At 42.2% G+C, this 71,463-nt stretch overlaps 3 protein-coding genes across 5 annotated transcripts in view; all 3 read left to right on the forward strand.

The window, feature by feature from the left end:
* LOC130164252 (phosphatidylinositol 4,5-bisphosphate 3-kinase catalytic subunit alpha isoform-like) overlaps positions 1–12,779 on the forward strand; it is a 20,334-nt gene extending 7,555 nt beyond the window's left edge. For 2 of the 3 annotated variants that reach the window (XM_056368865.1, XM_056368864.1), the window contains exons 6-29: positions 1,116–1,325; positions 2,000–2,067; positions 2,464–2,592; positions 2,736–2,789; positions 3,330–3,439; positions 3,537–3,678; positions 3,756–3,841; positions 5,012–5,117; positions 5,219–5,371; positions 5,478–5,609; positions 5,746–5,870; positions 6,247–6,328; positions 6,503–6,667; positions 7,665–7,768; positions 7,864–7,963; positions 8,249–8,320; positions 8,419–8,525; positions 8,683–8,804; positions 8,899–8,977; positions 9,069–9,239; positions 9,331–9,448; positions 9,520–9,671; positions 9,762–9,910; positions 10,119–12,779. In XM_056368865.1, the coding sequence (XP_056224840.1) occupies positions 1,116–1,325; positions 2,000–2,067; positions 2,464–2,592; positions 2,736–2,789; positions 3,330–3,439; positions 3,537–3,678; positions 3,756–3,841; positions 5,012–5,117; positions 5,219–5,371; positions 5,478–5,609; positions 5,746–5,870; positions 6,247–6,328; positions 6,503–6,667; positions 7,665–7,768; positions 7,864–7,963; positions 8,249–8,320; positions 8,419–8,525; positions 8,683–8,804; positions 8,899–8,977; positions 9,069–9,239; positions 9,331–9,448; positions 9,520–9,671; positions 9,762–9,910; positions 10,119–10,243 (2,861 nt within the window). In that variant the 3' untranslated portion in view covers positions 10,244–12,779. The remainder of the gene's footprint in view (positions 1–1,115; positions 1,326–1,999; positions 2,068–2,463; positions 2,593–2,735; positions 2,790–3,329; positions 3,440–3,536; positions 3,679–3,755; positions 3,842–5,011; positions 5,118–5,218; positions 5,372–5,477; positions 5,610–5,745; positions 5,871–6,246; positions 6,329–6,502; positions 6,668–7,664; positions 7,769–7,863; positions 7,964–8,248; positions 8,321–8,418; positions 8,526–8,682; positions 8,805–8,898; positions 8,978–9,068; positions 9,240–9,330; positions 9,449–9,519; positions 9,672–9,761; positions 9,911–10,118) is intronic. The other variant, XM_056368866.1, reaches the window with a different exon arrangement.
* A 2,355-nt stretch (positions 12,780–15,134) lies between these two features.
* Positions 15,135–22,408, forward strand: eif4e2rs1 (eukaryotic translation initiation factor 4E family member 2 related sequence 1). Its single transcript, XM_056369032.1, has 7 exons — positions 15,135–15,294; positions 16,109–16,199; positions 16,346–16,477; positions 17,671–17,775; positions 18,207–18,359; positions 21,238–21,374; positions 22,206–22,408. Exons 1-7 carry the CDS (start codon positions 15,278–15,280, stop codon positions 22,243–22,245), a joined length of 675 nt encoding a protein of 224 aa, XP_056225007.1. The 5' UTR covers positions 15,135–15,277; the 3' UTR covers positions 22,246–22,408.
* Positions 22,409–28,404: 5,996 nt separating this feature from the next.
* On the forward strand, positions 28,405–46,843 carry LOC130164257 (retinal guanylyl cyclase 2-like). The gene is made up of 23 exons (XM_056368873.1): positions 28,405–28,645; positions 28,926–29,156; positions 29,657–29,812; positions 30,757–30,899; positions 31,112–31,267; positions 34,395–34,544; positions 36,075–36,294; positions 36,520–36,597; positions 36,705–36,793; positions 37,085–37,201; positions 37,303–37,386; positions 41,633–41,809; positions 42,032–42,185; positions 42,535–42,678; positions 42,776–42,924; positions 43,024–43,187; positions 44,179–44,302; positions 44,403–44,471; positions 44,581–44,755; positions 45,281–45,379; positions 45,478–45,563; positions 45,793–45,878; positions 46,719–46,843. The coding sequence occupies exons 1-23, from the start codon at positions 28,405–28,407 to the stop codon at positions 46,804–46,806; spliced, it is 3,180 nt and encodes a 1,059-aa protein (XP_056224848.1). The 3' UTR covers positions 46,807–46,843.
* Positions 46,844–71,463: the final 24,620 nt, after the last annotated feature.

The raw sequence follows: 71,463 nt of genomic DNA on the forward strand, positions 1-71,463 counted from the left end.
TTGCACTTGCTCTGAAAGACAGAAAACTCCCTGGATAGTGAGGAGGGAGGAGACCCTGGTCGCGTGAGAGATGAGAGTATTTTGATTCTGACAGGACTAATATGGAGGGCTGACCAGAAGAACTGTTTGGTTTGAAAACCGTCTTGTTCAGGAGCCGACTGTGATGACAGGCCCAGACAGGGTCCGTCCAGCTCGGGTCCCAATGCGGGGCTAAGAGGATTGAAGGGATCCAGGTCCGGACTGGTTCTCAGGCTGTGGTTTGGGTTTGTCTGGACCCATCAGGACCAAAGAGGAGTACTGTAGCTCCAGAGGACAGGCCACCTACATCCAACACCTCCTCACTGATTATCACCCTGAGGAGCTCATCACTCACCAAACTCCATCTCCCAGAGTCGTTGCCCCCCCCCCCCACCCACACACACACACACACACACTCACACACTCACACACACACTCACACACACACACACACACACACACACTCACACACACACTCACACACACACACACACACACACTCACACACACACACACACACACACACACTCACACACACACACACACACACACACACACACCACACACACACACACACACACTCACACACACACTCACACACACACACACACACGCTCACACACACACACACACGCTCACACACACACACACACACACACACACACACACACTCACACACACACACTCACACACACACACACACACACACACACACACACACACACACACACACACACACACTCACACACACACTCACACGCACACACACACGCTCACACACACACACACACACACACACACACACACTCACACACACACACACACACACACGCTCACACACACACTCACACACACTCACACACACACACTCACACACACACTCACACACACAACACACACACACGCTCACACACACACACACACACACACACACACACACACACACTCACACACACTCACACACACACTCACACACTCACACACACACACACACACACACACACACTCACACACACTCACACACACACACTCACACACACACACACACACACACACACACACACACACACACACACTAACACCCTCACTGCCTGCAGGATTTGCCATCGGGATGCCGGTCTGTGAGTTTGAGATGATGAAGGACCCGGAGATTCAGGACTTCCGGCGCGCCATACTGAGTGTGTGCAGAGAGGCCATGGAGGAGAGGGAGGGGGGAGGGGCCCACAGCCAGGCCCTCTATGTGTACCCCCCCAACGTGGAGTCTAGCCCCCAACTCCCCCAGCACATCTACAGCAAGCTGGACAAAGGTACTCCCTGAGATTGACCTGCCCGTGTGACTCATGAGACAAGCGCTCTGATGGCAACTCCGCCCACCAGTGAGCTCACCAGTTAGCTCATCTTCTTCTGTGGTGGTTTAATGGCAGCAGCTGGAGACTCAGCTCCACCAACTGTTAAAAAATCTAATCCTGATATCATCACTATTTTCTTGAGACTTCAGTTGAATTTACTCTGAATGTGTAAAGATCAGAAACAGGCTGAGGAGGGACCTGACATTTCTAAAGGGAGGGGGGCAGTCAGCACAACAGTCCTCACAAACACAGCAAAGTCCTGGACACAGGTCAGGACACAAGCCAGGGCCCGAGACTCCTGGAGGCCTCATGGATGGACGTCCACATGGACAATGAGTGACACTGAGAGTCCATGTGGACGTCCATCCATGAGAGGAGTCTGAGAGGACAGAGAACGTCAAAATGAAGGACGATAACATTCTACCTGTCTGTCTCTGTACCTGTCTCTCTCTCTGTCTCTTCTTCTCTGTCTCTGTTCTTGTCTCTCTCTCTGTCTCTTCTTCTCTGTCTCTGTACTTGTCTCTCTACCTATCTATATCTACCTCTCTGTCTCTCTCTCTGTCTCTGTACCTGTCTCTCTTTTCCTCTGTCTCTGTACCCGTCTCTCTCTGTCTCTACCTGTCTCCCTGCAGGGAGGCTGATTGTGACCATCTGGGTGATCGTGTCTCCGTCCAACTCCAAACAGAAGTACACCCTGAAGGTAAATCCTGTTTTGTGTCTGTCCTGTGAGACATCAGGACGTCAGGCGTGAACCCTGAAGACCTGAAGGAAGCAGCTCATTTCAGAGCGCTGGTTAATTTGCTCTGATTCATATAACGAACGTACGCCGTTAATATGAAGACAGACACAGCAGGCAGCGGGGAGTGACCCAGGAAGTAGGCTGAGCCTTCAGGTGGGTTCTGGGTGTAGGTAGATTGTGATGAGTCCCAGGTTAAGACCTGACCTTTATTTCATACGAAGGTCAACATGTGTTTGTTGACAAGGCCACTGGGGGGCGCCGAAGTCTTCCTCCACATGAGAGAGAAATCAGTCAGACGATCTCCTGACTGTAGCAAGAACAAACAGAACATTCTGTCGTATCTGTGTCTGTGCACAGGTGAGTCATGACAGCTTACCTGAGCAGCTCATCGCCGAGTCCATCAGGAAGAAGAGCCGCTCGATGCACCTGTCACCTCAGCAGCTCCGCCTCTGTGTCCAGGAGTACCAGGGCCAGTACATCCTGAAGGTACACCTGTGTGTGTGTGTCTGTCTGTCTGTCCGTCCGTCTGTCTACCTGTCCGTCTACCTGTCCGTCTACCTGTCTGTATCCAGGAGTACGAGGGCCAGTACATCCTGAAGGTACACCTGTCTACCTGTCTGTCTCCTCAGGTGTGTGGCTGTGATGAGTACCTGTTGGAGAAGTATCCTCTCAGTCAATACAAGGTAACGACCTCACGGTTAAAACACAAACCGTCACTGATGACCTGCCTCACTGTCTCCACCTGTCTCTCTCTTCACCTGCCTCACTGTCTCCACCTGTCTCTCTCTTCACCTGGCTCCATCTGTCTCCACTTATGTCATGTCTCCACCTGTCTCATGTCTCCACCTGTCTCTTTCTTCACCTGCCTCACTGTCTCCACCTGTATCATGTTTCCACCTGTCTCATGTCTCCACCTGTCTCTTTCTTCACCTGCCTCACTGTCTCCACCTGTATCATGTTTCCACCTGTCTCATGTCTCCACCTGTCTCTCTCTTCACCTGCCTCCCTGTCTCCACCTGTATCATGTCTCCACCTGTCTCTCTCTCTCCAACTGTCTCCACCTGTCTCATGCCTCCACCTGCCTCTCTCTCTCCAACTGTCTCCAAATGTCTCCAACTGTCTCCACCTGTCTCTTTCTCTCCAACTGTCTCCACCTGTCTCCAACTTTCTCCACCTGTCTCTATCTCCCCACCTGTCTCATGTCTCCACCTGTCTGTCTGCAGTATATCCGGTCCTGTATCATCGTGGGTCGTCTCCCTCACCTGATGCTCGTCTCCAAAGACAGTCTCTACTCTCAGCTTCCTGCGTCCGGCTTCGTCACACCTTCGTACAGGTACGACAGCCAGTCTGTCACGCATGTGTCCCAGCCAATCAAGAGCTGGTACAGGTGTCCTGTGGCAGGTTGAGGACGTGTGTTGTTTGTGTTTCAGTCGTCGGACTCCTCAGCCGTCTCCCTGTCCAGGAGGAGGAGACGGGTGTCCTCCTCGCTCCCTGTGGGCCTTCAACACTCTGCTAAGGGTCCGGCTGCTCTGCGCCACCTACGTCAACGTCAACATCAGGGACATCGACAAGGTGTGGTTACCCTAGTTACCGTGGTTACCTTGGTCCTGTGTGTGTGTGAGACTAACAGTTCCAGTCTGTGTTTGTAGATCTATGTGAGGACAGGTATCTATCATGGTGGAGAGCCACTGTGTGACAACGTCAACACACAGAGAGTCCCCTGCTCCAACCCCAGGTACACAGCCCACCTGTCTGTCTCTCACCTGTCTGTCTCTCACCCGTCTATCTCCCACTTGTCTGTCTCCCACCTGTCTGACTCTCAGCCGTCTGTCTCCAACCTGTCGTTCTCTCAATTGTATGTCTTCCACCTGTCTGTCTCTCACCCATTGTTCTTCCACCTGTCTGTCTCTCCCCTGTCTGTCTCCCACCTGTTTGTCTCTCACCCGTCTGTCTCCAACCTCCCAGTCTCTCACCTGTCATTCTCTCACTTGTATGTCTCCCACCCGTCTGTCTGTCACCTGTTGTTCTCCGACTTGTCTGTCTCTCACCCGTCTGTCTCCCACCTGTCTGTCTCTCACCCACCTGTCTCCCACTTGTCTGTCTCTCACCTGTCTGTCTCCCACCTGTCTGTCTCCCACCTGTCTTTCTCTCACCTGTCTCTCTCTCACCTGTCTGTCTCCCATCTGTCTGTCTCCCATCTGTCTGTCTCTCACGTGTTGTTCTCCCACCTGTCTGTCCCTCAGCCATCTGTCTCCAACCTGTCGTTCTCTCACTTGTATGTCTCCCACCTGTGTGTCTCTCACCCGTTGTTCTTCCACCTGTCTGTCTCTCACCTGTCTGTCTCCCACCTGTTTGTCTCTCACCCGTCTGTCTCCAACCTGCCAGTCTCTCACCTGTCATTCTCTCACTTGTATGTCTCCCACCCCTCTATCTCTCACCTGTTGTTCTCCCACCTGTCTGTCTCTCAACTGTCTGTCTCCCACCCGTCTATCTCTCACCGGTTGTTCTCCCACCTGTCTGTCTCTCAACTGTCTGTCTCCCACCCGTCTGTCTCCCACCTGTTGTTCTCCCACCTCTCTGTCTCTCACCTGTCTTTCTTTCACCTGTTGCTTATCCCACCCGTCTATCTCCCACCTGTCATTCTCCCACCTGTTTGTCTCTCACCTGTCTGTCTCCCACCTGTCTGTCGCTGACCCGTCTGTCTCCCACCTGTCTGTCTCCCGCCTGTCATTCTCTCACCTGTTGTTCTCTCACCTGTCAGTCTCCCACCTGTCTCTCTCCCACCTGTCGTTCTCTCACCTGTCTTTCTCCCACGTTTGTCTCTGATCTGTTGTTTTCACACCTGTCTCTCTCTCACTTGTTGATCTCCCACCTGTCTGTCTGTCACCTGTCTGTCTGTCTGCAGGTGGAACGAGTGGCTCACCTATGACATCTACCTGGCTGACCTCCCTCGCTCAGCCAGACTTTGCCTGTCTATCTGCTCTGTGAAGGGAAGGAAAGGAGCCAAGGAGGTAGGAGAGGACAGAGACAAGGAAACAGAGACTCATTAGGAATGAGCTGAATGAAGCTGTCTGTCTCTCACCTGTCTGTCTCTCACCTGTCTGTCTATCAGGAGCACTGTCCACTGGCCTGGGGGAACGTCAACCTATTTGACTATAAGGACATTCTGGTTTCGGGTAAGGTGGCTCTCGGTCTCTGGCCCGTCCCTCACGGCCTCGAGGACCTCCTCAATCCCATCGGGGTCGCCGGTTCAAATCCCAACAAGGTACACACACCTGTGTCTACCTGTCAGCGTCTCTGCCTGTCTGTGAAGACATGATTGATGGTGATGCAGCCGATTGATAAGTGATTGATGGCGGTGTCCTCTGCAGGAGACGCCCTGTGTGGAGCTGGAATTCTCCTGGTTTAATCAGACTGTTGTGTTTCCTGACGAGCAGCAGATAGAAGAGCATGCCAACTGGACCATCAGCAGAGAGCTGGGCTACAACTACTGCCACGGACTGGTAACATACAGTATATATATATATATATATATTTATATATACAGTACATATACTGTACATATATACTATATATATACAACTACTGCCACAGACTGGAAACATAATGGCGTATAGTCAACCCGTCTCTCTGTCTCAGAGCAGTCGTCTGGCCTGCGACAGCAGTGTTTCAGCAGGTGATGCAGAGCAGCTTCGTTCTCTCTGCTCCAAAGATCCTCTCTACGAGCTGTCAGAACAGGAGAAGGACTTCCTCTGGAGACACAGGTGAGGGCGGGGCTTAAAGTGGACACATGTGTGAAGGGTGGGTTATCATGTGGACAGTGTACAGTGTGTCTTCTATTTTGTCTCTACCTTTGTCTCTACCTGTCATTACCTCTACATATCTGCGTCTATCTGTGTCTCCATGTTTGTCTTTACCTGTCTCATCCTTGTCTTTCCTTTGTCTTTACCTATCTTTTTCTTTACCTCATGTTTCTTTTCTGGTCTCTTCTCTGGACTCTACTTGTCTACACCTGTGTTTCTGTCTCTGTCTCTATTTGTTTCTACCTTTATCTCTGTTCTATTGTCTGTCCTTGTCTACCTGTCTCCCTACCTGTTTGTCTGTGTACCTGTCTCTCTTCCTGTCTCTCTCTCTTTGCAGACATTACTCTGTAAACATCCCAGAGTCTCTTCCTAAGCTGCTTCTGTCCGTCAAATGGAACTCCAGAGACGAAGTGTCCCAGGTACAAACCACATTGACACGGTCAGGATGGTTCTTTAACCACTGCAGTTTAACTCATCAGTCACGTGTCTTCCCCTCCTCCCCCTCCCCTCCTCCTCCCCCACCTCCTCCCCCACCTCCTCCTCCTCCTCCTCCTCCTCCCCCCCTTCCCCCTCCCCCTCCCCCTCCCCCACAGATGTACTGTTTGTTGAAGGAGTGGCCTCTGATGGAGCCCGAGTCGGCTCTGGAGTTGTTGGACTGTAACTTTCCTGATCCAATGGTCAGAGAGTTCGCTCTACGCTGCCTGGTGCAAGGCCTAACGGACGACAAGCTGTCGCAGTACCTGCTGCAGCTTGTACAGGTACGAGTCACCTCCTGGTACAAGTCACGAGTCACCTCCTGGTACAGGTACAGGTACGCCTCCTGGTACAGGTACGAGTAGCCTCCTGGTTCAGTCACAAGTCGCCTCCTGGTACAGGTACGAGTCACGAGTCGCCTCCTGGTACAGGTACGAGTCACCTCCTGCTGCATGTGTGAGACTGGGACTGTAGTTTGTGTAAATTGATTGTTCAGTATTATTAATGATGATCAGTGTTTGATTGAGTTCATGACTCTGACACCTGTGAATGAACAGGTATGGGAGGGGCAGAGGAAGGTGTTACCTCCTACCTGTCTGGCTTGTAACGTAGCTGGTAACGAGCTGTCGTTTGGGACCGCTCAGCTGAGAAATGATGAGGCTTTTAAGTAACGTTGGGAACAGCTTCACTCCCTTGCTGACAGGAAATACGACTCCTGTCCTGTCAACACTGATATCCTGCAGCTTGTAGATCTGCATGTGCTGCCTTCTCACTAACAGACATGAGATCTACTTCACAACACCTCCATGACAGTGAAAAACAGCACCTTTAATCTAATATTTGTTTATTTCTCACTGCTGTTTTATTTATTACTGGAAGTTTCCATGGTCTTTCACTGGCCCAGTCCCTCCAGCCAATCGCTGTGGCTATTGTAAGCACAATTGTCCATGAGAAGGGACGTCAGCCACAGAAACTTTGTGAAGAGGATTCAAGAGAAAACATTCAGTTTGACTGAGGACTTTCATTGGTCTTAAAGTGCAGGTCAGCTCTTCCGTGACCTCCAGTTACCCATAACACCTTTCTCTGCGTAGGTCATCATAGGAAAGACAGAATTGGAATGACACCCTCATGTACCTGTAACGTGACTTATACACAAGTCACCTGTTCTACCTGTTTGTACCATGTGACCATATTTATATAATTAAACTGCTGACTGCTGATCAACGCTCTTTCAGCTGATTTGCTTTGAGTGTCAGGAGAGAATCTAAATTGTGTCTGCAGGTGTTGAAGTATGAGATGTACCTGGACAATCCTCTGGCTCGTTTCCTCATAAAGAAAGCTCTGACCAATCAAAGGATAGGACACTTCTTCTTCTGGCATCTCAAGTGAGTGACATGGCGTCTGGAGTGAAGGAACAGTTCAAATCAGTAAAGTTTACCTGCGTGTCTTTCCTGTTCACCTGTGCTTTCTGTTTTCACAGGTCAGAGATGCACAATAAGACAGTGTCCCGTCGCTTCGGTCTGCTGCTGGAAGCTTTCTGCAGAGCCTGTGGCATGTACCTGAAACACCTGAACAGACAGGTTAGCACTGACACACCTGAACACACTGAGCACTGACACACCTGAACACATAGATGAATGATGGATCTTTTCTTTCCATGTTTGTGTGTGTGTGTGTGTCCGTGTGTGTGTGTGCATGCGTGTGTCTGTGTGTGTGTACGTGCATGTGTGTGAGTGTGTGTGTGTGTGTATTTGTGCGTGTCTGTGTGTGTGTTTGTGTGCGTGTGTGTGTGTGTGTGTGTGTGTGTGTGTGTGTGTGCGTGTGTGTGTGTGTGTGTCTGTGTATGTGTGTGTGTGTGTGTGCAGGTTGAGGCCATGGATAAACTGGTGAACCTGACCGACACACTGAAACAGGAGAAGAAGGACGAGACACAGAAAGTATGAAAACGCAGACTGTCTTTGTTTCTCTGCTGAATGATGTCATGAACTGTGATTGGCTGATGGTGACATGTTGCTGTGCTGTGATTGGTTGTCAGACTCAGATGAAGTTCCTGGTTGAACATATGTCTCGTCCAGATTACATGGAGGCTCTGCAGGGATTTGTGTCTCCTCTGAACCCTGTTCACCAGCTGGGAAACCTCAGGTAACCAACTAACATACTGACTAATTAACTGACTGACTGACTGACTGACTAATTAACTGGCTGACTGACTGATGAATTAACTGACTGACTCACTGACTGACTGACAGGTTGACTGATGAATTACCTGACTGATAGTAAAGTAAATCTGTGTCTTTAGACTGGAAGAGTGCCGGATCATGTCCTCAGCGAAGCGCCCCTTGTGGTTGAACTGGGAGAACCCCGACATCATGTCCGAGCTGCTCTTCACCAACAACGAAATCATCTTCAAGAACGGAGACGGTAGCTAGCTCGGCACTAACGATAACGTTGATTTCAGTATCTAACTGTGCTAACAGCAGAACTCTCCCGGGGGGTTGTGGGTAATGTGTTGCAGACCTGCGTCAGGACATGCTTACTCTGCAGATCATTAAGATCATGGAGAACATCTGGCAGAACCAGGGCCTGGACCTGCGGTGAGAACCCGTGACATCATCAGCGACTGTAGCTGTGACATCATCACACACTTGGCTAACCGAGCGCGTGTGTGTGTTTAATGTGTGTCAGCATGCTGCCGTACGGCTGCCTGTCCATCGGGGACTGTGTGGGTCTGATCGAGGTGGTGAAGAACAGTTTCACCATCATGCAGATCCAGTGTAAAGGAGGCCTGAAGGGGGCGCTGCAGTTCAACTCCAACACCCTGCACCACTGGATCAAAGACAAGAACCGGGGGGAGGCGTCAGTACCTGTCTGTCCTCCTGTCTTTCTGAACACCTGTCTGTCTGTCTGTCTGTCTGTCTGTCTAAACACCTGTCTCCAACACTCTCAGGTATGACCGGGCCATCGACCTGTTCACCCGGTCCTGTGCAGGTTACTGCGTGGCGACGTTCATCCTGGGAATCGGAGACCGACACAACTCCAACATCATGGTGAAGGAGAACGGACAGGTGAGTCAGTCCCCCGTCGATCCGGAAACCGGTCTAGAGCTTCCTCCTGACTCCTCCTCTTCCTCCTCCAGTTGTTCCACATCGACTTTGGTCATTTCCTGGATCACAAGAAGAAGAAGTTCGGCTACAAGAGGGAGCGAGTTCCCTTCGTCCTGACGCAGGACTTCCTAATCGTCATCAGTAAAGGAGTGCAGGAGTCCACCAAGACCAAGGAGTTTGAGAGGTCTCAGCCGCCCTTCACCTGTCTGATGCTGGTCCTGCTGTCTCACTCTCTGTTTGGTTCACTCTCTCTTTACCTGTCTGTCTGTGTCAGGTTCCAGGAGATGTGTTATAAAGCCTACCTGGCCATCCGTCAGCACGCCAGCCTCTTCATCAACCTGTTCTCCCTCCTGTTGGGCTGCGGCATGCCCGAGCTCCAGAGCTTTGATGACATCGCCTACCTGAGGAAAACGCTGGCCCTGGGTGAGACAGACACTGGGGTGGGGGGTGGGGTGTGGTGGTGGTGGTGGACCCTCTGCCTGTCTGTGTCTCTGTCTGTCTCACTGTGTCTCCATGTGTCTATCTACCTGTCCGTGTCTCTGTGTCTCTGTGTCTCACTGTGCCTCCATGTGTTTGTCTACCTGTCTGTGTCTCTGTCTGTCTCACTGTGTCTCACCTGTCTGTCTCTCAGAGAAGAGCCAGCAGGAGGCGTTGGAGTATTTCACCAAACAGATGAACGATGCTCATCATGGAGGCTGGAGCACCAAGATGGACTGGATCTTCCACACCATCAGACACATGCCAAACGAGCACTGATCTATACACATTTATACATAACACACATTTATATATAACACACATTATATATAACACACATTTATATATAACACATTATATATAACACACATTTATATATAATACATTATATATAACACACATTTATATTAAACACACACACCATCAGACACGTCAACGAGCACTGATCTATACACATTAATATATAACACACATTTATAAATAACACATTTATATAAAACACACACCATCAGACACATGTCAGCGAGCACTGATCTATACACACAAGCATACACACGTGTTTACTGCACTATTCTTTGATGATGAGGATGATGAGGATGATGATGAAGGTGTCTGTTGCAGGTTTTATTGTCACAGTGTCGTGTTGGTAGGATGTTTGTCATAGCAACTTGAATCTCAGGGTCATAGGTCAGAGGGGCTGTAGAGAATGCCATAGGCATGCTGAGAAAAGATGATGATGATGATGATGATGATGATGATGTTGATAATGGAAAAAGATGAAAGTGACGACGATGTCATAAATGTCTTCCAGTCGCTGCTACAGTAAGCCTGTTAGCGCTGCTAGCTGCTCTAAATACAGACGGAGCTTTTTAAAAGAAAAACACTTTATTGCTGTATCGTACATTTGAATCAAATTTTATTGCGAATCAGCTGTAACTTTATAAACTGATGTTTGTTTGGAGAATTTAAATGAAACCAGCTTTATTGAAACCAGCAAAGTGAACACTGTGGTCACCCTGAGAGCAATACAACCTCCAATAACTGATCAGTACTTATTATTATATTATGACAATCAGGAGTTCTGACCAATTGGAAGGCAGAGCTGACCAGCTGTGAGGCGGAGACAATGTACTGAGATCAGACCAGAGTGACCAATCATGTTTCTGGTTAAGTTAAAATCAAACAGGATCAAACTGTGATGATAAAACTAATTTCAGAAATATCTGCAGTTTGTACCAACAGGATCATATGACGTTTTTCTCATTGAAATGTAACAAATGTTTTTCTCTGACTTTTTTGTCAAAATTTTATGACATTTCTCAGGACTTGGTTTTATGTTTCCTTCTAAAATCACTGCTTGACATTTGAAATATTGCAGCTCTTTTCTCACAATATTATCATTGTATTTCTGAAGGTTTTACAACTTTTTCTCATAAAATTATGGCTCTAGTTTCAAAATAGTATTTTGACAGTGGTTCCCAAACTTTTCCAACTCAGGGCTCAGGCTGCAAAACATTTAAAAACATTAATTATATATTTTATTTACATCTTTTCACTAAAATTGTTCTGTTTTCCAGATTACTTTTTGTGCCACTTGCAATACCTTCGCAGCCCACCAGTGGTCCCCGGCCCACAGGTTGGGAACCATTGACCTAAGATGTTTATTATTTTAAAATGTAAAGAACATGTTGATTTGTCTTTTGATCTTTTCGGCTGATTAATGGAAAGTTTCTGTCCACAGCTGATCACTAACGTCTTCAACTAAATCAGACGTGAATAATTTCTGATCTGAATTCAGTTTCAACTGATTTTTTGATTGAACTGACATATCATGGAGTTTTATCAGGGATCAAAGTCTTGAGACGACAATCTGAACCAATCAGCTGCTCATTAGCCGTTAGCTGGATCAGCTCTTTGTTAGCATCTTGTGCACAGCTTCTGATAAATCATGCAAGGCTAGTTAACACTACTAGCTTGTTAGCTGAGCTGGTGCACTCTAACCCATAGTAAGTTATTAGTTAACTCAGCTGTTGCACTGGAACAATAAATTGTGACTAGGTTGAGTTAGCATAGCATAGCATCAGTGGAAACTCCTACCCTCTTTCATTGGCTACCAGCCTTCGGGGGCAGGGTTTCACTCAGACGGGTAAAGGGTGATGATTCCCATTTTTTAAATGTGAAGGTGTTTCTGTTCAGGTCAGAGGTCAGATTAGGCCCTGCCCCCACACCTGTCAGTAACCATGACAACGTGTGCAGTGGTCTAGTCCTGAGCCCCTGCTGCATGCCGATCCATTTATTGATTTATGACATCATCGACTGTGCTGGTTACCATAGTGATGAAGTGAGCAGACAAGATGTGTTTGTTTCCATGTGATTAATATTATTGATTGTTTTGTTAACTGATGTATTGATGATTGATTAATGTAACTGATGTGATCAGTTTTTTAATGTTGAATATTGATTTGTGATAACTATTGATCCTGTTTGATTCTAAGAGACTTTTTATCAGTTTTTTCTCTCAACCTTTTGTCTTTATGATGATTTTTTTCTAAAAATGTTACGAGGATTAACTGCAGAGCGACGCCCACGGACAGCTGCTTCAGCCAATCAGAAGTCCCATAGAGCCTCCAAGCCCATATATGGTTATAAAGCTTTGTTCTGACTTTTTAAACTGAACTTTACAACATGTCACCTGGGGGCAGGGCCTGATGTGTGACATCACACTTCAGGATCCAGGTGTGAAGCACTTATTAATGTCCGACTGCCAGTGTTTTCATGGATTATCCTTTTATTTCAAAATAAAAGCTCAACAGGTGTGCCGTGTTTTGTTTGAGCCACAGTCAGGACTCACCTGCGACAGGTATGTACTTACAGGTAGTTTCTGTTTGGAGTCATTTTAAACAGAAGCATCTTCACCTCTCTTCACACATCAGGAGCTGTGTCATTCACTTATCTGTAAAACTGAAAAACCAAGGCCTTTATATATGAAGATTTTAAATTGGCGTCCTCTGGTGGACTTAAAAAGCCACAACATATGTATGAATATGAGAATGGAAGTGGTGATGTAGTGATGGTGGAAGTTAACTGAGGACAAAACTGAAATCCTACTGGTTGGCCCCAAAACTATAAGAGAAATGCTGTTAAATCTTAGGTTACAAGTCTTGGCATTATCTTGGAGGTGCCAGAAGGTGACAAAAACTATTTTTCAACCTTAGAAAAAGCTAAAGTACAGCCATTTATAAACCAAACAGATGCTAAAAGTTTGATCCATGCCTTCATTTCAAGCCGACTTGATTATTGCAATGTACGCTTTACTGGGCTCCTGAAAAAAAAAACACTGAGACTGCAGCTTATTCAAAACTCTGCAGCTCGGCTATTAACCAGAACCAAGAGTACCAAGAGCACATCAGTCCAGTTTTGACTGCTCTGCACTGGCTTCCTGTTACAAAAAAATCACTCTTCTCGAGGTTCAGAAAGCTTACTTTGGCAACTACTGTGGCTGTGGCTGTGGACGTGGACAAAAGGCTCAGGTGCAGGACGAGAACAAAGACACTCTGGCATAAGACCAGGGGAACACAGACTATTTAAACACATGGAGGGAAATAGGGGACAGGTGGAAACACTTAGGGCAATCAGACTGAGACACATGAGGAAGGGCAAGTGACCTGAAACGAGAGGAGAATTACTTTTCAAAATAAAACAGGAAATGACAGGACAAGACAACCTCACCACACTGTGACAAGATCAATGCTTTTAATGTTTTATGTTCATTTTACGTCTCTTCTTTTTCTTTTCATGTGAAGCACTTGGTGCAGTTCATACTTTTGTTGTAAAGCACTTAGTGCTACATTTCTGTATGAAAGGTGCTATACAAATAAAGTTTACCATTATTGTTATTTGTTTACCATTGGGTTTATTGTAATTATTCAGTCCTGTGAAAACCTTAAGGACTGTACACTGCTTTCCAAACATTCCCTCAATCCACAACATGAATGTTAAATTTATCTTTGACCTGCCTGAGGTTCATCATCACTCTGATTCTTAATCAGCTATGCTGTGTTTCACGGTCATGTGAACAGACTGGAGATCAGTTTTATATCCAGTTTCCTCCTTCTGCTTCCCACCAAACCAGTGTGACCACACACTGCCTTCAGGTGTCTCTGTAAAGTCAGGAACACTCAGCTCTTGGAGGACAAATCAGTGACTGTGACAGTAAACACTAAACACAGCTTGCAGTTTCCCTGCAGCGCCTGAACTTCAGGATCAGCAGCCATCAGAAATACCAGCTGCTGATGAATCATCAGTCGTCAGGGCAACACTGTACCACAACACTGTAACGCAACACAGTGACAACACTGTAACATCACTATAACAGCACTATATGTCTCTTTAACTGTCACATGTTTCAGTTCAGACAATTCTTAGGCTTCAGAGAGGGAGCAACAATAAAACAGACACAAAAAATAAAAATAAAAACAGACATAATTAAATAAAATTAAAACAAATGGAAAAAAAAAAGACAGGAAAGAGAAGATTAGAAACAGGATGAACACCCAGATCTACACTGTTAGTAATATCATATAAACCACAGCAGTAATGTGATCAGCAACGTCTGTGGAAAGTCCCAACTCTTTACTTTAACTTTAACATCAACAGCCAATCAGAAACAGAGCTGCTTATGATTCATAAATTACCAGGCCCACCCCTTTGTTTACACTGAGAGCCAGGCTCAGGACCGGGAGGTTCCAGGAGAGTCAGCTGAGACTGATGAGAGAGACAGCTGCGCCACCCGCTGGTGACACCTGGAACTACAACAGTATTAACATTAGTAGATAGATAGATAGATAGATAGATAGATAGATAGATAGATAAAATTATATAGAGTTATCTAGTAAACGAGCTGTTGTCAGATATTCACACACACTGATCTGGAGTCTGTTGGGTTTATCTCATGTTATTGTGGAGTTCTGTAAAGACAAAGTGATGTTTATAAAAATATAAGAAATAAATCTTTATATAAATTTAACATTTATAGAATAACAGCTTCAGTTTCCTCTGTGAATTGTTTCAATGTTAAATTAAATTAAATTTAATCAGCTTTTACTTTTTTCTACTCTGAAACGTTAAACTAAAAAACGCGATAAAAAAAATACAATTTTACCTTGTCCCTTTTCCCTTCCCGTCGTCCGCCGCTGCAGCACATGCGCAGTGACAGCAGCTGTAACCTCGCCACAGCCGCATGAGTAGAAACAGAAGAAGGAAAAAATAGAATAAGTGAATAAAGGTGAATAAAGAGAGGGTGACGGAGGAGTGATGAACCAGCTGGAGCGGTAAGACTCACAACAAACCGGTAAATTAACGGTAAACTACCGGAACACTGACAGCTAACGGCTAACAGTTAGCCTCAGATTACAATTCACCGGATAAAGTCAGACTCTGTTTAAATACTGCAGTATTTCAGTGTTGTAAAGGTACTTTTACTGCGACCTGCTCAATGAGTGCAGACTTTAAATGATGTTAATTTCTGTTTGTTGTTTAAATCAGTGTCAGTCAAACTGGAGTTAAAGTTAGATTTATTAAGATCTGAATGTTCATTGACATGTTGTGGTTAGTTTGTGAAAGCAGCATTTATTCACACTCACAGAAGTTTCTCTGTTTCATGACTTACTGCTTGATCGCTTTCATTTTTCCACAGTTGTAATAATACTCATTAGCATATTAAAGGTGACTTAGGTGTATTGACACTCAGTAGCATATTAAAGCTGGTCCAGTTGTAATAATACTCAGTAGCATATTAAAGGTGAGGTAGGTGTAGTGACACTCATTAGCATATTAAAGGTGGTCCAGGTGAACACCATGCATGAGTATGAATCTACTCAAGGCAGCAACAACAACTCTCATGATCCAATGCTCCTTCACAGAGTCTTTAGTGATTTTCATTCAGAGCCCCCTAGTGTCAGAAGTGATGTACTATGGGTTTAACATTATTAATTCACCCTGTGGTCTAATAATTAAACTGTCTCTGATCAATACATGTATTGATCAATACATGTTTCGATCTAATTATCACAGATACAGAAGTTAATACAGCTCAAGTGTCGCTGGGTGTGATGCTCACAGAGACACTTCCTGTTTGTGTTTCAGTCCAAGAGACGAGGAGGACCAGGAGGAGTCAGAGTGTTGCTATGACAACGGTGACGGGACCAACAATAACAACAACAACAACCGACGCAAGGTTTCAATTTCAATCTTATTTAACGTCACCAGATCATAACAGACCTGTCTGTCTCTCTACCTGTTTGTATTCCTGTCTGTCTGCCAGGTGTGTCCAGGTGCAGGTGAACATTAACCTGTCTATCTCTCTACCTGTCTGTCTGCCAGGTGTGTCCAGGTGCAGGTGAACACCCTCTGCAGTATAACTACACTTTCTGGTACAGTAGAAGAACTCCGAGTCGTCCTGCTAGCTCTCAGAGCTACGAACAAAACATCCGACAGATTGGCACCGTGGCATCGGTACACACACACACACACACACACACACACACACACACACTAGGGTTGTCACGATACCAAATTTCTGTTTCGATACCGATACCAATATGTATTTCGATACTTTTCGTAAAAAATATTTCATTATATTATGTATTGCCTTAATTGGTTATTTAAATATTTAAAGAATGTAATTTAATCTTAAAAATATATTTTTAAAATATATTTATTAACCATGGACATGTTTTAGCTCCCTGTATGCAGGCCACTGTAGGTTTACTACTGGGCTGGGAGGGGCTTTGTACTTCTTTCATTGACATTACAGTGCAGTGAACAGGTGAACAACATTATCACCTGTCGTTCTTGACTGAAGTCTCGGAACAAGTCCGCATGGTTGTCCTTTAAATGTTTCGACAGGTTTGAAGTGTTGGCTCCTTTTTCGAGACACACTTTGTAGCATCGCTTGCACTGCGGTGCTTCTGGGTTCAGTGGCTCGCCTTTATCGTTCGGTTTGAACCCGAAATATTTCCACACCGAACTTCGGGCCCCATTTTAACCACAAGTTCGGGCTTTTTTTGCAGCTGCCATCTCTATCTACTGTATTTTCTTCAACCCGCTCCGTCTGTCTAAGACGCGACTTGTCGTTTCTCTCTCCTCCTCAGTCTAAACATGCGAGTGCGCGTGGGAGGCGGCTTACATCCTCTCGGGCAACTACGTCACACTCGCTGGCCTCGCTGTGCTTAAAGAGACAGGCTCCAATTTACCAATTCATTTGCATTCAATAAAGTGAAATGAAAGTACCGTTTGTTTTTAAATGCTGGTATAGTACCGTTTTCAAAACTCTAGTATCGCGCTACTATACTGGTACCGGTATACCGTGCAACCCTAACTCAAACACACACACACACACACACACACACACACACACACACACACACACACACACACACACACACACACACACACACAGAGCACTTGATTAGGAACGCCTGAGCACCTGGTTGTTCACCCATTCTCCCATCATGTCAACAGAGAGAGGATGTTCCCAGTGTTAGAGTGGTGTTCCTAATAAAGTGCTGTACACTCAGAAAAACCTGTCATCATGTTGAGGTGAAATACCACTGATCAATCAACAGGTCATCAATAGATAAATAAATCAGTGTCACAAACAGTTTATCACCCCTGACGTGTGTGTGTGTGTGTGTGTGTGTTTTCAGGTGGAGCAGTTCTGGAAGTTTTACAGTCACCTTGTGCGACCAGGTGATCTGAGTGGACACAGTGACTTCCATCTGTTCAAGGAGGGAATCAAACCCATGTGGGAGGTAACGACACGATACTACTACTAATACTGTAATAATATTGCAGTAATAATACTGTAATAATACTGTAGTGTCTCTGTAGAAATACTGTAATAATGCTTTAATAGTGTAGTAATAATACTGTAGTAATAGTACAATAGTGTCACTATAGTAATACTGTAACAATACTGTAATAATTCTGCAGTAATGATGTGGTAATATTGTAGTGTAACTGTAGTAATACTGAAGCGTCACTGTAGTAACACTGCAGTAATACTGTAGTAATAATGCTATAGTGTTACTGTACTGTGTGTTTTTGGGATATCAGACAATGAAAAAGTTCTTCAAAGACAAAGTAAAGAAATCACCGTCCTGTCTGTCAATAACCAACGACAGCACTACTGAGCAGTAATAACCCCCCCACCCCCACCCCCACCCCCACCCCCACCCCCCAGGATGAGTCGAACCGCAATGGGGGGAAGTGGATCATTCGTCTGCGTAAAGGTCTGGCTAGTCGATTCTGGGAGAACATCATACTGGCCATGCTGGGAGAGCAGTTCATGGTGGGAGAGGAGATCTGTGGAGCTGTGGTCTCCATACGCTTCCAGGTACTACTACTACTACTACTACTACTACTACTGAGGTAATACTGTAGTACTACACTGATGCTCAGGTGTGATCCTTAAAGGTCTGATCTGGACTTCATAGACCTCAGACCTCCATCAGGTCTGTAAGTCCACCTCTCTCTACCTGTGTCTCTCTCTGCCTGACTGAGTTCCCCCATGTACTGTGGCCTGCCAGGTCTTAGTTGTTCAGAACAGGTGTGAACAGGTGTGAGATCAAAACTAGAAACTTCCAACTATCACAAAGTGATGTTACCTAGCAACCTGAACCAGTCAAACAGTCAGTAACACAGGTCCTTCCTTCAGGGAGACAGAAAGACACTTTTCAGAAGGTCAGATCCCCTGAATATCCCTCCCTGACCAGCACTGCCTGACTCTCTTCCTGTCTGTCCTTTCCTGTCTGTCTCCACCTGTCTTTCTCCACCTGTCTGTCTCCACCTGTCTGTCCTTTCCTGTCTGTCTCCACCTGTCTGTCTCCACCTGTCTGTCTCCACCTGTCTGTTTCTGCCTGTCTGTCTATCTCCACCTGTCTATCTATAACTGTCTGTCTCTTCCTGTCTGTCTCTTCCTATCTGTCTCCACCTGTCTGTTTACACCTGTCTATTTCCACCTGTCTGTCTCTTAATGTCTGTCACTTCATGTCTGTCTCCACCTGTCTGTACCTGTCTGTCTCCACCTGTCTGTCTCCACCTGTCTGTTTCTGCCTGTCTGTCTATCTCCACCTGTCTATCTATAACTGTCTGTCTCTTCCTGTCTGTCTCCACCTGTCTGTCTCTTCCTATCTGTCTCCACCTGTCTGTTTACACCTGTCTATCTCCACCTGTCTGTCTCTTAATGTCTGTCACTTCATGTCTGTCTCCACCTGTCTGTACCTTACTGTCTCCACCTGTCTGTCACTTCATGTCTGTCTCCACCTGTCTGTGCCTGTCTGTCTCCACCTGTCTATCTGTAACTGTCTGTCTCCACCTGTCTGTTTCTGCCTGTCTGTCTCTCTCCACCTGTCTGTTTCTAACTGTCTCCACCTGTCTGTCTATAACTGTCTGTCTCTTCCTGTCTGTCTCTACCTGTCTGTCTCCACCTGTTTGCACCTGTCTATCTCCACCTGTCTGTCTATAACTGTCTCCACCTGTCTCTATCTGTCTGTCTCCACCTGTCTGTCTATAACTGTCTGTCTTCACCTGTCTGTCACTTCCTGTCTGTCCTTTCCTGTCTGTCTCCAGCTGTCTGTCTCCACCTGTCTGTCTCCACCTGTCTGTTTACACCTGTCTATCTCCACCTGTCTGTCTCTTCCAGTCTGTCTCCACCTGTCTCTTTACACCTGTCTGTCTCCACCTGTCTGTCTCCACCTGTCTGTCACTTCCTGTCTGTCACTTCCTGTCTGTCACTTCCTGTCTGTCTCCACCTGTCTGTACCTGTCTGTCTCCACCTGTCTGTCTCCACCTGTCTGTTTCTGCCTGTCTGTCTATCTCCACCTGTCTATCTATAACTGTCTGTCTCTTCCTGTCTGTCTCCACCTGTCTGTCTCTTCCTATCTGTCTCCACCTGTCTGTTTACACCTGTCTATCTCCACCTGTCTGTCTCTTAATGTCTGTCACTTCATGTCTGTCTCCACCTGTCTGTACCTTACTGTCTCCACCTGTCTGTCACTTCATGTCTGTCTCCACCTGTCTGTGCCTGTCTGTCTCCACCTGTCTATCTGTAACTGTCTGTCTCCACCTGTCTGTTTCTGCCTGTCTGTCTCTCTCCACCTGTCTGTTTCTAACTGTCTCCACCTGTCTGTCTATAACTGTCTGTCTCTTCCTGTCTGTCTCTACCTGTCTGTCTCCACCTGTTTGCACCTGTCTATCTCCACCTGTCTGTCTATAACTGTCTCCACCTGTCTCTATCTGTCTGTCTCCACCTGTCTGTCTATAACTGTCTGTCTTCACCTGTCTGTCACTTCCTGTCTGTCCTTTCCTGTCTGTCTCCAGCTGTCTGTCTCCACCTGTCTGTCTCCACCTGTCTGTTTACACCTGTCTATCTCCACCTGTCTGTCTCTTCCAGTCTGTCTCCACCTGTCTGTTTACACCTGTCTGTCTCCACCTGTCTGTCTCCACCTGTCTGTCACTTCCTGTCTGTCACTTCCTGTCTGTCACTTCCTGTCTGTCTCCACCTGTCTGTACCTGTCTGTCTCCACCTGTCTATCTGTAACTGTCTGTCTCCACCTGTCTGTTTCTGCCTGTCTGTCTCTCTCCACCTGTCTGTCTCTAACTGTCTCCAGCTGTCTCCACCTGTCTGTCTATAACTGTCTGTCTCTTCCTGTCTGTCTCTACCTGTCTGTCTCCACCTGTTTGAACCTGTCTATCTCCACCTGTCTGTCTATAACTGTCTCCACCTGTCTCTACCTGTCTGTCTCCACCTGTCTTTACCTGTCTGTCTCCACCTGTCTCCGTCTGTCTGTACCTGTCTGTCTCCACCTGTCTGTACCTGTCTGTCTCCACCTGTCTCTACCTGTCTGTCTCCACCTTTCTGTACCTGTCTGTCTCCACCTGTCTGTACCTGTCTGTCTCCACCTGTCTGTACCTGTCTGTCTCCACCTGTCTGTCTCCACCTGTTTCCAATTGTCTGTCTGTACCTGTCTGTCTCCACCTGTCTCTAACTGTCTGTCTCTAATTGTATGTCTCCACCTGTCTCTACCTGTCTGTACCTGTCTGTCTCCACCTGTCTGTAATTGTCCGTCTCTACCTGTCTGGCTCCACCTGTCTTTACCTGTCTGTCTCCACCTGTCTCTAACTGTCTGTCTCTAATTGTATGTCTCCACCTGTCTCTACCTGTCTGTCTCCACCTGTCTCTAACTGTCTGGCCCCACCTGTCTCTCTGTCAGGAGGACATCTTGTCGATCTGGAACAGAACGTCCAACGATCAGATGACGACATCCAGAATCAGAGACACTCTGAGACGAGTCCTGAACCTTCCAGCCAACACCATCATGGAGTACAAAACCCACAACGACAGCCTCAGGTAGTACTGATACTACGACTGCTGTAGTACTAGTGATAGTACCAGTACTGTAATACTATTTTGTAGTACTTCCCCTGCTCACTTAAGTAGTAAGTAGTATTTGAAAATTATAAATTGAATCTGTTTTTTAAAAATATTTTGTAGAGTGTGTTTATTAGTGTTAATATTCACTGATCTTAAGATTCTAAGACTAGACTCAGAACCAGGACTAGATTCAGAACCAGGATTAGACTCAGAACCAGGATTAGACTCAGAACCAGGACTACATTCAGAACCAGGACCAGAACCAGGACTAGGCTCAGAACCAGGACCAGCACCAGAACATGGACCAGCACCAGGACTAAACTCATAAACCTGGACTAGAACCCGGAGCAGACTCAGAACCAGGACTAGACTCAGAACCAGAACCAGGACCAGAATCAGAACCAGGAGCAGACCAGAACCAGGACTAGACTCAGAACCAGAACCAGGACTAGACTCAGAACCAGGACCAGAACCAGGACGAGAACCAGGATCGAACTGAGCACCAGGATCAGACTCAGAACCAGGAATAGACTCAGAACCAGGAGCAGACTCAGAACCAGGACTAGACTCAGAACCAGGAGCAGACTCAGAACCAGGACCAGGACTAGACTTAGAACCAGACTCAGAACCAGGAGCAGACTCAAAACCAGGACTACACTCAGGATCAGGCTCAGAACGAGGAACAGACTCAGAACCAGACTCAGAACCAGAACCACACTCAGAACCAGGACTAGACCCAGAACCAGACTCAGAACCAGGAACAGACTCAGAACCATGACCCTGATGTGCAGTCTCTGTGTGTTTCAGGGACAACTCGAGCTTCAGAAACACAAAGATTTCCCTCTGAAGACGCTGTGAGCCTCTGTCCTCTGTCCAATCAGGACGCAGATCACCCTCGTCTCATTCTACTCTGTGTGTGTGTGTGTGTGTGTGTGTGTGTGTGTGTGTGTGTGTGTGTGTGTGTGTGTGTGTGTTTTTTGAATATGGACCAATAAACTGACTGAACCGAAGTTAGTTTATTCTTTTATTACCAGCAGTGACTGTGTGTGTGTGTGTGTGTGTGTGTGTAGATTTGTAGATGCAAATACTATTGAGGTGGTTAGGAGTATAACCAGCAGAAACCAGTATTACTATTAGAAATTATTAAACTATTATACTATTAGTATAACCAGTAGAAACCAGTAGAAACCAGCAGAAACCAGTATAAGCAGTAGAAACCAGTATAAGCAGTAGAAACCAGTATAACTATTAGAAACCAGTATGACCAGTAGAAACCAGTAGTTTTTGGAGTAAATAGAACTGACTTATTTCTCTTCTAAAACCTGAAATATAAAAAATAATGAAAAAGACTGAAGTTCATGTGAATTTAATCTTTGACATCAGCTGTTAAAATTCAAATATGAACTTAAGAAGCCCGTACAGCAGAACGCTGCCCCCTACAGGCGGAAACATGGACACAACATGGTGACACACTCACTCAACAGGCGTCAGGTCGTGTGATCACTTTACCAAGAACAACAGAACACGTCACATATGTTCTGTGTGTGTGGTGGCAGGCCAAAGTGCTGTTGAGCCAGGCACTGCTCCTCACTGACTGCAGCACTTTGACCCAGCTGGCTCCACTCTGCTCTGTCACACTACACTGACCCATTCCAGGCCGGTCCAGGTTAATCCAGGTCTAATCCTTCCTCTATTCCTGGCTGTGGACCAGCTGGGACCTGTGATCCCTGAGGATGGACCTAATCCAGATCAGGATTACCAGACCTGCACCCGCAACCACACACTGTAGAACCACAGTCTGTAGAACTAAAGACTGTAGAACCACAGACTAGAACTAAACACTGTAGAACCACACACTGTAGAACCACAGGCCGTAGAACTAAAGACTGTAGAACCATATACGGTACAACCACACACTGTAGAACCACAGACTGTAGAACTATATACTGTACAACCACACACTGTTGTCCATACACTGTTGAACCACAGACTAGAACCAAAGACTGTAGAACTACACACTGTTGAACCATACACTGTTGAACCATACACTGTAGAACCACAGACTGTACAACCACAGACTGTAGAACCATATACTGTACAACCACACATCGTAGAACCACATACTATACAACCACACACTGTTGAACCATACACTGTTGAACCACAGACTGTAGAACCACAGAGTATGGAACCACACACTGTACAACCATATACTGTACAACCACAGACTGTAGAACCATATACTGTAGAACCGAAGACTATAGAACCACACACTGTAGAACCACACACTGTAGTACAGTACAGCCATATACTGTAGGACCAAACACTATAGAATGCTAAAGAAAATTCACTCAAGTCCTTAGTTCCAAGTTTGCTGTAGTGATGTGAGTTTATTGGTATTCTGGGAAAGGGTGAGCCAACTGACACAGAGCGGGTCTGAGGCAGTAGACTGATCCAGAGTGTAGGGCAGGGGACAGTTGAAGACAAAGGGATAGACAACTTTATTTCGGTATACCTGGGGTTATAGAAATTTGGTCAGACATCATAACAAGTTGGAAAAGAGGTTAGAAACAAAAGGTAATGTTCTCAAGAGGTCTTGCAGTGTACCACCTAGGTTCCAGTTATCAGGGGGTAGGAGGGGCTCTCCATATCTACAGGTAAGATGTTGGTGATGTAAGAGGGAAGAAAGGGTGTTATACGGGGACAGACGGTGGTTGATAAGGTAAGTAGTATCTCCTTGATCAAAGGATCAATGAGCCAACTCAGTGGGATTATAGAGTTGTTCCTAGGTGTCAGCAAGTCTACACTGAAGAATGTGTATATTCTTCCTCAAGAACCAGACTGTAGAACCATATACGGTAGAACCATACACTGTAGAACCACAGACTATAGAATCAAACTGTAGAACTACACACTGTAAAACCACACACTGTAGAACCACACACTGAACAACTACACATTGTAAAACTATATACTGTACAACCACAAAGTGTTGAACCAAAGAATGTGGAACCACAGACTGTAGAACTATATACCGTATAACCACACATGGTACAACCATATATTGTACAACCATATACTGTAGAACCACAGACTGTAAAACAATATACTGTAGAACCACACACTGTAGAACTACACACTGTACAACCATATACTGTAAGATCATACACTGTAGCACTGTAGAACCACAGACTGTACAACCATATACTACAACCACAGACTATAGAACCTCACACTATAGAACCACAAACTGTATAACCACAGACTATAGAACTACACACAGCAGAACCACACTGTAGCCAGGTTCTAGTGGTCATTAGGGGAACTGCAGGTTGTGGTTCTTCAGTGGTGACTCATGTTTCAGTCTGGATGTTGAGGTTTAGTCGACTCTCAACCTTCAAACTATAAATGGCCAAAGTTAAGACTGAACCATCTCTGAGCAACAACTGGACCAGAGCAGGCCCAAACCAGGTTATTCTGACTGATGCAATAGAGACCTCAGGCAAACCCACTTACTGATCCATGTCACTGTGTGTGTTGCAGATTAATACTTCTGTTCGTTTTACCTGAACTAATTTTAACATGTAAACAAAGAAACACAAATCTGAGTAAATTATTTTGTGCATTTTTTAAATAGTTTGTTCTTTGTTTTCTGAATCTGACTGAATAAAACTCCAGACGTGTTAATGATTATTTATTGATTATTGGTTTGTGATGTTCAGTCAGTTCAGAGTCTCAGTTTTATCTCTCTCTTTTTCCTCTGTTGAATGTTTTGCAGCTCAGACAGGTTTGTGCTGTGTCTGTTATTATATGTGACTGTGTTACATCATTGTTTGCTCTTTTTAGTCTGAGTACAGCACCTGTGACATCAGAGGCCGGCCGATGATGTCATCAGTCAGGAAACAATGTTTGACAAACAAATGATCTCAGAGATTCAACAGGTGACATGGTCAGACACACACTTACACACACACACACAGAAAGTCATGCTCTCATTACAGACTCTAAACTGAAGCCAAAGATCCTCAAACAGGATTAAACTAAAGCCCCCCCCCTCCCCTCCTCTCTCTCTCTCCCTCTCTCTCTCATTCTCTCTCTCGTTCGACCTGGTATCAGCACTTTCTCACTGTTCTTGTCATTTTCTGTTTTTCTTGGACAGATGAAGCTCTGACAAAGGTAAACATTGTATGTGTGTGTGTGTGTGTGTGTGTGTGAGAGAGCTTGTTTTTAGATTCTAACCGCAATACACACTAACCTGTATGGACTCCGCATCACTGTGAGGTCTAGACTGTCTTTTGAAGGATAAAACTTGGTTTTAGGGATCAGGTTTAGATTTAGGATCAGGTTTTAAGTTTGGGATCGGGTTAGTCATTTAGTTAAGATGGTTAATATTATTAAGTGCTGGTATTAACCATCATATCAATGAATGAACCCTACAAGGAAACAAATGTGTGTTTGATATTGTCAGTGTGTTTCTTGTAGAGTCAAAGGCTGAGTAAAGTAGAAACCAGTAGAAACCAGTAGAGACTAGTGTGGTGGAGTTCAGCTGTATTCAGGTGTGTCCAGGTGTGTCCAGGTGTGTCAGGTGTGTCCAGGTGTGTTCAGGTCACTGAAACATACTGATGTTTTCTTTGAGAGAAATATTTATATTTTACAGCTGCAGATAAAAGATTTAAGCAGCAGCTGATTTGTCTTCAATACTCCTGACTGTCACCTGATGATGAAATCACATCTGGACACACCTGACCTCAGCTCAAAAATCTCACTCACGGTGAGTGTGATAAAATACAGCTGATATCTGTTAAATTCAAATGAAGTTTATTGATCATATTGATTGTGTTCATTATATTGATTACATTGATTACATCGTCAGCTTCATGAGATCAGATTTCATCTTCCAACAAGAACTGTGTCAAATCAAATGCTATAGACCCACAAAGGTCTTAAAGTCCAGGATCGGACTTCTGTTGTTGGGAAAACGGCAGGTGCTGACTGATGACTGCTGGTCTCACCTGACAGGTGAGTCCTCACATCTATGGAAACATCAGAGCATGTGAATGATCACTGTCTTCTGAAAACATCCATCTCCATCACTGCTACTTAGTGTACAGTGCATTCTGGGACATTTACCTGGATAAAACAGGTCCAGAATGCTGCAGGTGATGTGGACTGGGTGTGGACTTGAAATGGACTAGATGTGGACTTGAAATGGACTGGATGTGGACTCTAAATGAACTAGATGTGGACTTGAAGTGGACTGGATGTGGACTTGAAGTGGACTAGATGTGGACTTGAAATGGACTAGATGTGGACTTGAAATGGACTGGATGTGGACTTGAAATGGACTAGATGTGGACTTGAAATGGACTGAATGTAGACTTGAAGTGTCTGCAGCTGTGACTGATGAACACACAGAGTTTTACTGTTTCTATTCATTCTACTGTCTCACCACAAGCCTCACTACAATCTGTTCTGGAGCTTTCAGTCATACCACATGATCTTCCTACCTCCTACTTCCTACTTACTGGGGAAGACTATGTAATACGGCTGAAAGCCCAGGAACAGCTGTTGTGTCATGGTGAGGTGCATAAGTGGACAGACTTCTCACCAATCCCAACTCAGCACTGGAAGAAGTACTCAGATACTTCACTGAAGTACAAGTACCAACAGAACTGTCACGGGTCTGAGGGGTAAGTAGGAACCAAATGCAGCCAACACTTTGGGGAACGGTGCAGACAGGTTTATTAACCAAAATACAGACATGAACAGACGACGTGAACAAACCCTGAACTAAACAGACGAACCGACACAGACAAAGGGAAGCACAAAGACTATATAGACACAGGAGGCAAGGTGATTGCACACAGGTGAAACACATCAGGGCGGGGCAGACAATCACTACACAGAAGCAAGACCACGACAAGAAGCAAAAACACTGAGACACACAAGGAACCAAATTACAAAATAAAACAGGAAGTGCGAAAAGTCCAAAACAAAACTAACAAAAAGTGTCTGCCATTGAAAAACATGACAAGAGCACAGTAAAAATACTTAAAGTAGATAAAGTATCACAGGAAAAAATACATCATGTAGGTAAATTATCACAGTAAAAATACACACCTCCACACACACACCAAAATCACAGATGAACTGTTTCTGTCACTTTATTAAGATTTATTATGTTTCTGTTTTTCTAACATGCAGTCAGTTTGTGTTCAGAGATGTGAGAGCTTTCAGTCAGAATGCATTGTCATCCTCCTGTGGAGAACAGCGTGATGTGTCTGTAGAGTTTGGTGTCAGAGTACATAACATCAGAACCAGGATCAGACGTCAGACTAAGATTTTAATATGAATGTAAACAAACCAAATTGATGACATCATCAGACAGGTGTATGATGTCACCAGGTGAGTGTGGTGTTCAGGTAGTTCCTGGCTCTCAGAGTGCTGATGGTGTTCTCTCTCTCTCTCTCTCTGTCTCTCTCAGTTTGTGTTAAGAGTGTTAGCATTGTTTCTATACTTAGCATTCTTAGCGCTCTTTAGCATTAGCTAATGGTGTCAGTCAGCTTTAATGTAAAGTATTATGGGTCAAAGGTCACGGCAGTCAGCTGGGTTCAATCTTTTAGGATGGTCAGAGTCTGAGGAGAAGTCAGCTCCTGATAAAAAAGATAGTGTAGCTCTCACTCATCAGAGATCTTATATTACCCTCCATGCTGCTGGTTTCCTCTCTGCTTGACGACATGGTCACGACCACGAACATGACAGAGCTTCAGAGACGAAGCCTGCCGCTGCGACTAGAGGGCAGAGTGTGTGTGTGTGTGTGTGTGTAAGCTGCTGCAGAGTTAAAATACACTTCCTGGACCACACACACTTCTACCATTCAACCAGAGATAAAATTCATTTCCACAGCTCAGTTTGTCCTGAACTGAACCCAGAATGTTTCTACTGTTTCTATTGTTTCTGATGATTCTAAAGATTCTAATGTTTCTACTGTTTTTATTTCGTCAGGATGCAGCTTCGTAGTTGGTTGCTATGGGTGTGTCTGTGGTTGCTAAGCATCACGAAGGCTTGGACAGCGACCTTCAGGCTGGCTCTTATTGGTCCATGGTCGTGTGACCCCATGTTTTCCCGGGCGATGCCGACGGCTGCGGCCAACCTGGCATTGTTACGGTTACGGAGCGACAGTCGTATGAGCAGAGGATATTGGTACGATGTGAAACTGCTGGATGAGGACTGCTCCGCCTCCAAAGGTTCATTACATCATTAACTAACGATCAGTCAATAAATTAAGTAATGATCAGTCAATTAACTAATGATCAGTCAATTAATGAACTAACAATGACAAACATTTATATAAATATCAAAATCAAATTGTTTTACATTTAAAATAATGAAAATTTATTAAACTCCAAACAGCTGGACAAGGTGCCTTCAAAGGTTCATTAGATGATAATTAGGATTTTAATAAAACTGAATTATTAGATAATAATGAGTGTGAAGGTTTCTGATTCTTCTTTGTTTTTTTTTCAGCTCTGACAGAACTTGGACAGATGGAGGGTTATGGCCACGCCTACATCGGACCCTTTAACCCTGCCCTCTGTCACGCCGCCTCCTTGTTGGCTCAGCACTGGGAGGCTGGGCTTGCCTCTCCGGGCTGTCTGGATACTGATTGGCCGAACCTGCCGCCCATCACTCCTCCCAGCAGAGTCTTGTTCAGTGTACTCAGGTTTTTCCGCTGGGCACACGTCGGCGTTGTCTCAGGTGAGCAAGTGACATCACTGCAGGGGTGTGCCCCTCCTCTTTGACCATTTTGGATTAGTAGGGAGTTAAGGGGGGAGTCAGGCACTGCCAAGATGGCGACGGTGGACCAGCTCATTCTGAGCAGCTCACTCTGAGCTTCAGAAATCTGTGGGTGATGTCACAGAGGTGTCGGCCATCTTTATTTACAGTCTGTGGTTCTGAGTTTAAACTGTGACAGGTTTTCCCCTCAGAGAGACACCTGGAACTACTCTGCAACTAGCTAACTCTAACTGGAACTAGTTACAATAACTGTAACATGACTCACACCAGATATGAATAATATGTAGTCACTGAATTAAACAGTTACCTGAATGTCAATATCCTGTCAAATATCATGACAATGACAGCGATGCCTGATCAATAGGAGACAGTGCCAGAAACCATCATTACATTATTGATCAGATGATTATCTGTGTTTTGATCTGTGTTGATCTCACTCTGTCCTTCCTCTTCATCATCAGCTCCGTCCAACCTCTGGGAGAGCACTGGGCATGAAGTGGCTTCAGCGCTCCGGGCTATGGGCCTGCCGATTGGTCCAGTTGTTACCATGGAAACTGAGAACAATGATGGAGCACGGGAGGCACTGAGAGCGATCAAAGAAGCCGACAAGGTCAAAGGTCAGGTCTGAAAGATCTGATTTCCAAAGGTTAAAAATGAACAAAACAAAGAGCAGCCACAGCTGTTGTCAGGGGCCCCAGACCCTCAGCTATACTCCTCACCAGTAGAATATCAACTACATCCGGTCCTCCATCCTCCATGTTGTGCTTGTGGTACTTGAGAGGGAGTCAACATCTGGTTTTACTTTACATTCATCAGTTTTATTTTAAAGTTATGGAAGAGGGTTAGGGCAATGTGTGAAATCTCTTTAATCACATGTGGCTCTAATCCTCTGTACAAAGTTGTGTTTTGTCAAATTGCTAATTTGCTAATTTGCAAAGTGTCTCAACAATGAACAGAGGACCTCAGAAAGGTCGTATCATTCCATCAGAGGAGACCACCTATTATTTTCTTTATCAATACACCTGACAATTATTTTCTCCAATAATCAGTTGATTGTTGATTGAATAAGATATGAGGAAATAGTGAAAAACTCTTCTTGTTCTGCCTGAACAACAGTCAAAAATACTATTAATGTTGATTTTAATAAAGTGGGACACAATCAAATATTCACATTTGAGAAACTGGTATCAGTGAATTATATTTTGCTTTGAAATTGTGTGTTTTAATGACAATGACAATGAATTAATTTGCAAATTTGCCAATTTATTTTCTTTCAATAAACTACTTAATTAATTGATTAATCATTTAATCTGTAGAGCAGTGGCTCGTTTGCTGGTGTCTGGAGTGATGACTCACATGTATAGTAGGGGTCCAACAACTATTAAAAGCTAAGGGGCCCCAGTTTGGAGTCAGAGTAGATTCACAGTATAATACACAATAAAATAATTGATATCAAGATAACTTAGAATTATTTTCACCCTCCATTTTATAAACTGTCCTAAATATTGATCTATGCATTTCACATACAACATTAAAAACTGTTTTTATTTTTCTATTTCAGTGGTGATCATGTGTATGACATCTGTCCTGATTGGTGGAGAGGATCAGCGAGAGCTACTATTGGCTGCACTGGACATGGGGATGGTTTCCGACGGTTATGTGTTTATACCGTATGACGCCCTGCTCTATGCTATGCCATATCAGGTAACTGATCACTTAAACTGCAAACTGATCGATCAATAACTGACAAAGCTGCAGGATGAGTTTGTATTGAGTTAGTTGACTTGTGTGTGAAGCTGTAGTTCCAGTTGTGACCTGACGAGGCGCTGCTGCAATTTAAAATATCCTGTTTTTCACTGTCAAATGTTTAAACTGAGTTCTGATTGGTTCCCTGGTTCTCCTCTCTGACCAATAAGGACACAGTTTTCCCTCAGCTTACCAATAGCACTCAGCTTCGTCATGCCTACAGCTCTGTTCTGACTGTCACCATGGCATCTGATCAAAGTTTCTATGAAGCTTTTCGTCAGGCTCAAATCAGCCGAGAGATCCGGTCTGCTGTCGCTGCAACTGAGGTAAATACACAACAAACAAATACACAACACATTAACAAACACAAATACACAACTACTACACAACAACACATTAACAAACAAATACAAAACATAGAAGCAACACACACACCCTAAAAATACATGTAAACAGAAAACAGTGGCATAAAAGTATGTTGACTTGGTGTATGGTGTGTGACTATGTGATATGAGGTGTATGACTGTATGAACGGTGGTGTATTGCTGTATATTGAGGTGTATGACTGTATACATGTTTCTTAATGTGCTGGCTGATCAGTGAACATGTTGCCTTAATGAATCAGGTTATAGGTGGAGCCTGCAACACTGGCTCACCTGTACTGTTTATATTAGGGGCTTTTCATTAGAGGTTTGTGCAGCAGACTGATGGTGAGTCCCCACCCTGCTGTTAGCTTCTCTTTACTGCTGTAGCATCATGTGTTTTAGATCTGTATGAAATTATTAGCTTCCTTTTACGACATTGACTGTGGAGGTTGGACTGAAGCTTTGTTACTGACTGCTTGTATCAGACGAGTGTGTAGAAACTGAATAATGTCCACATTGACACAGACAACCTCCGTCTGTCCCCTGTGATCAACACAAACACCTGCTTCACTTCACTTTCTCCTGAATCCTATTTCCTTTCCTAACCACTCTTCCTTGACCTTGATGGAAAACGTCAAGGAGAGATGTAGAGGAGAATTCAGGACTGAGGAGAAGACACCACAATGCAGAGAGGATCTAAGCTACATGATTATATTGTGATGGATGTTATTGGTGTGTCTTGCTTTGAATATTACTGCTGCAAGGAATTGTGGGATGGTGTTAAGGAGGAGGTTCAGAAGGAGAGGTGTACAATCATCGGCACATTAGAAGTCAAAATTAATCAAATGTCCACCTTGAGGAAATAAGGATAAATAATACTCAGTTCGACTACTCATGCACATAGGATAAAACTAAAAGTGAAAGAAAATCTGCTTACCAGCACTGCCGCCCCATATGATGATCAGGAAAACAAACAAAGGGTGAAAAGAGCCAATCAGTGCTGAGGAAAACAGAAGAAAGGAAGTGAGGCAAAGGAGAAAAGAAGTGTCAAAATAAAAGAAAATAGGAATCTTTACTACAGACGGCATTATCTCCTTTCCTTTCATAAATCAAGGTCCAGTGTTTCCTAAGCTAAAGGAGGGTTAGATAGGAAGCAGGGAAGATAGGAAGATAGGAAGCAGGGAAGCTCCTTTCCTCAGCTCTGATCATGATGCTGCTCAGATACTAAAGATTGTTTCACTGTCTGAACCTTCCTGAGGAGAAAAGATCTTTCAGCTCAGCCAGTGTGCTCTTCATGTGTTTTGATCAAGGTATTTTTATTGAATATTTTCAGTATACAATAATACAAATACAGATGAAGCATTGCATCCAATCAGTAAAATCAAGTATCCCCCAACCCAAACGCACACCCAACAACCTACAAGATCCAAGTCGCTGACTGAAAGTTAGTTATTCCTGAGGACTACCGAAGGGAACATAAATATTACAGAAATCTGCTTCCATTTTTTCCACAGTCTGATTTTAGACAGTCTGACCTTTGACCAATGAAGCCGATGTACTATCTTGAATTGCATAACAGCATGCCCTTGACAAATGGATGTGAGTATATCCTACAGATAATTCTCTGCCAAATTTGATCTGGAATCTGTTCATTTCGATCTTTTTCCCATTTATTTTTCAAATGATCTAAAGGAGATGAGTTATATAAGTTAAGAAGGTTATATAGCCTACCTATAATCTGTTTTAAATTTTTCCCCAGCTTGAACATGGACTCTAATAGGGATGTGGGGGGACTTAGAGGAAAGCAGTCAAAATGTAAGGTTATGAAATTCCGCAGCTGTAGATATCTAGAGAAATGGGACCTAGGGATATTGAATCTATTCACCAGTTGCTCAAAGGATGCAAAATTGTTATTTGGATACAGGTCCTTCAGTGAAAGGATACCACTCTTCGGACAAACCCCAAAGGCCCTGTCTAACATCGAAGGGGGAAAAATGTGGTTCTTAACTATTGGAGGAGAGGGGGAGAGGCTGTGGAGAGCAAAATACCTCCTAAACTGGTTCCAAATTTTCACTGAATATGTTACAATGGGGTTGGTAGTATGATAAGAGATGGGCTTTACAAGTGTAAGTTGAATGCATAATAAAGCTGGTAAGGAGCCATTTAGGGGTATCAGAGTTGTCTACGCCATTCATCCAGTACATCAACGCCCTGATGTTGGCTGCCAAGTAATAAAACAAAAAATTAGGCAGTGCCATACCACCATGAAGGCGAAGCCTCTGCAGTATACCTTTCTGCATACGTGGGACTTTTTTGTCCTAGATAAAGCTTGATATAAGCTTGTCTAATGAGTTAAAGAAAATTTCAGAAAATGGTCAGAAATATAGGAAGATTTTGAAACAGAAATGAATTTAGGTAACACATTCATCTTCAGTGTATTGATCCTTCCACTTGGAAAAAGCTGCAGCAAATCCCAGCGTTTAATGTCCTGCTTCAGACCACTTATCAGGGACAGAAAATTAGCTTTATAAAGGTCTTTATAATTATGTGTAATCCAGATTCCCAGATATCTGAACTTTTTTGTGTTAATTTTAAAAGGGGTTGAATTGAAGGAAATATTTTTGGGGTTAGGGTTAGATGATGTTGATGTATTAATTGGCATCAACTCACTTTTTTGAGGTTTTATCTTAAAGCCCAATATTTTGCCCAATACAATTCTCTTAACATGTCGAATAGCCTAGCAAGACTAGACAGAGGGTCCGAGAGGTATATAACAGCAGATCATCTGCGTACAGCGAGACCTTATACTCCTGGTCGACTCGGTCAATTTCTGTAATATGCATATCCTGGCGTATAATTAGTGCTAAAGGCTCAATAGCGATGGCGAAAAGAAGAGGAGACATCGGACAACCTTGTCTAGTGTGCAGAGATATTATTGTTGGTGCTGATTGCAGCCAATGGGGAGGAATAAAGAATTTGGATCCAGGATATAAACTTTGGGCCAAAATCAAATTTCTCAAGTGCATAGAAATGATAGTTCCACTCCCCCCAACTTCATGTTAAGTTTTGTCCTGAATTTTGTCTGCAGGTGTCTCCAGTCTTTGGGACCATATTTAACATGGTGTACTTCGTTGCTAAGGCAGTGGAGGAGCGTCGTCAAGCAGGGGGCGGGCATTGGGTGACGGGTGACCAGCTTGTTCAATCAAATGGAGGCTTTGATTTCCAGGGCTTCAATCAGGTCAGAGACATGTTAATATGGACTTGCTTGAGGTGTGTCAGGTGTGCCACCTGTGTGCATGTGGAGGACCTGGAGAAATATGTCCCAGGAGCAGATGTACTTAGTTGTTTCTATAAAATCAGATTCTATAATAAATGTGAGCAGACTGAGGTCAACTGCTGAAGAGCTCAGATGAGATTTAACTAGTTCTATCTCTTTAAAATCTGATGTGAGGAATTGTGATCCCGACATAGGATGGAAAAGTTTATTCAAAACCAGAGAGGATTTATTAAGGAAAGCGAACCATAATCAGCTTCTTCACATTAATGATGCATCTGCTGCTGTAGCCATGGAGACGACATGATACACAGCAGCTTCTTCATAAATGTGGTTCAGGAGATCAGGTATGAATCTGATCAAAATAATCTATACTGCCTGAGTTGGTCTGATTTTACAAGTATGGTATTTTTTCCACCTGTCAACACTTCTAGAAGAACGAGGTTGGGCTGTCTCCTTTCACCAGCTCTCCATTAGCTTCCGCATAGCACATTACCCCCACCCTCATCCAGTCTTACTGGCTTCCGGTCAAATCCCACATCCAGTACAAAATCCTCTCCGTCACCTACAAATCCCTGCATGGCCTCACCCCACAGTACCTGTCTGACCTCCTCCACCCCTTTTCCCTCGTCCCATAACGTTTGGTCCTCGGACACGGGTCGGCTCTCCACACCTAGCCTGCGACCTATTGGTGACAGAGCATTTAGTGTGGCAGCCCCCACCCTCTGGAACTCTCTGCCGGCAGAGATCCACACAGCATCATCTCTGGACGTCTATATTGTTTTATTTATTTACTTTGTGTCTTACTCTGTAACACAGCCTTTAGTACCTTGAAAGACGCTATAAAAATCGAAGTTATTATTATTATCATTATTATGTGTTGGTTTACACGAGGAGCTGGACGACTCCAGTCTTGTTACACTGGGCTGGGTTTTCAATGAGTTCAGTTGAGGATTAAAATCCACTTTAAGAGCTCTGTTGAAGATTTAGATATTTGGGTATAAAAAAGTGACCTTCACTAAATCAATTTGCTATAAATAATCTCAATCTACACACATTCAGTTGTAATAATGAGTCTACTACTGAGGATTATTATTACAACTCAATGATAGAGCTCTCATCACTCTTAGACTCTAGGAAAATTACTTCTAGATTTATTGTGAAAGGTAGAAAACTTCAAATGAAGTGCAACACTTTTCAGTTTTATTGGTTAGCAGATCAAGCACTGCAGTTTGGCGCACCACTGAGAAGAACTATTATATTTTTACAGGATGTGATGTGCTCAGAGATTCCTTTTAAACTCTTCACAGCTACATTTAGTGCAGTTGCGTCCAGATCATCATCATTTAGAGACACTGCTCAGTTTCCTCTGAGCAGGAGCTGAGGTCTTGAAGGTTTTCTGTCAGTTACATCATCAGTCACATGATTAACCAACAGGACTATGTGATGAAGATGTTATAAGCTTCACCTTCACTCTTCCCACTCTTTTCTCAGGTGTTGTATGGAGGTAAAGAGGGGCGTGGCCTGCAGGCCAGGTATGTGGTGTTGGACAGTGATGGTGACCAACTCGTGCCGACACACTCATTCGCTCCAACACACATGGATGGGACGATCGGAGGTCTGAGACCACTGAGCCGCTCCTTCATCTTCCCTGGAGGAAATCCCCCCAAAGCCAGTTTCTGTTGGTTCAGTCCAGAGGAGGCCTGCAGCGGGGGTGAGCTCAATAAACCTGCACAGTGGTGGGAACTTTGTATTTCTGTTGGTTCAGTATATGTATGTGCTGTTTATGTACGTACAGTTCATATGTAGACTGAAGGTCTGAGATCTACTGAGCACCTCATACTGTCCATCATGATCATGTGTCTGTAATCCAGGGATGTCAGCAGGAAGTGAGACTGACCGGATGTTAAATTATTTCATTTCCTGTGTTTATCTGCAGGTGTAGACACGGCAACAATGTTTTTTGTCTTCCTGTTGCTCTGTGCTCTGATTGGAGTATTTTTATACTGGAACAGGTCAACACACACACACACACACACACACCACACACACACACACACACTTTTCAACAGGAAACTCTTTTAAGTTTTATAAGGTTGGGATAATAATAATAATGATGTGTGCACAGGAAGTACAGGGGAGCAGCAAACATCACCAAACTGATTATGACTCTGGACGACATCGTCTTCATCGACACTCAAGTCAGCAGAACGGTCAGTTACCTGTCAGGTGTTCAACTACTGGCTCAATTAGGATCAAAAAGAATTTTGACTTTTAAAGCAATGATCACCAATAGTTTCAGAGTTTTTAGTTGAAAATCAGCCTTTTAAACCCGTAAAATACTCTGCAGGAGCCTGATGTGAACCCATGTTGAACTGTGTTAATAACTGGACGTTAGCAGGCTGAACAACAAGCTGCTGCTGATGTCATTGATTATGTTGTTGATACTGTAGAAACTGAATGACGAGCTGCTGTTGATATTGATGTTTTTGTTGTTGTCATAGAAACTGAACGATGAGTCGATCATGAGGAGTCTTCTAGAAATTAAAACTCCGTTCCGCTCGATTGCTCGAAGTTACATCTTGACTACACCTGAGAGCTCCAACATAGGAATACTGGAGGTACACCTATATTTCTACCTGCACATGCACCTGTCTGTTGACCTGCAGCTGTCTCTCTGATACACTGACTCTGTTGCTCTGATCGGTTATGTTGTTACCAGGGCGACTGGGTTTGGCTGAAGAAGATTCCTGTTGGAAAGATGATGACAAGTGTCAATCAAAGCACCCAGAGGTTTTTCAGCCAGGTAAAAAGCACAGTAGATACACAGTAGATATTCTTTATTCTTTATTTACAAGGATAGCCCCTTGAGATGTCCCATCTCATTTTCGAGGGGGTCCTTACAGATGATACAAAACAAAACGAAACACAAAAACGACATCATAGTAGTAAATCATAATAAAGGTAAATATAACACAAGACTATACAAGACAATTAGACGCAGAAACAACCGCACTCATACACACGTACACTCAAACTTTGCTCCCATAGTCACTCCCCTTCCAGCCCATACCATAATCAGAAACAATCAGTGAACCATCTGCGAAAATCCAACTGCAAGGTGATAGGAATGCACATACATATAATAAACAGCATAAGGGAGAGGAGAGAAAAAAAAGTAAATAAATAAAAATAAAATAAAAAATAAAAGAGAGAGAGATCAGAAACAGGAGCAGGATGTTTGAAAATGAGTAAGAAGAGATGATTTGAAGATATGGAAAGAGGCAATAGACCTGAGTGAACGGGGAAGATTATTCCAGTCTGTTGGAGCTTTAAATTTAAATGCACGACGACCTATTTCTTTGTTGATTCTGGGTGTAAGGAAGAAGGGATGATCCGTATTCCTTAACCTGTACTGTGAACTAAAAAGAATTAGGTAATGTTTCAGATATGAAGGGAAATTGAAATGAATACACTTAAAAATAAACAGTGACCAATGGAGTTGCCTTCTTGACTTGGGGGCCAGCCAGTTCAAGGACTCATAACAGACAGTGATGGGTTTTATAGGGACATATAAGCACAAATCTACAGAGACTATTGTATAATACTGTGAGAGGACGGAGATTTGATTCTGAGGTGTTCCCCTAGATGACATCAGCATAATAAAGTAATGGAAGTATCAGCTGAGTTATGATTCTTTTACGGATTTGTTGTGAGAAACAATCAGCAGAACGATAGAGAGATTTCAGTTGACCATATATTTTCTTGGAGATTGAGTTGATATGAGTTTTGAAGGAGAACTGGGAATCAAGCCAGAGACCGAGATATTTAAATTCATTAACTTTTGTCAGAGCTGTTCCATCAAGGAAAGTAATGGACCAGTTTTTAGTTAAGGGCAAAGAATTAGGTCGAGTACAAAACAACATATTATAAGATTTATTGTTGTTCAAGAGAAGCTTATTGGAAGAGAACCATTTCTGAACTAAGTTAAAATCAGATTGTAGGGAGTGTTGGATTTGTGAGCTGTCGGAACTGGAAGAGCAAGTGTCATCTGCATATAAATGAATTAAACAGTCGGAACAGATTTGTGGAAGATCATTGATGAAGATGGAAAATAAAAGAGGACCTAAGGATGAACCTTGTGGAACACCTTTATCAAGAATTTTGAAGTCTGACTGACTGCCCTGAAAAATAACACATTGACTTCTGTGATGAAAATAAGAATTGAAAATTAATAGAGTCAGAAGAAAGACCAACTGCATACAGTTTGTCCAGGAGAAGATAATGATCAGCCATGTCAAAGGCTTTGGTGAGATCAATGAATATAGCACCTGTTGGCATGTTGCTGTCAGATGCTGATAGTATATTGTTTGTGAATTTTAAAAGAGCAGTGTTGGTCGAGAAATTTGGTTGAAAACCAGATTGGTGTGGGGATAATAAGTTATGGTCATTGAGATATTTAGATAATTGATTAAAGATTAGTTTCTCAAATATTTTTGTTATGCTGTTGATAATTGAAATGGGTCTATAATTGTTAATATCTTTGGTATCACCTGGCTTTACCCTGGCACATTTCCACGATCGAGGTGTTTCACAAGTAGCCAGTGATAAATTAAATAAATCAGCCAGTGGAATGACAGTACATGAGAGGCAAGTTTAATCATCAGTTCATCAATTCATCAGTTCATGTACGCATCTGACCAGGCTGGGACTGGTCAGATGCGTACATGAACTGATGAAGCCTCTTGGATGAGAGGTGAAACGTCTTCCCAGACATATAATCAAGTCCAGTTGTTTTTTCGATTTAAAACTCCTTTAGGATACTATGACCTGGACAAATGAGAATATGTACAGGCTGATCTATATGTGTTCTGAGTTGGGGTAAAGTCAGAATGAGAAGAAAAGGAAGAAGAGCTGCCAATTGTGGAGAAATGATGACTGAAGGCCTCTGCAATTATTAAAGGTTCGCCGACAGTTTCACTGTTTATTCTAATATTAGTAGTGGAGCTTTTTGTGGGCTTGTTGGTTATAAAATTGATTCTCTTCCAGAATTGCTTTGGATTCTTAAAATCAGTTGATAAACAGTCCTTATAATAATTTCTAGTATTGGTTTTACATTTATTCCTTAACTCTTTGTAAGCCTCCCAGTCAGCAGAATCCTTTGATATGCGGTATTTTTTCCATGCCTTGTCTCTTTGTTTGAATAAATGTATGAGATCTCCTTTGATCCAAGGTAGATGTCAACCCTTAACTTTAATTAATGTCCAAGGAGCATGTTTATCAATTATCTCGACAAATTCCTTATAAAGGTAATTCCATGCATCTTCAGCAGATGGAATTAAGTAAAATCTCTCCCAGTTTATATTTAATATATCTTGGATAAAATGTTCAGGGTTAATGTTATTCGATTTCCTTAATTTGATTAATTTAGGAGGAAGATGAGGCATTTTAATTTTCCAGATATAAAAAACAATAGAGTGGTCACTGAGAGAGTCAGGTGGCACCTCAGATTGTAGAATTCTGCCGGGACGGGAGACTAGAATCCAGTTGAGCAGGGAAGAGGAGCTGGGACCAACTCTGGGTTCAGTAATGAGTTGGGTTAAATTTATGCTGTTAAAGAGATTGCGATCTTTTTGAGAGGAATGAACTAGCCAATTGGAATTAAAGTCACCTAATATGATTTTTTCACTAGCACAGTATAAGGAATTAATGGTGGACAGGATACATTCAGTGGTTTCAGCAGGAGCAGATGGAGGTTTATAGATATTTCCTATGATTAGTCGTTTGTTTTCTTGAAAAATTATTTTAACGAAGAGGCCTTCAAAGTGCAGTGGATTCTCACTTGGCAATACAAGTTCTGCAGTCAGATTTGAGGATACATACATTAAGAGGCCCCCACCTCTGGAGCCCCTGTCTTTCCTAAATAGAGCATAGTTGTCAAGTTTGACTTCATCATCAGAAATATCACTGTTTAACCAAGTTTCAGAAAGAGTAATTACATGAGGTTTATTATAAGTGAGTCGGGCTCTCAATAAATCAATTTTAGGTGGCAAACCCCTAATGTTCAAATGAATGACAAGCAAACCTTTAGAAGAGTTCATTACTCCGAGATAACAGGATAAATATGCGCATGATGTGATAGCAGAAATGCACACAGAGCATCATCGCAAATTGTAGTATGTAGCAGCCAGGGGCAGGTGATGAGAGAGTCAGAAGGAGAGCAACACGTACACACACACACACACACACACACACACACACACACACACACACATACACATACACATACAAGGACAGGGGAAGTACATAAGAACAGGCTGCAGCATTGAGGGGAAAAAGTAAAGAAAGCTAAAATCAGAAAATAGAAAATAAGTACACATCTCAGTCTGCATGACCCTTTAAGCGAGCATAACAAAATAAGAGGTCCAGGTTTATTAATGCTAAAGTAGTTATATAATAAAATATAATAGACCTCCATGAAATCATCTGATGACATGAATACAAGTTATAATAATAATAATAATAATAGTAATAATAATAGTGATAAGATAAAATAAGATAGACTGCGAATGCTTCATAATTTATTAATTCCAACATTCAAAGTATTAACTGCCTATAACAAACTACTTATAGGTGTCCATCCTTTCTAGTTTAAGTGATCTGGAACAACCCATCTTTTAGTGGTACGCCGTTTTACATTTTCGTGTCACAATATACGGCAAACAGTAGTAAAGCAGCAGCAACCCTTGCTGTGCCCAGCAACATTTGCAAATAGAAAACAAAAAATAAGGCAGCAGCCTCCAAAGCTGCGCCTAGGCCAGTGACAACAATGCAAATATAAAATAATGAATTCAATGTCGGTCCGGCGAGGAAATAATTACAAAACGGAGATGAACTAAATAATTCAAATAGTTCATCAGCAAGCTGAGCATTGTGCTACTGTTAGCACTACCTTTGATCACTAACATTAGGCTGTCATATCAGAGTCAATGGAGGAGTCAATGGAAGTGAGCCTACCAAGGAATCTCTCAACTTTTTGTGTCTCTGCCCAGTTGCGGGAGATGCGACATGAGAACCTGAACCTGTACCTGGGTCTGTTCCTGGACTCTGGGATCTTTGCTCTGGTGGTAGAACATTGTCCTCGAGGAAGTCTGGCTGACCTGCTGGCCAACAGCAACATAAGGCTGGACTGGATGTTCAAGTCATCCCTGCTCATGGACCTCATCAAGGTGCTGTTGAGATACTACTACTCGTAATATTAAAAATAAAAGTATCCTCTAGATAAAACTCTTGTGATAATAAAAGTGTCCTGGTGAAACCTGTGTACAGTTAACGGTGGGTGGGTTCTGAGTGTTGACGTGTGGTGTGGTCTGACTATTTTTTCAGATTCTGTTCTTTGATTGGAGCTTAAATGTATTTAATGATAACAAAAAATTGTCTGTGTGTTCCAGGGGATGAAGTACCTTCATCTACGAGGTCTGAGTCATGGTCGACTCAAATCTACAAACTGTTTAGTCGACGGACGTTTTGTTCTGAAAGTCACTGACTACGGCCTTCCCATGATCCTTCACTCTCAGGGCCTCAGCACTCCTGAGGACCCACAAGGTAAAACATGAAATATAATGTTGCTCAGAGGTTTTATCTGAATTTCTCTCGTCATGAAGTCACAGGTTTGTTTCTGCAGCAAAAAACAAGAAATGTTTGGTTGTTAAATTTCCGCATTTCATTTAAAATACTCTCTGGACCTCTGACCTTCCCTTTAGTCAGCAGCTCTTCTTCAGTGATCTGAAGGTCACTGAAGGTTCTGATGGTGTAAAGGTTCTTTGTTTTTCTGTATTTCACCATTTTTAATATTTTATAACCTAACTTCTCTACCTGTCGGTCTCCCTCTCTGTCTCTCTCTCTTTCCACCTGTCTCCCTCTCTGTCACTCTCCACCTGTCTCTCTCTCTCAGAGCTCCTGTGGACAGCTCCGGAGCTTTTGAGGAATCCGGTCCAAGGAGGTTCGTTTGCTGGAGACGTCTTCAGTTTCTCCATCATCACACAGGAAGTGATCTCACGAATGCTGCCATACGCCATGATGGACATGCCTGCCCACGGTGAGACAGGATGTCTATCTGACCACCTGTCTGTCTACTTCAGTGTCTGACCATCTGTCTGTCCACCTGTCTGTCTGACCACCTGTCTGTCTGTCAGAGATTGTAGAGCGTCTGAAGCAGCCCCCTCCTCTCTGCAGACCGGTGGTTTCGGTGGATGAAGCTCCGGCCGAGTGTCTCAGTCTAATGAACGAATGTTGGAATGAAGATCCGAGTAAGAGGCTGAGCTTCGACGACATTTTCAAACAGGTGAGATGAGCTGCTGCCTGCTGGCTGATGTGAAGAACTGCAGAACAGAAACACTTCAGACATGTATTTCTCATACATCTGTTTGGTGTATGTTTGCAGTTTCGGGGCATTAACAGAGGGAAGAGGGCGAACATCATCGACTCCATGTTGCGGATGCTGGAGCAGTACAGTTCAAACCTGGAGGATCTGATCCGAGAACGAACTGATGAACTAGAGGTCGAGAGAAACAAAACAGAGAAACTGATCGGACAGCTCCTGCCTAAGTAAGACACGTAATTTTAAACTGAAATAATACAGTTGCCCAAACACATGTTGATCTGATTCAGTGTGACATCACTTCCTGAGGATGTCCCTCCACAATAAAAGGGGCTGCAGAACTCCATTAAGTTTCCTGCAGTACAACAGGAATGCAGTGATGGTTGTCTGAACATCATGATGCACTGCAGACAGGAGCTGATCACAGATGATACTCAGCTGCTGTTGTTAAAGCTCCTCCAGTGTAAAGGTCTCTGTCCACCTGTAGTTTGATTATAGATCAGCTCTAGCTTCTATATTAGTACTGTGAAAGTATCAAAGCCTCAGTCCACAGAGAAATGCACACAGCCTGTATTCAGAAACTGGGCCTTAAAACCAGCCGTCAGGACTTCTGGAACTTTGTGATGTCGCAACAAAGCAGTCACTGCTCTGAGCCATGCTTTGAGCCCTGCCCACATGACGTCCAGTAGAGGTCACATGTTCAATGATACCTTCAAAAAAAGTTCTTCTATCTTTTGTTATGAAATAATTACAATGAATAAAAGTCTGTCAAGGTGTTCAGTTGATTTTAAAGATGTTTATCTCTCTATGAATTTAAGGAACACAAAACAGTCTATTTATACAATTACACATATCAAACAGTAAGAATAGTAATAAATTCATGACATGATAGTCTTTAGATTCACAGATAATCCTGAACCAGGACTATGTCTGTTCGGCTCCTTCCAGCTATGTCCTTGAGTTTCACAGCTGTTTTTACAAACCAGCAGTAGCAGGCTACGATCCATGGCTTGAAGCTGTCCTCAGAAAACAGGTCTGGTCTCACTAGAGCTCCACAGTGATGTAAAACTACACTGACATGGTTTCAAATCTACTGTATCTTCTTCTGGATCAACACTTCAAATAAAATATGGAGCTTTAACAAGACAAAAAGACAAAGACAAAACATGACTGCCCTGTGTGTGTGTGTGCGTGTGTGTGTGCGTGCGCGTGTTTTAGGTCGGTAGCTCAGGCACTGAAGAAAGGGAAGCCCGTCCAACCAGAACATTACTCAGACTGCACTCTGTACTTCAGTGACATCGTCGGATTCACCACCATCTCTGCTCTCAGTGAACCCATCGAGGTACAAGCTTCTCTTACATCTGACACTTTACACCTTCCGCTGTTTACTGACACTGTGTGTGTGTGTGTGTGTGTGTGTGTGTGTGCGCGTGTGACTGCAGGTGGTGGACCTGCTGAATGACCTCTACACCATGTTTGATGCCATCATTGCTTCTCATGACGTCTACAAGGTAAAGAACTCTTCAGCTCAACTTATTAAACCCATCTGACCTTTGATGTAGGGGTAGCACAATACACACCTGAATGACATCACAGCCGTCAGTTGTTTTGTTTCTGCAGGTGGAGACTATCGGAGATGCCTACATGGTGGCTTCAGGTGTCCCCAACAGAAATGGGAATCAACATGCAGCAGAAGTGGCCAACATGTCTCTGGACATCCTGCACTCGATAGGAGCGTTCAAGATCAAACACATGCCAGAGATCAAAGTCAAGATACGGATTGGACTGCACTCAGGTACACGTGCACACACACACACACTGGTACTATGGAACGTGGATTGGTCCATAACGTCTAGTTTGAATTCAATGTTTAATGTCTTCTGATGTTTAAATTTCGGTTAGGGATAGCTACTACTATCACTTCCTTCAGGGTGGAACACAGGGACATTATCATTTGCTAACAAGGAACTATTCAGCCTACGTGTGAACTGAGGTTAGGAAAATTTACATTATTAATAATATTTAGAAATGTATAATATTGATATTATTATAAACTGCTTTTCTTATTTAAATGTAACTTAAAAATCATTTATCTAATGTGGTGTGTTTCTGTAAGTGTACCTAAACTGCAGCGTTAGAGCAGAAATAACCGTCTGAACAGGAATAATAACCTGTAGACGAAGTAGAGACAGACCAGGTGAGGGGGCAGAGCTGTACTGGGGGTGATCAAACCCAAACCAGTAGCATGGAAACATTGATGGTCCAAACACCTGAAGACGTTCTATACATGTGCCTCTCTTGCCTGTCTGTCTGTACTCAGGTGCAGTGGTAGCAGGTGTGGTGGGACTCACAATGCCCAGGTATTGTCTGTTTGGAGACACAGTTACCACGGCGTCACACATGGAAGCCAGCGGACTGCGTATGTGAAAATTAATCAGTGATTGATTAACAGAGAACTGAGTTCAGTGACTGAGTCAGGATCAATAAATGATGATCAATAATGTGTTTTGTCTCTAGCCTACAGGATCCACATCAGTCTGTGCACAGTGAAGGTCCTGACCAGTCTCAAACTGGGATACCACATCGACACCAGGAAGGCACAGGTGAGCTCACCTGTCACACTGTTCTGTAACACCAGGATCAGGATCAGCACCAGAATCTGGATCAGGATGAGAATCAAGATCAGAATCAGGACCAGGATCATGGCCAGAATCAGGATCATGATCAGAATCAGGACCAGGAACAGGAAGAGAATCAAGATCAGAATCAGGACCAGGATCAGGGCCAGAATCAGGATCAGAATCAGAAATAGAATGGTGTTTGTTTTTGTAGGTGAAGGGCTCGGAGGACACGTATTGGCTGACTGGTCGAGATGGTTTCACAAAACATCTTCCTGTTCCTCCAGACCTGACCGGAGGGTAAGAACTCAAACACACATAAAAATAATCAATCATAACCTGACGTCACAAATAGATTAAGGTGGAACCAGTAAAATAAGCAGCAGGCTGTTCATTTTGTACAGGTGAGAAACACAAACACAAAGACAAGAAATAAAACAGACACAGCACTTTCAAAATATAACAGTAAATGATTAGACAGAGTCAAGGAGACCAGTCCCATGCAGCGTTCACCCAACACGAGTTCCTTTACAGTCAAAAGGTGCCCATGCGCACACGCACGCACGCACACACACGCGATTTAGTGTACCAACATTTATGTAACGTCAGCTGCAGCCATGAGGATCTAACATTTACTGTCAGTCACCTTTTTGTTCTTTATCAGAAGGATTTAATCAAAAAATGTAAATCTTTAGTGACAATGACAATTTTTTTTATCAGATCAGCTTTTTTCTAGTGGAGAGAACAGGTAACTGTGCTAATGCTAATGCTAGCTTCAGAGATTATAATGACATCTGGATTTAATGAGCAGAATCAGTCTGTTGTTTCACATGCACACTGTTTCAACAAGGAAACAGCAGTAACTAAATGGATACAAAGAACAAAGATGCCGATGACCTCCAGGACTGTTTGAGGGTGTGTGGTGAATTTCTTCAGAGACCGGTCTCTGGAGGTTCAGCTTGCCTGAGGTCATGTAACACACTGGCCAATCAGAAACAATTCTGTGTCTCAGACTCGATTTCTCAGAATTTTTCAAATTGATGTTTAGTTTGTTTGAAACTAAATAAAATAAAGATTTATCATTCAAATACATCAGGTTTATTTCTCACCTGTCTCAACTGTCTCACCTGTCTCTGTCAGGGCCAGTAACCATGGTATCAGTCTGGATGAGATTCCAGTTGAGAGACGACAAAAGTTTCTGGAACGACAGAAGATGATGAAAAAATGATGGCAAAACACACACACTACCTCAAGGACGACATTTTAATAGCTGGTCAAACTCAATAGAACTGGTGGAAGATTCCACATGGACAGTGATTTCTGAGAACACTTCATCAGGTTTCTTTGAACCAATCATCTCTGTGCCTCTCGTGGGTCTCATACATTACACAGTAATAAATTCTTAGCTAGGAGAATGTAAGTAAAGACATTACCGACTCTACAGCTTTACATACAGTCATACAGTGTTCAAGTTTAATAGTTGTATTTCCCATTACTGTGTCCACACCGTCCTGTGACCACTGTGGCTCATCCTGACTGTAGAGTCTTTAGTTTGTTTTTCTTAGGTAATGAAAGAGTTTAAGTACAAATTTTACATTGAAATCAGTGAAGACACATGTTAATTTCTACAGTTATTATTGGTCCGATAAATAAAGTGTGAGTCTAAGGTAATATGAAAAGTTAAGATCCAGGGAAGCATGAGTAATAATTATCTTTGTCACTGCTTCCTGATGTTATTGTTTTCAGCCACCATGATTCTGTCATGTTACTAATAAATCAATAAATTGAAATCATTGTTATTTGCATAGAAGGAAATCCAAGAAAACAGTTCCAGAACCAATACAATATACATATATATATACAGCTGCAACAATCCCAAAACAAATCCTGCGAAATTCTGGAGGGACTGAAAGATTTAGGGGGATTTGTTAAAATACCCCCAATTTTACTGCAGTTTTTTTTTTTAAATGGAGATAAAAGTTGCGATGTTTGTAGATGATTTTTTTTAGGGTTACGGATAGGATTTTAAAACTCTCTCGATGATTCCCCCTGCTTCGTCCGACGACTGGGCAGTTGAAATGGGGAACCAAAGGCAATGCACTGGCCGACGCTCGTCGTCCGCAGTTCTCAGTTCCAACAAACTATTCTCCCATAAACGGTTGTTTATAGATTGTTAGAAAGTTGCGTAATTGAGTCTGTCCTCATTATTTTGGGTTAGAGTTTTATAGTTCTCTTGGTGATCACCTTTATTGGTCCGACGACTGGGCAGTTTTGGAAAAGGGGAATCAAAAGTAATGCACTGGCTGTTGTTTTGTCAATAAAAATTTTTAAGAAAAATTTGTTTTTCTTAATGGCAATTTAGTAGGTATATATCATCTTCTAATGTAATTAATTGTAGTTAAATTTTACATTATCCTTTTTTTGGGGGGGGGGGGGTTATTAGATTAATATTCCCACCGTAGGTTGTTGTAGAGGTTGGGGGGTTCCCCGGGAGGGTTAGGGAAGGGGAACTGATCCCATCCCCAAAAGGGTCCGGGAGGTGCACGGTCCTTCCCTCGCTCGGTTCCTCCACCCCGGTCGCAATAACGCTGACGAGAGCGCTGACGCCTCCGCACGTAGCGAACGGTCGTCCATCCCCCCTCGTCATCTTCGTAGCCCATTTTGGGCTTTATCTCTGTTTCTTAATTTATTTTAGCTTTGTTATTTATTAATCAAATTATTTATTCTTTATAATAGATATAACTTGAATGTATTTATAATATGTATTTATTTTTTTATGTGTATATTTTCTTTTAAATGTAAATGAAATAAATAAAAAAAATTGTGAAAAATGCAAACAAATTTGTTTTTATTCAAACAAAATAAAAAAATAAATAAAAAATTAGATTGTTTTTAAACTAAATTATTGTGCACCAAAAAAGCAACGTTTCAATCCTGTATGGATCTTCCTCAGGCCAAGGTGCAACAACAAAGAAAAGTAAAAGAGCTGGCTGTTATCACTGACTGGAGGAGCTGTTGCCTCTTCGAATGTCAGAGTGAGAATGAGCTGGAGTCTCCCCCTCCTTTTATACTGTTTCGTTTTCCTTAGAGTTAGGGTTAGGATTAGGGTTAGGATTAAGGTTAAGATTAGGGTTAGGTTTAGGATTGGGGTTAGGATTAAGGTTAAGATTAGGGTTAGGTTTAGGAATGGGGTTAGGAATAAGGTTAAGGTTAGGATTAGGGCTGGGATTGGGGTAATGGTTAGGGTTAGGATTAGGATTGGGGTTAGGGCTAGGTTTTGGGTTAGGATTAGGGATAAATCAAATTTTAGGTTTAGGAATGTACCTACTAATTCCTCTTTATATTTAGGCCGAATGGTTCTCTTGTTCCTAATAAATATATCCAAAACCTCTCTTTTTGTTTCCTTTCTTTGTCTGTCCAATTACTCCCCTTTTGTAAGCCTGCTATCCTAATAGCGTCCATACCATGTAGCAAAAAATGAGAAACTAAAAGCGTATCCACTTCCTTTTTCCATCTTATGTTATACCTATGTTGGTACATGCGAGTGGATAGATCATTTTTTGTTTCACCTATATATTTCTTTCCACATTTCGAACACAAAATTACATAAACACAGTTTTTTGAATTAACACTAAATTTATGCTTAATTTCTACAAGTTTTTTGTTTTTTTCATTTCTAATGTGTTCAAGTCTAATGAATTGAGACTCTAATTTTTTAGGGCTCGTCCTAGCCAATTTTTTCATCGATGGCAATTTTGCCCGTACCAACCAATCTGACAGATTCCTGTTTTTTCTATATGCTGAAATGACTCTAGAGTTTGGAAGGATATCATCTTTACCCATTACTGTATAAAAATTGTCTTTTAAATCTTTATTTATCCATTTGCTATTTGTTGAGAATGTGGTGATTAGAGGAAGTAAGTCACCCTCAATCCTCTTTCCCTTTTCCTGGAATGTTTTAAGGCAATTCCTTAAAAAAGTGCGAGAATATCCTCTTTTTCTTAATGCTCTAAATAAGATCTGCACTGCGTTTTTAAAGTCATCCATTCTGGTACAGATCCTATTAAATCTAATTAATTGTGATTTAATAATTCCCTTAAAGGTATGTCTGGGGTGAAAGCTATATCCATGCAGCAGTGCATGTGTATCTGTTTTCTTAAAAAATACTTTTATGTCCAATTTACCTGTGTCACGATATTCAGAACCTTTAAAGACCGTCGTGTCTAAGAAATCTATTGAATCCTTTTTAAATTCACTTTTTAATTGTATTGATGGATCGACTGAATTTAATTCCTTGACAAAGTTTTCGAATTCCGTCTCTGTTCCCAACCAAATGCCCCAAATATCATCTAGATATCTGACATAATGGGCTGGTTTTTGTTTACATTGGGAGAGGGCCTTTTCCTCCCATTCGGCCATAAAGATGTTCGCATAGGCCGGGGCAAATCTTTTGCCCATTGCTGTCCCTTTGATTTGCAAGTAGAATTTGTCATTAAACATGAAATCGTTTCTTTCCAAATTAATTTTTAATAAACTAATCAATTCTTCATCTGGTCGTTTACTATCTGGGAATTTCTTGAAAATTTCTTGGACAGCAGCAATTCCCGCCGGTATTGGTATATTTGTGTATAAATTTTCTACATCCATTGTGAAAAAAGAAAATTCAGTCGATATTCTTAATTTTTTGACCATACTAACAAAATCATAAGTATCCTTTATATATGCCGGATGTTTTCTTGACAGGGGACCTAAATAGAAATCCAAATATTCTGCAGTATTGCATGTGTCACTCCCGCAATCTGACACAATAGGTCTCCCTGAAGGTATTTCATGCGGGATGGTCCATTTTTCAGGCTCTTTGTGTATTTTTGGTAAAATGTAGAACCGCCTTTCTCTTGGTTGGGAGTCCCCCATCAAATATTGAAACTGTTTACGATTTATGAATTTTTTCTTTTGTAAGGAATTTAGAATATCTTTCACCATTGGTATTGTTTCCCAATATATTGGCTTGTCCAATTTTTTATAATAGGTTTTATCGTTTAATTGTCTTTCTGCTTCAAAAATGTACTGTTTCCTACTTAAAATGACAATAGCTGATCCTTTATCAGCTGGCTTAATAACCACATGCTTTGCATGTTTTAATTCTCTCATTGCTTGGACTTCCTCCAATGAAATATTATATTTTTCTTTCATTGGTTTATAGTTCTTTTTAAATCGGTCTAAATCTTTATCAATTAAAATGCCGACTTCAGGTGGTAACTTTTCTAAGGGTGGTTCCCAATTTGACGGTCCCACAAACCTGGTTCTACCTTCAGATTGTGAATTTTTGAAGTAAGCTGCCAATTTAATTTTTCTGTGATATTTTTGAATATCCATTTCCAAATTAATTTTTTGTCCCTTTCCTATGTCCAAGGATGGAATAAACGATAATCCCCGACTAAGGAGTTTCTTTTGTGTTCCTGTGAGTACAAAATTTTTTGCTAATACCATCACTCCATTAACTTGTGATGACTGTGTTCTCTCACCCCCATGACCAATAGGACTCAGGGGGAGTCTAAGTTTAACATGTAGGTCCAATGTTCCAACATAGCTCGCCCTGTGTCCCTTGTCCAATGAACCTGGTCCACTGTCTGAAATTTGTTCCTAGACAAAAGAGGGATGTGGAATGGACGTTCATCTAACATGCTGTTGAATTCGTCCAAATTATCCTGCTCCTCCTGAGGTAAGGCAGTAGAATAATTAACCAATGGTATCCAAATGGCTGCGAGTGGGAACTTGTCCACACAGGCCTTGCGTGCCTTCATGCATGTCTTCCATATGGTTTCCTTAGGCTTATTCTTGCTGTCACAGATACCAAAAGATAGAACCACTTGTTCCACCATCAAATCCTGGTCTACAGTGGCCTTTTTCAACAGGTTTTCAGCATGTCTAAAGTTTGCCCCCGGGAAACTTTCAATTTGCAAGTTCTTAATGGAATGCCCTGGAATGTTAGACAAGTTAGAGTCTCCAATAATGAGACACTTTTCCTTAACCTGTAAATGCCAATCCTTGTCTTTTCTGTTTGTCCTAGGATGCCTATAAACCTCGGATCTATCTTGATTTGGTTCAGAGTCCCCAGTTTTTTCTGGCTCTGATTCTTCATCCTCTGACCACTCTAAATAGTCCTCTCCAAGATCAAAATTTCCATAATTCAGTTCTGGATCAGCTTCAGCTTCCACCGATTTGGATGGAGTTTGGGGGACTTCAGTTTGGGTGGCTATATTCCCATGTTCCACCCTGTTTTTCTTTTCGGTTGGAGTTCCCCATTCTGGGAATGGCTTATTTTCCTCTGGGTGGGTCTCCAAATAGTCAAGTTCGTTTGCCACTTGACGTAGGACCTCATCCTGACTCCTTCCCCATTCACCTTTTGGTGAGGTGCTCTCCTCTACGAAGGTCACACTCTTGCTGTCTCTGTGAGTAGTCCTCCGAGTTTCTCTCCTCTCTAGTGGAGCTACTGGCTGAGAAGAAATCCCAGGTAGGTCTGTGTCTTGTTTGTCTGTCATAGTCGCCACCGTGGTCTTGGAATGTGTCTCTCTTGCTACCCGGGGTCGAACTGTGTCAACAATTTGTGGACGATTTTGACTTATTGGGTCATCTGTGCTTGTTCCCTGATTTCGACCATGGGGCAACTGGCTCATTTGGGATGAGTCTTGTACTTTATCCCCCTCCAGTTTCGCCATGATGTGCGCCTCTGCATGATCCAGGACTACCTGCGTAATTCGGCGCAGGTTCCTTTTGGCCCATCTTGTTGCCACCCCAAAGGCTGATTTCCATTCCTTGTTTTCCATCTCAAACAAATCCTTTAGGGAATTCTTCAGTTCCCTCTCATAATGTTCCATCAATATTTGGCATGTGGTGTATCCCCAGTTTCTGGCATTACCCCACACCAGATCCATAGTTTGCTGGGTGGGATATGCAGGCTTGATCATATCACCCAAGATGTCTACCATTTTGGTGATCATGGCCGGTTGTTGTGTCCCTGTTTTTAGAGAGACATTCTGGAGATGATGCACCAGCTTGATTACCCCATATGTTTTTCGAATCAGTCGACCAAATGCAGGTTCGGCTGCTTCTCGCCTTGCTTCTGAATCCCCAGCCGCTGGAGACCCCCCTCTCCCGGCAGGGCGTTGGTACCTAGGGCGTACTGCATCAGCATATGAACGAAACTGCTGTCTCTGGGTGCCAGGGTATTTAGGAGTCCGGAAGGAAGGCACTGGCTGGTTAGAAGAAGAGGTCAGATACCCCCTCCCATAGGAGGAGGTGGATGCACTGGCCATTCCCCTACCAGACCCCTGATACCCGCCCCAATACGGTGACCGGGTGCGCTTCCTGCGCCTACCGTAGCGCACAGGCTGCCACCCGTCATCCTCCATGTTTGTTTGTTATGTATGTCTTATTTGTTTGTTGTTCTATATGTTTTTTGTATTTTTTTATTTATTTTTTTAATTTTTTAATTATTTTTTAAAGAAATAAACCAAAAACGCTTTCGAAATTCGAAAGGATTAAATAATGAACAAAAGAAGGTGTGCCAAAACAATTAAAAAAACTAAAAACGTGCGACGTTTCGACCAAATATGGTCTTCTTCAGGCACAAATAAATGGCACACTAATAACTGTGTTTTTTGTTTTGCTTTCAGGCTGGAGTCAAAGGCTGGTGTTCTCCCCTCAAGAGCTAAGGTAAGAATGAGCTCCTACAACTGTGTTCGTCCTTTTTATAAGCTTGGTTTGGCTTTTTGTTTTTTCTGTTCGTCTTTTTCAATTTGGTTCGCCTTTTTTAATTTTGTCCCCATTTCACATGTAAACCTGTTTTTACTCCATTTTAACCCTATTTTAACCATTAATAGTATATCAATGTTATTATATATGAACTTTTAACCTTTTTTAAGATATTAATGTTATCAAATCTATATATTGTATTGTATTTAATCTATTTATTGTATTTTAATGTTTATTATAAATCCTATTTATTGTATTTAACCTATTTATTGTATTTAACCTGTTTATTGTCCCTTAATGTTTTTAACCCTGTTTATTAATTGTACCCTTATCAATTTTAATACTATTTAATATCCAATCATACATTTTTGAAAAAATCTTTTATAAATTATAAATATATATATTTTTTTACTTTTACAGATTTTCAAATGTAATATGGGGGATTTGGGTTGGAGTTAGGATTAGGGTTAGGTTTAGGATTGGGGTTAGGATTAAGGTTAAGATTAGGGTTAGGTTTAGGATTGGGGTTAGGATTAAGGTTAAGATTAGGGTTAGGTTTAGGAATGGGGTTAGGAATAAGGTTAAGGTTAGGATTAGGGCTGGGATTGGGGTAATGGTTAGGGTTAGGGTTAGGGTTAGGGTTAGGGTTAGGGTTAGGGTTAGGGTTAGGTTAACAGAGTTTTGCCACCTATCGTACCCCCTACCATAGTCGTTAAGGTCTGTAGCTTCTGATAGGAAGGTCGTAGAGACCTGAAACCAAGTTTCGCCCCCACTAATTCGGCCACGCCCTTTCCAACGGTACCAGCCACTCGCCTGTGGGACCTTCGGTTCCCGAGATGCATTGCGTAAAAATTTTAAATTGTCTGTATCTCGGGAACCGTAAGTCGTAGAGAGATGGGTCCAAGACTGGCGTGTTCAGCGCCCCCTAATTAGGTCTGACGCCACCCACTCCCGTGTCTCTACGACCTTTCGTTCCGGAGTTATAAGCCAAAACGTCTTTCCCATAGGAAATGAATGGGAGACGATTGGTACTGAAAATTGACTAAGTGTTGAAGCCAAAATCTACCTTGTAGAAACCATTTAGGAGCATGTTTCAGACCATTTGGAGTCGATAGGTACCCATTTCCAAGAGACATTTTTTGGTATGTTGACATTTTTTCTATAGGTCAAATGGCAGTATACCAGGTGTGTGGTGTACCCGGGGCCTAAGGATGCAAGGTAAGTGCCCAGAGATATGCTGGGAGTCAGGTAAGGTATCAGGTAAGTGTTGTAATGTTTTCTTCTTCCACAGGATACTTTCCTTCCACAGGTAAGCTCACTGCTTGTGGCATCAGCACTCTCTAATTGGCCAACTCCTGCCTTACCAAACATGAGTAGGCCAATCAGAGGGTGCTGGTGCCACAACCAGTGAGGTTAGGGTTAGGCAGCCACCCAGAAATGGTTAGGGTTAGTGTAAGTATTTAGGGTTAGGGTTAGGGTTAGGGTTAGGGTTAGGGTTAGGGTTAGGGTTAGGTTAACAGAGTTTTGCCACCTATCGTACCCCCTACCATAGTCGTTAAGGTCTGTAGCTTCTGATAGGAAGGTCGTAGAGACCTGAAACCAAGTTTCGCCCCCACTAATTCGGCCACGCCCTTTCCAACGGTACCAGCCACTCGCCTGTGGGACCTTCGGTTCCCGAGATGCATTGCGTAAAAATTTTAAATTGTCTGTATCTCGGGAACCGTAAGTCGTAGAGAGATGGGTCCAAGACTGGCGTGTTCAGCGCCCCCTAATTAGGTCTGACGCCACCCACTCCCGTGTCTCTACGACCTTTCGTTCCGGAGTTATAAGCCAAAACGTCTTTCCCATAGGAAATGAATGGGAGACGATTGGTACTGAAAATTGACTAAGTGTTGAAGCCAAAATCTACCTTGTAGAAACCATTTAGGAGCATGTTTCAGACCATTTGGAGTCGATAGGTACCCATTTCCAAGAGACATTTTTTGGTATGTTGACATTTTTTCTATAGGTCAAATGGCAGTATACCAGGTGTGTGGTGTACCCGGGGCCTAAGGATGCAAGGTAAGTGCCCAGAGATATGCTGGGAGTCAGGTAAGGTATCAGGTAAGTGTTGTAATGTTTTCTTCTTCCACAGGATACTTTCCTTCCACAGGTAAGCTCACTGCTTGTGGCATCAGCACTCTCTAATTGGCCAACTCCTGCCTTACCAAACATGAGTAGGCCAATCAGAGGGTGCTGGTGCCACAACCAGTGAGGTTAGGGTTAGGCAGCCACCCAGAAATGGTTAGGGTTAGGGTTAGGGTTAGGGTTAGGGTAGGGTTAGGGTTAGGGTTAGGGTTAGGGTTAGGGTTAGGGTTAGGGTTGGGGTTGGGGTTGGGTTTCTGAGTTTGAGTTAAAATGCTGTGCACTGGCCTACTGATCTGATAGAGTTGATAGCAGAATGGAGGGAGAAGTGGTCTTTCCCACCGGAGACCAGGGTTCGATCCCCAGGCAGAGCATCGGGCAGAAGGAAGAGAGGGACCTGCCTTGATTAAATTTATAAAAGGAGACGGGCCCAGCAAATAAATAAAAATAATAAAAAGTTAAAAAATATATAAATAGAGGAATTAAACAATATTAGCTAATATAAAACAATTGTGCTTGGGGGGGCTGGGAACCGTCCCAATTGGACCATGCGGATCACCATAGGGAGGTGCATAGAAAAAAAAAAAAAAAAAAAAAAAAAAAAAAAAAAAAAAAAAAAAAAAAAAAAAAAAATAAATAAATAAATGAATAGATATATAGGATATATGTATATATAGATATCGTTGTTATATAATAAAATATATATAATGATATTTAAGTTAGCGAAAAAAGGGTTAGGGTTAGGGTTAGGGTTAGGATTTTTAAAATATCACGATGATCTCCCCTGCTTCGTCCAACGACTGGGCAGTTGAAAGTGGGAGATCAAAGGCAATGCACGGGCCGGCGCTCGTCGTCTAAGGCTCTCCAAGTTCCAGGCAACCACTGTCCCATAAGGGAATGTTTTTTTTCAGAGGTCAAGAGGTCAAGGTCGAGGTTAAGTTCTTCTTCCATCAGTCTTCAGTCAGATCTGTCACCTGGAGTTAATTTGAGTTGATTTTATTAAATCATTTTCCCGTTCAGGGCTTTAAAGTCATGAGCAAAGTGCTTTTTTTCTCTTTTCTTCTCTTTTTTTATATTATTTATTAATTATTTTTCTTCTTTCTTCTCTTTTTTCTTCTCTTTTTTTTAAAAAATATTTTTTTCTTTTCTTTCTTATCGAATTTTGAGTCCAGTATTGTTGTTTTTGGATTTCTATGTTTTAGTTTCTCTTTCCAGAGATTGTGTTCTGGTTTTAAGTTTGTGTCCATATCAGACTTTAATGAAGTTTCTCTTTTGAAGTTAATTTTTAATTTTTCCATTATTTTTATGTTCTATTTTGTTCAATAAGTTTTGTTTTATTGAATAAATAACTCCAATCTGGGTTTTAAATACTTGATTAAAGGTGCTCTTTTTTCTCTTTTTCAGACGTCTGTTTCAGTGTTGTTTATTGTTGTTATTAATAATAATAACAACAATAATCCTCTAAATTTTGGAACACATCATCAGTAGTGGACCCCAGGCTCATCGAATGTTTCGGCCGTTTATCACCAGACATTCTCCCCTGAGGGTGGCCCCGCCGAGGTTGATCAAATCTCGGGGTGTGTCCCGTAGCCAATTGTGTTATAATACTGTTTTATAATAGTTTAATATTTTAATTTTTCAGTTCCCTATGGGGATTCAAACTGATTTATATTAGGTTTATAGGTTGTTTCCAATCTGGTATATAAGCTGGATTTACTTGTTATTATTATTTTTTTTATATCATAATCCTTTAATTTTTGATCCTTTTTTCAAAGTATTATGATCCTGTTTAGATTTTATAGTTATTTTTTCAGTCACGAGTCCAGTCCAGTTTTTTGCTGAATATTAAATCATTTTCATTTTTGGTATATTCAGGATTTTATTTCCGTATTGTACAGTATAGATTTCCTAACATGGACCTTTAAGTGTTTTGGCTCACCTGCCGTCCGGCGTAATCGTGCAGTAAATGATCGTGGGTAACCTTATATCAGGGTTTGAAGTCCAGGGACAAACACAAAGACAAGAAATAAAACAGACACAGCACTTTCAAAATATAACAGTAAATGATTAGACAGAGTCAAGGAGACCAGTCCCATGCAGCGTTCACCCAACACGAGTTCCTTTACAGTCAAAAGGTGCCCATGCGCACACGCACGCACGCACACACACGCGATTTAGTGTACCAACATTTATGTAACGTCAGCTGCAGCCATGAGGATCTAACATTTACTGTCAGTCACCTTTTTGTTCTTTATCAGAAGGATTTAATCAAAAAATGTAAATCTTTAGTGACAATGACAATTTTTTTTATCAGATCAGCTTTTTTCTAGTGGAGAGAACAGGTAACTGTGCTAATGCTAATGCTAGCTTCAGAGATTATAATGACATCTGGATTTAATGAGCAGAATCAGTCTGTTGTTTCACATGCACACTGTTTCAACAAGGAAACAGCAGTAACTAAATGGATACAAAGAACAAAGATGCCGATGACCTCCAGGACTGTTTGAGGGTGTGTGGTGAATTTCTTCAGAGACCGGTCTCTGGAGGTTCAGCTTGCCTGAGGTCATGTAACACACTGGCCAATCAGAAACAATTCTGTGTCTCAGACTCGATTTCTCAGAATTTTTCAAATTGATGTTTAGTTTGTTTGAAACTAAATAAAATAAAGATTTATCATTCAAATACATCAGGTTTATTTCTCACCTGTCTCAACTGTCTCACCTGTCTCTGTCAGGGCCAGTAACCATGGTATCAGTCTGGATGAGATTCCAGTTGAGAGACGACAAAAGTTTCTGGAACGACAGAAGATGATGAAAAAATGATGGCAAAACACACACACTACCTCAAGGACGACATTTTAATAGCTGGTCAAACTCAATAGAACTGGTGGAAGATTCCACATGGACAGTGATTTCTGAGAACACTTCATCAGGTTTCTTTGAACCAATCATCTCTGTGCCTCTCGTGGGTCTCATACATTACACAGTAATAAATTCTTAGCTAGGAGAATGTAAGTAAAGACATTACCGACTCTACAGCTTTACATACAGTCATACAGTGTTCAAGTTTAATAGTTGTATTTCCCATTACTGTGTCCACACCGTCCTGTGACCACTGTGGCTCATCCTGACTGTAGAGTCTTTAGTTTGTTTTTCTTAGGTAATGAAAGAGTTTAAGTACAAATTTTACATTGAAATCAGTGAAGACACATGTTAATTTCTACAGTTATTATTGGTCCGATAAATAAAGTGTGAGTCTAAGGTAATATGAAAAGTTAAGATCCAGGGAAGCATGAGTAATAATTATCTTTGTCACTGCTTCCTGATGTTATTGTTTTCAGCCACCATGATTCTGTCATGTTACTAATAAATCAATAAATTGAAATCATTGTTATTTGCATAGAAGGAAATCCAAGAAAACAGTTCCAGAACCAATACAATATACATATATATATACAGCTGCAACAATCCCAAAACAAATCCTGCAAAATTCTGGAGGGACTGAAAGATTTAGGGGGATTTGTTAAAATACCCCCAATTTTACTGCAGTTTTTTTTTTTTAAATGGAGATAAAAGTTGCGATGTTTGTAGATGATTTTTTTTAGGGTTACGGATAGGATTTTAAAACTCTCTCGATGATTCCCCCTGCTTCGTCCGACGACTGGGCAGTTGAAATGGGGAACCAAAGGCAATGCACTGGCCGACGCTCGTCGTCCGCAGTTCTCAGTTCCAACAAACTATTCTCCCATAAACGGTTGTTTATAGATTGTTAGAAAGTTGCGTAATTGAGTCTGTCCTCATTATTTTGGGTTAGAGTTTTATAGTTCTCTTGGTGATCACCTTTATTGGTCCGACGACTGGGCAGTTTTGGAAAAGGGGAATCAAAAGTAATGCACTGGCTGTTGTTTTGTCAATAAAAATTTTTAAGAAAAATTTGTTTTTCTTAATGGCAATTTAGTAGGTATATATCATCTTCTAATGTAATTAATTGTAGTTAAATTTTACATTATCCTTTTTTTGGGGGGGGGGGGGGTTATTAGATTAATATTCCCACCGTAGGTTGTTGTAGAGGTTGGGGGGTTCCCCGGGAGGGTTAGGGAAGGGGAACTGATCCCATCCCCAAAAGGGTCCGGGAGGTGCACGGTCCTTCCCTCGCTCGGTTCCTCCACCCCGGTCCCAATAACGCTGACGAGAGCGCTGACGCCTCCGCACGTAGCGAACGGTCGTCCATCCCCCCTCGTCATCTTCGTAGCCCATTTTGGGCTTTATCTCTGTTTCTTAATTTATTTTAGCTTTGTTATTTATTAATCAAATTATTTATTCTTTATAATAGATATAACTTGAATGTATTTATAATATGTATTTATTTTTTTTATGTGTATATTTTCTTTTAAATGTAAATGAAATAAATAAAAAAAATTGTGAAAAATGCAAACAAATTTGTTTTTATTCAAACAAAATAAAAAAATAAATAAAAAATTAGATTGTTTTTAAACTAAATTATTGTGCACCAAAAAAGCAACGTTTCAATCCTGTATGGATCTTCCTCAGGCCAAGGTGCAACAACAAAGAAAAGTAAAAGAGCTGGCTGTTATCACTGACTGGAGGAGCTGTTGCCTCTTCGAATGTCAGAGTGAGAATGAGCTGGAGTCTCCCCCTCCTTTTATACTGTTTCGTTTTCCTTAGAGTTAGGGTTAGGGTTAGGATAGGGGAACTGATCCCTTCTCCTACGGGGGAAGGGGGGTGCACTCTCCTTCCACCCTGCCCGCCCATAGCCCCAGTCCCCAGGAGGAGCATGGGTGCGCCGGTGGCGTCTGCCATAGCGCACCTCGTGCCACCCGTCCTCCATGTTGTTGTCTTGAATGTTATTTGTGTGTAAGTCCTATTTATTTTTTATTTTTTTAATATAAATGAACTATATATGAATAATAATGTTTTTAATCTATGAATTTATCTAATTAAAAGAAATAAAATGAAATAAAACAATGAACTAAGGAAGGTGTGCTATCAGCGGCAAGGTTTCAAGCCAAAAAGGCTCTTCATCAGGCCTAAGCACACAAAAAACTGAGAGGCTAGCTAGCTAGAATGGCTATGCAGAGCTCGTGGGTCTGTTCTCCTCAGTGGTCTGAGTCGAAATGAGCTGGAACCGGCCGTTCGCCGTTTATAGGCTCATATAATTTCCGTTCGTCTTTTTCTAATTTATGTTTTACCAATCGCCTTTTTTGTTTTCCAGTTGTCTTTTGTATTTTCCCAATCGTCTTTTTTGTATTGTATTTTAACAGGTAAGTAATGTATTTTAACAGGTAAGTGAGGTAAGTCTCTTTTTTTTTCTTTCCTCCTGTCTAGTGCAAATACGTTGGAACCTGAGCAACTGTGATTTCACGATCCCTCCGAAAGTGTGTTTCGGGTGAAAACTGTATCTATGCAACAATGCGTGTGTATCTGTGTTTTTAAAGAAAACTTTTATCTGTAATTTATTGTCAATCATGAAATTTGGACCTTTTTATACTGTAGGTTAACAGAGTTTTGCCACCTATCGTACCCCCTACCATACTCGTTAAGGTCTGTAACTTTTGATAGGAAGGTCGTAGAGACCTGAAACCAAGTTTCGCCCCCACTAATTCGGCCACGCCCTTTCCAACTGTACCAGCCACTCGCCTGTGCGACCCTCGGTTCCCGAGATGCATTGCGAAAAATTTTTAAATCGGCTGTATCTCGGGAACCGTAAGTCGTAGAGAGATGGGTCCAAGACTGGCGTGTTCAGCGCCCCCTAATTAGGTCTGACGCCACCCACCCCCGTGTCTCTACGACCTTTCGCTCCGTTGTTATAAGCCAAAACGTCTTTCCCATAGGAAATGAATGGGAGACGATTGGTACTGAAAATTGACAGTGTTGAAGCCAAAATCTACCTTGTAGAAACCATTTAGGAGCATGTTTCAGACCATTTGGAGTCGATAGGTACCCCTTTTCAAGAGACAGGGTTAGGTTTAGGAAATAAAGGATTGTGCCACCGCGAAGCGGTGGCGCAATCTGTGCACACTCCATCCAGTCCCATGCAGTCTCTCTCTTATCCCTCATTTAGTCCCTGTGGGAATCTAGTGTCCAATTTACTAATCCAGGTTCTCTCTGTCCTCTGGGTTAGGGTTAGGGTTAGGGTTAGGGTTAGGAGAAGAGGTCAGATACCCCCTCCCATAGGAGGAGGTGGATGCACTGGCCATTCCCCTACCAGACCCCTGATACCCGCCCCAATACGGTGACCGGGTGCGCTTCCTGCGTCTACCGTAGCGCACAGGCTGCCACCCGTCATCCTCCATGTTTGTTTGTTATGTATGTCTTGTTTGTTTATTGTTCTATATGTTTTTTGTATTTTTTTATTTATTTTTTAATTTTTTAAATTATTTTTTTAAGAAATAAACCAAAAACGCTTTCGAAATTCGAAAGGATTAAATAATGAACAAAAGAAGGTGTGCCAAAACAATTAAAAAAACTAAAAACGTGCGACGTTTCGACCTATCAGGGTCTTCTTCAGGCACAAATCAATGGCACACTGATAACTGTGTTTTGCTTTGCTTTCAGGCTGGAGTCAAGTTTTGGTGTTCTCCCCTCAAGAGCTAAGGTAAGAATGAGCTCCTGTAACTGTGTTCGTCCTTTTTATAAGCTTGGTTTGGCTTTTTGTTTTTTCTGTTCGTCTTTTTCAATTTGGTTCGCCTTTTTTAATTTTGTCCCCATTTCACATGTAAACCTGTTTTTACTCCATTTTAACCCTATTTTAACCATTAATAGTATATCAATGTTATTATATATGAACTTTTAACCTTTTTTAAGATATTAATGTTATCAAATCTATATATTGTATTGTATTTAATCTATTTATTGTATTTTAATGTTTATTATAAATCCTATTTATTGTATTTAACCTATTTATTGTATTTAACCTGTTTATTGTCCCTTAATGTTTTTAACCCTGTTTATTAATTGTACCCTTATCAATTTTAATACTATTTAATATCCAATCATAAATTTTTGAAAAAATCTTTTATAAATTATAAATATATATATTTTTTTTACTTTTACAGATTTTCAAATGTAATATGGGGGATTTGGGTTGGAGTTAGGCTTAGGGTTAGGTTTAGGATTGGGGTTAGGATTAAGGTTAAGATTAGGGTTAGGGTTAGGGTTAGGGTTGGGGTTGGGGTTGGGGTTATGGGTTTGAGTTAAAATACTGTGCACTGGCCTACTGATCTGATAGAATGGATGGTGGAATGGAGAGAGAAGTGGTCTTTCCCACCGGGGACCAGGGTTCGATCCCCAGGCAGAGCACCGGGCAGAAGGAAGAGAGGGACCTGCTTTCGATCAAATTTATAAAGGGGGACGGGCCCAGCAAATAAATAAAAGTAATAAAAAGGGTTAGGGTTAGGGTTAGGGTTAGGGTTAGGGTTAGGGTTAGGGTTAGGTTAACAGAGTTTTGCCACCTATCGTACCCCCTACCATACTCGTTAAGGTCTGTAACTTTTGATAGGAAGGTCGTAGAGACCTGAAACCAAGTTTCGCCCCCACTAATTCGGCCACGCCCTTTCCAACTGTACCAGCCACTCGCCTGTGCGACCCTCGGTTCCCGAGATGCATTGCGAAAAATTTTTAAATCGGCTGTATCTCGGGAACCGTAAGTCGTAGAGAGATGGGTCCAAGACTGGCGTGTTCAGCGCCCCCTAATTAGGTCTGACGCCACCCACCCCCGTGTCTCTACGACCTTTCGCTCCGTTGTTATAAGCCAAAACGTCTTTCCCATAGGAAATGAATGGGAGACGATTGGTACTGAAAATTGACAGTGTTGAAGCCAAAATCTACCTTGTAGAAACCATTTAGGAGCATGTTTCAGACCATTTGGAGTCGATAGGTACCCCTTTTCAAGAGACAGGGTTAGGTTTAGGAAATAAAGGATTGTGCCACCGCGAAGCGGTGGCGCAATCTGTGCACACTCCATCCAGTCCCATGCAGTCTCTCTCTTATCCCTCATTTAGTCCCTGTGGGAATCTAGTGTCCAATTTACTAATCCAGGTTCTCTCTGTCCTCTGGGTTAGGGTTAGGGTTAGGGTTAGGGTTAGGAGAAGAGGTCAGATACCCCCTCCCATAGGAGGAGGTGGATGCACTGGCCATTCCCCTACCAGACCCCTGATACCCGCCCCAATACGGTGACCGGGTGCGCTTCCTGCGTCTACCGTAGCGCACAGGCTGCCACCCGTCATCCTCCATGTTTGTTTGTTATGTATGTCTTGTTTGTTTATTGTTCTATATGTTTTTTGTATTTTTTTATTTATTTTTTAATTTTTTAAATTATTTTTTTAAGAAATAAACCAAAAACGCTTTCGAAATTCGAAAGGATTAAATAATGAACAAAAGAAGGTGTGCCAAAACAATTAAAAAAACTAAAACTAAAAACGTGCGACGTTTCGACCTATCAGGGTCTTCTTCAGGCACAAATCAATGGCACACTGATAACTGTGTTTTGCTTTGCTTTCAGGCTGGAGTCAAGTTTTGGTGTTCTCCCCTCAAGAGCTAAGGTAAGAATGAGCTCCTGTAACTGTGTTCGTCCTTTTTATAAGCTTGGTTTGGCTTTTTGTTTTTTCTGTTCGTCTTTTTCAATTTGGTTCGCCTTTTTTAATTTTGTCCCCATTTCACATGTAAACCTGTTTTTACTCCATTTTAACCCTATTTTAACCATTAATAGTATATCAATGTTATTATATATGAACTTTTAACCTTTTTTAAGATATTAATGTTATCAAATCTATATATTGTATTGTATTTAATCTATTTATTGTATTTTAATGTTTATTATAAATCCTATTTATTGTATTTAACCTATTTATTGTATTTAACCTGTTTATTGTCCCTTAATGTTTTTAACCCTGTTTATTAATTGTACCCTTATCAATTTTAATACTATTTAATATCCAATCATAAATTTTTGAAAAAATCTTTTATAAATTATAAATATATATATTTTTTTTACTTTTACAGATTTTCAAATGTAATATGGGGGATTTGGGTTGGAGTTAGGCTTAGGGTTAGGTTTAGGATTGGGGTTAGGATTAAGGTTAAGATTAGGGTTAGGGTTAGGGTTAGGGTTGGGGTTGGGGTTGGGGTTATGGGTTTGAGTTAAAATACTGTGCACTGGCCTACTGATCTGATAGAATGGATGGTGGAATGGAGAGAGAAGTGGTCTTTCCCACCGGGGACCAGGGTTCGATCCCCAGGCAGGGTTAGGGTTAGGGTTAGGGTTAGGGTTAGGGTTAGGGTTAGGTTAGGGTTAGGTTAACAGAGTTTTGCCACCTATCGTACCCCCTACCATACTCGTTAAGGTCTGTAACTTTTGATAGGAAGGTCGTAGAGACCTGAAACCAAGTTTCGCCCCCACTAATTCGGCCACGCCCTTTCCAACTGTACCAGCCACTCGCCTGTGCGACCCTCGGTTCCCGAGATGCATTGCGAAAAATTTTTAAATCGGCTGTATCTCGGGAACCGTAAGTCGTAGAGAGATGGGTCCAAGACTGGCGTGTTCAGCGCCCCCTAATTAGGTCTGACGCCACCCACCCCCGTGTCTCTACGACCTTTCGCTCCGTTGTTATAAGCCAAAACGTCTTTCCCATAGGAAATGAATGGGAGACGATTGGTACTGAAAATTGACAGTGTTGAAGCCAAAATCTACCTTGTAGAAACCATTTAGGAGCATGTTTCAGACCATTTGGAGTCGATAGGTACCCCTTTTCAAGAGACAGGGTTAGGTTTAGGAAATAAAGGATTGTGCCACCGCGAAGCGGTGGCGCAATCTGTGCACACTCCATCCAGTCCCATGCAGTCTCTCTCTTATCCCTCATTTAGTCCCTGTGGGAATCTAGTGTCCAATTTACTAATCCAGGTTCTCTCTGTCCTCTGGGTTAGGGTTAGGGTTAGGGTTAGGGTTAGGAGAAGAGGTCAGATACCCCCTCCCATAGGAGGAGGTGGATGCACTGGCCATTCCCCTACCAGACCCCTGATACCCGCCCCAATACGGTGACCGGGTGCGCTTCCTGCGTCTACCGTAGCGCACAGGCTGCCACCCGTCATCCTCCATGTTTGTTTGTTATGTATGTCTTGTTTGTTTATTGTTCTATATGTTTTTTGTATTTTTTTATTTATTTTTTAATTTTTTAAATTATTTTTTTAAGAAATAAACCAAAAACGCTTTCGAAATTCGAAAGGATTAAATAATGAACAAAAGAAGGTGTGCCAAAACAATTAAAAAAACTAAAAACGTGCGACGTTTCGACCTATCAGGGTCTTCTTCAGGCACAAATCAATGGCACACTGATAACTGTGTTTTGCTTTGCTTTCAGGCTGGAGTCAAGTTTTGGTGTTCTCCCCTCAAGAGCTAAGGTAAGAATGAGCTCCTGTAACTGTGTTCGTCCTTTTTATAAGCTTGGTTTGGCTTTTTGTTTTTTCTGTTCGTCTTTTTCAATTTGGTTCGCCTTTTTTAATTTTGTCCCCATTTCACATGTAAACCTGTTTTTACTCCATTTTAACCCTATTTTAACCATTAATAGTATATCAATGTTATTATATATGAACTTTTAACCTTTTTTAAGATATTAATGTTATCAAATCTATATATTGTATTGTATTTAATCTATTTATTGTATTTTAATGTTTATTATAAATCCTATTTATTGTATTTAACCTATTTATTGTATTTAACCTGTTTATTGTCCCTTAATGTTTTTAACCTGTTTATTAATTGTACCCTTATCAATTTTAATACTATTTAATATCCAATCATAAATTTTTGAAAAAATCTTTTATAAATTATAAATATATATATTTTTTTTACTTTTACAGATTTTCAAATGTAATATGGGGGATTTGGGTTGGAGTTAGGCTTAGGGTTAGGTTTAGGATTGGGGTTAGGATTAAGGTTAAGATTAGGGTTAGGGTTAGGGTTAGGGTTGGGGTTGGGGTTGGGGTTATGGGTTTGAGTTAAAATACTGTGCACTGGCCTACTGATCTGATAGAATGGATGGTGGAATGGAGAGAGAAGTGGTCTTTCCCACCGGGGACCAGGGTTCGATCCCCAGGCAGAGCACCGGGCAGAAGGAAGAGAGGGACCTGCTTTCGATCAAATTTATAAAGGGGGACGGGCCCAGCAAATAAATAAAAGTAATAAAAAGGGTTAGGGTTAGGGTTAGGGTTAGGGGGTTAGGGTTAGGGGGTTAGGGTTAGGGTTAGGGTTGGGGTTGGGGTTGGGGTTATGGGTTTGGGTTAAAATACTGTGCACTGGCCTACTGATCTGACAGAATGGATGGCGGAATGGAGAGAGAAGTGGTCCTTCCCACCGGAGAGCAGGGTTCGATCCCCAGGCAGAGCACCGGACAGAGAGAAGAGAGGGACCTGCCGCAAGAACATTTATCAAGGAGTAGCGGGCCCAGCAAATAAATAAAATAATTATAATAAAAAGATAAAAGAATAAATGTGAACTTGGCAGTAATAAATTTAATATATAAAAAGAATAAAATATAATAAAAACCATCTTGGGGAGCTGGGAACCGACCCAATTAAGACCATGCGGATCACCATAGGGAGATGCATAAAAAAAAAAAAAAAAAAAAAAAAAAAAAAAAAAAAAAAAAAAAAAAAAAAAAAAAAAAAAAATTTAATAAATAAACAAATTTTAAATAGATAGAAAAATAAAGTAAATATAGATATAAAAATATATATAAATGATACAAAAATAAATTTAAATATATATCTCTGTAATATATACAGGTCATTATTGATTCAATATAATAATAATATAATATGTTTGTTAAATGTTATATATAATGTGCTATTATTGTTTACAAAAAAAAAAAAAAAAAAAAAAAAAAAAAAAAAAAAAAAAAAAAAAAAAAAAAAAGGGGGGAAAAAAATTAATAAAAAAATAAAAGGGGGGATAAGGAGTTATCAAGAGTTTAAAATTTAATCCGGGAAGACTAAGACAAAGATAAATGTTATTAAAAAGGTTAGCATAACAAGGTGTACTTGGGTCTAAAAGTAGGAGCAGGAAAAATAAGTGCTATGATAAAAATAAGTGCATCACGAGTAAAACATAAGTGCTTAAATAATATTAGTAAAAACACAACATGCATAAAAATAGTAAAATATTAGTTGGGGGGGGGGGGGGGGGGGGGGGGAATTCCTGCCCCTATTTCTAAAATTTCAAGTACATTAATATTTAAAATTGTTAAGAATAAAAAGTAAAATATGCACCTCCCGTCCTGGCGTGGATTCGAACCCCAGTCTGCCGTATGGCAGACCAGGGCTTAGACCATTCTGCTGTCTTACAGGTTGCTTTGGGATGGGATCCGCATGGCCCAAAACGAATGCAGGAACAGGCTCGGGAGTACCGTATCCGGAGGTGGTAGATGTGGCTTTTCCTTCTTTCAGTCAACGTTTAGGCCTCCGGGCACAGTGGTCCCGAGCCTGTGGATCCAAATCTTCTCCGCTCTCTTCCTCTGCCCACAGGTCCAACGATCGTTATTCTCCAAAACGGTTATGATAAGGTGGATGGGGGGATGGAGCTGAAAATGTTGTACCAGGGGGGTGGGGAGTCGACCTTCCCCAATGTTATATAGGTGTTGTGCTAGCCGGGTGTGGGTGGAATGTTTTGTTTCTCCGATATAGTGTTTATTGCAAAGTGTACATGTGATAATATAGACTATGTTGGTGGTAGTGATAGAGAAGGAGCCGAGAGTGGGAAATGCTGTGTCACTGAATGGATTATGGATGAATTTTCTGTTCTTATAATGGTGGCTATGTGGAAGTGGGGGTGTGGGTCTATGGTCGGTGAATTGTGATCTGATGAGGATGGATTGGAGGCTCTTATGTTTTCTGTAGGCTGAAATGATCTTGTGGTTATGAAAAGCCGGATGTTGAGACTGTAATATAGAGAAGTTATGTTTGAGGATATGATGTAGGCCAGAGATTTGGTGAGAGAATGTGGAAACAAAAGGTATCAGATGTGATGGAGGAGAGTTGAGATGTGTTGGTTGGGTGTGTCTATGGGGTGAGCTTGGGCCGTCATTGTCCTTGGGGTTGGGGTTAGGGTAAGGAAGAGGATGCAGATCCTGGTTCGGATAGGGGGTTAGGGTTAGGGTTAGGGTTAGGGTTAGGGTTAGGGTTAGGGTTAGGGTTAGGGTTAGGGTTAGGATTTTTTAATTATCTCGATGATCTCCCCTGCTTCGTCCGACGACTGGGCAGTTGAAAGTGGGAGACCAAAGGCAGTGCACTGGCCGACGCCCGTCGTCACCGGTTCACAGTTCCTATCAACCCTTGTCCCATAAAGGAATGTTTTTTTCAGAGGTCAAGAGGTCAAGGTCAAGGTTAAGTTTTTCTTCCATCCGTCTTCAGTCAGATCTGTCACCTGGAGTTAATTTGAGTTGATTTTATTGAATCATTTTCCCATTCAGGGCTTTAAAGTCTTGAGTAAAATGTTTTTTTCTCTTCTCTTTTTTTCTTCTCTTTTTTTCTTTGTTTATTTTTTTCTTCTTTCTTCTCTTTTTTTATTCTTTTTTTATTTTTCTTATGGAATTTTAGGTTCAGTATTGTTGTTTTTTTTGGATTTCTATGTTTCAGTTTCTCTTTCCAGAGATTGTGTCCTGGTTTTAATTTTGTGTCCATATCAGGCTTTAGTCAGGTTTCTCCTTTGAAGTTAATTTCTTATTTTTCCATTATTTTTTGGTTGTTCTGTTTTGTTCCATGAGTTTTGTTTTATTGAATAAATATCCCCAATCTGGGTTTTAAATGCTTGATTAAAGGTGCTCTTTTTTTCTTTTCAGACGTCTGTTTCAGTGTTGTTTATTGTTGTTATTAATAATAATAACAACAATAATAATCCTCTAAATTTTGGAACACATCATCAGTAGTGGACCCCAGGCTCATCGAATGTTTCGGCCGTTTATCACTAGACATTCTCCCCTGAGGGTGGCCCCCCCGAGGTTGATCATGTCTCAGGGTGTGTCCCATAGCCAATTGTGTTATAATCCTGTTTTATAATAGTTTAATATCTTAATTTTTCAGTTCCCTTTGGGGATTCAAACTGGTTTATATTAGGTTTATAGGTTGTTTTCAGTCTGGTATATAATCAGGATTATATTATTATTATTTCCACAATAATCCTTTAATGTTTGGATCTTTTTTTCAAAGAGTATTCAGATCCTGATTAGACTTTGATTGGTTTTATAGTCATTTTTCCAGTCACGGGTCCAGTCCAGTATTTAGTGTTATGGAATTTAAAGGCCAAGACCCTGTCCGGGTTCAATCTGGTGTTAAAAAACAGGTTTAATTTTACCATAGTCAAGTGTAATATCACATTTCCCTTAGTAATCTTGGTTATGAGAGGATTAAAATAACGGTCGTTCCTCTACTGAATATCAAAATAATTTTCTTTCTCGGTATATTCAGGATTTTATCCCCGTATTGTACAGTATAGATTTCCTAACATGGACCTTTAAGTGTTTTGGCTCACCTGCCGTCTGGCGTAATCGTGCAGTAAATGATCGTGGATAACCTTATATCAGGGTTTGAAGTCCAGGGTGTCCTCCTTTTGTCCAATTCGGGTTCGTCTGGCATCCTTCAGAAGTATTTTTCCACATTCCATGTACTGTACGGTCTCAGAGGTGCGCCACAGTGTGGAAGAGAGTGATGTCCTGTGTTCCATACACCGCACAACCTCAGGACACAGTGGTACATATTTTAGAACTTTTTTTAGAATTTTTAAATATTATTATTATTATTATTATTATTATTATATTGGTAGCAATATCTGCCATAATTTAAATATCCTTAGTCTTCAACAGGGAGCATTAGAAGTGCTATGGTTACTCACCTGAGTTCATGTTCAGTGAAGCAGCCTTTAATTTAACATGCATTCAGTCTGAGAGTGATCATTCTACCTATACTTCTCACTCACGGTTTTGTCAGGAAATTACCCAGTAATGCATTGCAGGTCTTAAAAGTTGTTGTTCAGTGAAGTAGCCTTTAATTTAACATGCATTCAGTCTGAGAGTGATCATTCTACCTTTACTTCTCACTCACGGTTTTGTCAGGAAATTACCCAGTAATGCATTGCAGGTCTTAAAAGTTGTTTTTTGTTAATAACTGCTGTTCTGAGTGAGCTAGAGACTTGAAACTTACATCCACTTGGGGGTTTGTGAGGATCAGGAATCCGATGGTACCAGGCTTGTGTCTCTACGACGATCGGAAGTGGGTTTTTTGGACATAATATTGTCATAATTCCATAATAATATTCAAATTATTAAAAAATGCATATTTCCTGGAGCGTGAGTGTGTGTGAGAGAGAGAGAAGGAGAGAGAGAGAGAGAGAGAGAGAGAGAGAGGGAGAGGAGAGGGAGAGGGAGAGAGAGAGAGAGAGAGAGAGAGAGAGAGCGAGCACAGGGTGAGTGGTTAGGTTTAGGATAAAGAGGGTGAAGGAGATAGAGCTAGGGAGAGGTGCCTGTGCGGGGCTAGAACTCTCCCCCGCCGGATCGGGCTGCATGCTCTATCTCCCCCTGCTCCCTCATTCTCATGAGGGAAGAGAGGGGAGAAGAGAGAGTGTGTGTGTCTGTATGTGTGTGTGAGAGAGAGAAAAAAAAGAGAGAGAGAGAGAGAGAAAAAAAAGGGGGGGGGGAAGAGAAAAAGAGAGAGAGGGAGGGAGAGAGGAAGAGGGAGAGAGAGGAGAGAGAGAGAGAGCGAGGGAGGGAGAGAGGTTAGGGTTAGGGTAAAGGCTCAGGGTTAGGATTAAAGGTCAGAGGTCAAAGGTTAGGTTTAGGGTTAGGGTTAGGGTTAGGGTTAGGGTTAGGGTTAGGGTTAGGGTTAGGGTTAGGGTTAGGGTTAGGGTTAGGGTTAGGTTAACAGAGTTTTGCCACCTATCGTACCCCCTACCATACTCGTTAAGGTCTGTAACTTTTGATAGGAAGGTCGTAGAGACCTGAAAC

This window comes from Seriola aureovittata, chromosome 23 (assembly GCF_021018895.1).
Source record: "Seriola aureovittata isolate HTS-2021-v1 ecotype China chromosome 23, ASM2101889v1, whole genome shotgun sequence".
NCBI classification, from domain to species: Eukaryota; Metazoa; Chordata; class Actinopteri; order Carangiformes; family Carangidae; genus Seriola; species Seriola aureovittata.

Excerpts from the sequence above, each read along its gene's own strand:
- LOC130164257 (XM_056368873.1), top strand. The coding sequence starts at position 28,405 with ATGCAGCTTCGTAGTTGGTTGCTATGGGTGTGTCTGTGGTTGCTAAGC. Across the intron at positions 36,794-37,084 it reads ACACTCAAGTCAGCAGAACG|AAACTGAACGATGAGTCGAT; the intron begins GTCAGTTACCTG and ends TTGTTGTCATAG. Across the intron at positions 42,925-43,023 it reads TCGACGACATTTTCAAACAG|TTTCGGGGCATTAACAGAGG; the intron begins GTGAGATGAGCT and ends GTATGTTTGCAG.
- eif4e2rs1 (XM_056369032.1), top strand. Across the intron at positions 16,200-16,345 it reads ACAACAACAACCGACGCAAG|GTGTGTCCAGGTGCAGGTGA; the intron begins GTTTCAATTTCA and ends TCTGTCTGCCAG. Across the intron at positions 18,360-21,237 it reads TGGTCTCCATACGCTTCCAG|GAGGACATCTTGTCGATCTG; the intron begins GTACTACTACTA and ends TCTCTCTGTCAG.